Source organism: Ixodes scapularis, unplaced genomic scaffold, assembly GCF_016920785.2.
Source record: "Ixodes scapularis isolate PalLabHiFi unplaced genomic scaffold, ASM1692078v2 PGA_scaffold5__190_contigs__length_132052651, whole genome shotgun sequence".
NCBI lineage: Eukaryota > Metazoa > Arthropoda > Arachnida > Ixodida > Ixodidae > Ixodes > Ixodes scapularis.
In genome coordinates, this window is record NW_024609880.1 from 108,063,193 (window position 1) to 108,135,281 (window position 72,089).

The window sequence follows — 72,089 nt, forward strand, 5'->3', positions numbered from 1 at the left end:
AGTTGAAAGAAACAAATGAAACAGATTTCCCCTCCTCAACTCGCAATTAGAACTACCAGCCATGTGATCTGATCCTAATATATACACCGTCAGTGTTTATCATAGTCATACGCAGGGTTGGCAAAGCAGAGAGCATGGGCTGATCTTCAGATATAGTTTTAGTTGGGCTATAATGCCCGAGCCCCACTAAAGCGACAAACAGAAACAAACGACAGTGGCTAGCCTTAAGCCAGAGTATTTCGCGATTTGACAGGCTTAGTAGAATAAAGAAAGCTATGCTCAAACACGAGTATCATGCACACGATGGTACCATTTGCAGGCTTGTAAACGCTCGTGCTAACTTCGCGAGCACCGAACAACTCAGAGCCGTATAAAGGTACCATCGCGAACATGCTGCATGTGTCTGAGGCTTGTCGCTGTTGTTTGTTTCTACCTCTAGTGGGACCCGGGCCCATCATAATCTTTCGAGTTGAACACGGGCCGTTACCCGAATGTTTGGCGATGCTGGTTGTCATGAACCAGAGCATTCAACTCGGGATCATGACAATCGGGTACATCATGGTGTCACGTGACTCTCAGTGCGAAGTTGTGATGTCATGTGACTTCACGGCATCAACAACGTTAATAGATCTAGCGACGTCCTCAATTTGAATCGACTTAACGCGGTGAGTCACGTGACGTCATGGGGTCACGTGATGTGACATTACTGGACAGCATGTCTTGACATCATGACGTCACGTGACGAAGTGACACATGGCTAATCATAGTGCCAATAAGAAAGCTCCGCAAAAAACCAGGATTTATTATACATTGCAATTCTGTATACTATGATTTGATCAATACCTAGAGGAATACACGTGCCAATTTTTTATTCCCAAATAATAAATTTGTAATACTAACAAAAAAAAATACCGTGAACCGTTTTGAACCGGTTACCATTATATTTTTTTCCGGTTCAGTTCCGGTTCAGTTCCAAGATGGCGGCGAAGATTTCGGTTCGGTTCAGTTCCGGTTCGGCTAAAAATAACGGTTCTGTTCCGGTTTTCGGTTCGGTTCGGTTCCGGTTCGACACCCTGGTTCCTGCTTCGATAATCCAAAAAATATGGCTTCAGATCAAATTCAGAATGGTTTCATGAGCAATACAATATGGCGACTAACATCAAACGAAGTTTCTAGCGTGGATGCGTCTGGATTGAAAAACCGTTCACTCACGCTCACGGGAAGCCCTCTCTCTGAAGACCCCACTTGCAGTTCCTCTCTACTCGTTAATAAGGCAGAGTTGGTTCCTGCTTCGATAATCCAAAAAAATGGCTTCAGATCAATTTCAGAATGGTTTCATGAGCAATACAATATCGCGACTAACATCAAACGAAGTTTCTAGCGTGGATGCGTCTGGATTGAAAAACCGTTCACTCACGCTAAAGACCCCACTTGTAGTTCCTCCCTACTCGTGAATAAGGCAGAGTTGGTTCCTGCTTCGATAATCCAAAAAATATGACTTCAGATCAATTTCAGAATGTTTTCATGAGCAATACAATATGGCGACTAACATCAAACGAAGTTTCTAGCGTGGATGCGTCTGGGTTGAAAAACCGTTCACTCACGCTCACGGGAAGCCCCCTCTCTGAAGACCCCACTTATAGTTCCTCTCTACTCGTTAATAAGGCAGAGCTGGTTCCTGCTTCGAATAATCCAAAAAATATGGCTTCAGATCAATTTCAGAATGGTTTCATGAGCAATACAATATGGCGACTAACATCAAACGAAGTTTCTAGCGTGGATGCGTCTGGATTGAAAAACCGTTCACTCACGCTCACGGGAAGCCCTCACGCTCACGGGAAGCCCTCTCTCTGAAGACCCAACTTGCAGTTCCTCTCTACTCGTTAATAAGGCAGAGTTGGTTCCTGCTTCGATAATCCAAAAAAATGGCTTCAGATCAATTTCAGAATGGTTTCATGAGCAATACAATATCGCGACTAACATCAAACGAAGTTTCTAGCGTGGATGCGTCTGGATTGAAAAACCGTTCACTCACGCTAAAGACCCCACTTGTAGTTCCTCCCTACTCGTGAATAAGGCAGAGTTGGTTCCTGCTTCGATGATCCAAAAAATATGACTTCAGATCAATTTCAGAATGGTTTCATGAGCAATACAATATGGCGACTAACATCAAACGAAGTTTCTAGCGTGGATGCGTCTGGATTGAAAAACCGTTCACTCACGCTCACGGGAAGCCCTCTCTCTGAAGACCCCACTTGCAGTTCCTCTCTACTCGTTAATAAGGCAGAGTTGGTTCCTGCTTCGATAATCCAAAAAAATGGCTTCAGATCAATTTCAGAATGGTTTCATGAGCAATACAATATGGCGACTAACATCAAACAAAGTTTCTAGCGTGGATGCGTCTGGATTGAAAAACCGTTCACTCACGCTAAAGACCCCACTTGTAGTTCCTCCCTACTCGTGAATAAGGCAGAGTTGGTTCCTGCTTCGATAATCCAAAAAATATGACTTCAGATCAATTTCAGAATGTTTTCATGAGCAATACAATATGGCGACTAACATCAAACGAAGTTTCTAGCGTGGATGCGTCTGGGTTGAAAAACCGTTCACTCACGCTCACGGGAAGCCCTCTCTCTGAAGACCCAACTTGCAGTTCCTCTCTACTCGTTAATAAGGCAGAGTTGGTTCCTGCTTCGATAATCCAAAAAAATGGCTTCAGATCAATTTCAGAATGGTTTCATGAGCCATACAATATCGCGACTAACATCAAACGAAGTTTCTAGCGTGGATGCGTCTGGATTGAAAAACCGTTCACTCACGCTCACGGGAAGCCCTCTCTCTGAAGACCCAACTTGCAGTTCCTCTCTACTCGTTAATAAGGCAGAGTTGGTTCCTGCTTCGATAATCCAAAAAAATGGCTTCAGATCAATTTCAGAATGGTTTCATGAGCAATACAATATCGCGACTAACATCAAACGAAGTTTCTAGCGTGGATGCGTCTGGATTGAAAAACCGTTCACTCACGCTAAAGACCCCACTTGTAGTTCCTCCCTACTCGTGAATAAGGCAGAGTTGGTTCCTGCTTCGATAATCCAAAAAATATGACTTCAGATCAATTTCAGAATGTTTTCATGAGCAATACAATATGGCGACTAACATCAAACGAAGTTTCTAGCGTGGATGCGTCTGGGTTGAAAAACCGTTCACTCACGCTCACGGGAAGCCCCCTCTCTGAAGACCCCACTTATAGTTCCTCTCTACTCGTTAATAAGGCAGAGTTGGTTCCTGCTTCGAATAATCCAAAAAATATGGCTTCAGATCAATTTCAGAATGGTTTCATGAGCAATACAATATGGCGACTAACATCAAACGAAGTTTCTAGCGTGGATGCGTCTGGATTGAAAAACCGTTCACTCACGCTCACGGGAAGCCCTCTCTCTGAAGACCCGACTTGTAGTTCCTCTCTTCTCGTTAATAAGGCAGAGTTGGTTCCTGCTTCGATAATCAAAAAAATATGGCTTCAGATCAATTTCAAAATGGTTTCATGAGCAATACAATATGGCGACTAACATCAAACGAAGTTTCTAGCGTGGATGCGTCTGGATTGAAAAACCGTTCACTCACGCTCACGGGAAGCCCTCTCTCTGAAGACCCGACTTGTAGTTCCTCTCTACTCGTTAATAAGGCAGAGTTGGTTCCTGCTTCGATAATCCAAAAAATATGGCTTCAGATCAATTTCAAAATGGTTTCATGAGCAATACAATATGGCGACTAACATCAAACGAAGTTTCTAGCGTGGATGCGTCTGGATTGAAAAACCGTTCACTCACGCTCACGGGAAGCCCTCTCTCTGAAGACCCGACTTGTAGTTCCTCTCTACTCGTTAATAAGGCAGAGTTGGTTCCTGCTTCGATAATCCAAAAAATATGGCTTCAGATCAATTTCAGAATGGTTTCATGAGCAATACAATATGGCGACTAACATCAAACGAAGTTTCTAGCGTGGATGCGTCTGGATTAAAAAACCTTTCTCTCACGCTCACGGGAAGCGCTTTCTCTGAAGACCCCACCTCTAGTTCCTCGCTACTCTCGTTAACAAGGCAGGGTTGGTTCCTGCTTCGATGATCCAAAAAATATGGCTTCAGATCAATTTCAGAATGGTTTCATGAGCAATACAATATGGCGACTAACATCAAACGAAGTTTCTAGCGTGGATGCGTCTGGATTGAAAAACCGTTCACTCACGCTCACGGGAAGCCCTCTCTCTGAAGACCCCACTTGTAGTTCCTCTCTACTCGTTAATGAGGCAGAGTTGGTTCCTGCTTCGATAATCCAAAAAATATGGCTTCAGATCAATTTCAGAATGGTTTCATGAGCAATACAATATGGCGACTAACATCAAACGAAGTTTCTAGCGTGGATGCGTCTGGATTAAAAAACCTTTCTCTCACGCTCACGGGAAGCGCTTTCTCTGAAGACCCCACCTCTAGTTCCTCGCTACTCTCGTTAACAAGGCAGGGTTGGTTCCTGCTTCGATAATCCAAAAAATATGGCTTCAGATCAATTTCAGAATGGTTTCATGAGCAATACAATGTGGCGACTAACATCAAACGAAGTTTCTAGCGTGGATGCGTCTGGATTGAAAAACCGTTCCTTCACGCTCACGGGAAGCCCCCTCTCTGAAGACCCCACTTGTAGTTCCTCTCTACTCGTTAATGAGGCAGAGTTGGTTCCTGCTTCGATAATCCAAAAAATATGGCTTCAGATCAATTTCAGAATGGTTTCACGAGCAATACAATATGGCGACTAACATCAAACGAAGTTTCTAGCGTGGATGCGTCTGGATTGAAAAACCGTTCACTCACGCTCACGGGAAGCCCTCTCTCTGAAGACCCCACTTGTAGTTCCTCTCTACTCGTTAATAAGGCAGAGTTGGTTCCTGCTTCGATAATCCAAAAAATATGGCTTCAGATGAATTTCAGAATGGTTTCATGAGCAATACAATATGGCGACTAACATCAAACGAAGTTTCTAGCGTGGATGCGTCTGAATTGAAAAACCGTTCACTCAACCTCACGGGAAGCCTTCTCCCTGAAGGCCCCACCTGTAGTTCCTCTCTACTCTCGTCAATAAGGCAGCGTTGGTTCCTGCTTCGATAATCCACAAATATGGCTTCAGATCAATTTAACAATGGTTTCATGAGCAATACAATATGGCGACTAACATCAAACAAAGTTTCTAGCGTGGATGCCTCTGGATTGAAAAACCGTTCACTCACCCTCACGGGAAGCCTTCTCTCTGAAGACCCCACTTGTAGTTACTCTCTACTCGTTAAAAAGGCAGAGTTGGTTCCTGCTTCGATAATCCAAAAAATATGGCTTGAGATCAATTTCAGAATGTTTTCATGAGCGATACAATATGGCGACTAACATCAAACGAAGTTTGTAGGGTGGATGCGTCTGGATTGAAAAACCGTTCACTCACGCTCACGGGAAGCCTTTTCTCAGTAGACCCCACCGGTAGTTCCTCTCTACTCTCGTTAATAAGGCAGAGCTGGTTCCTGCTTCGATAATCCAAAAGTATGGCTTCAGATCAATTTCAGAATGGTTTCATGAGCAATACAATATGGCGACTAACATCAAACAAAGTTTCTAGCGTGGATGCGTCTGAATTGAAAAACCGTTCACTCAACCTCACGGGAAGCCTTCTCCCTGAAGGCCCCACCTGTAGTTCTTCTCTACTCTCGTCAATAAGGCAGCGTTGGTTCCTGCTTCGATAATCCACAAATATGGCTTCAGATCAATTTAACAATGGTTTCATGAGCAATACAATATGGCGACTAACATCAAACAAAGTTTCTAGCGTGGATGCCTCTGGATTGAAAAACCGTTCACTCACGCTCACGGGAAGCCCTCTCTCTGAAGACCCCACTTGTAGTTCCTCTCTACTCGTTAAAAAGGCAGAGTTGGTTCCTGCTTCGATAATCCAAAAAATATGGCTTGAGATCAATTTCAGAATGTTTTCATGAGCGATACAATATGGCGACTAACATCAAACGAAGTTTGTAGGGTGGATGCGTCTGGATTGAAAAACCGTTCACTCACGCTCACGGGAAGCCTCTTCTCAGTAGACCCCACCGGTAGTTCCTCTCTACTCTCGTTAATAAGGCAGAGCTGGTTCCTGCTTCGATAATCCAAAAGTATGGCTTCAGATCAATTTCAGAATGGTTTCATGAGCAATACAATATGGCGACTAACATCAAACAAAGTTTCTTCCGTGGATGCGTCTGGATTGAAAAACCGTTCACTCACCCTCACGGGAAGCCTTTTCTCTCTGAAGGCCCCACCGGTAGTTCCTCTCTACTCTCGTTAATAAGGCAGAGTTGGTTCCTGCTTCGATAATCCAAAAAATATGGCTTCACATCAATTTCAGAATGGTTTCATGAGCAATACAATATGGCGACTAACATCAAACAAAGTTTCTACCGTGGATGCGTCTGGATTGAAAAACCGTTCACTCACCCTCACGGGAAGCCTTTTCTCTCTGAAGGCCCCACCCACTGATCTCTATTGTAGTAGGCTGGATCGCGGATCGCGGCCTCGGCAGCTGGGGCCGAGTGTCGCCACCGGCGGCCATTGATTGACACCAGCCAATGCATGGGACTCTATGGGAAGAACGAGGAAAAGTGCCGTTTTCCCCTGTTTCTAAGCTGTTCTCGGCACTGAAACTTTTTGGATGCTTTTCGATAAGCCCGTCAAATAGCTTGCTTACAAACATTAAAACTGACAGCCCTCTCAATTATTATAAATAAATATTTTGTGGTCGAGAGTGACTCTGCAGTAGTGCAGCTCAATGATGTGAGTTACCTAGAGTTACCGCGGAGTCGGTGGCGGTTTCGTCAGTTGGATTTAGCAGACGACAAGCTCCAAGGCTTTGCAACGCGGAATTCGCTCACTCCCGGAAAGCCGCTGTCGAGATGGAACTTCTTTGTCATTCATCAACTTCTGGGCTTCCCTGAGGACGGCCTTATTGACGGCAAGTCCCTTTGTTTGCTCCACTACGAGAGCAAGCTTGCCTACTCAGCCGTAGGTGCTCCGTTACGTTTGATTTTTTTATTCGGCGACCGGACGTTTGACAAATATCGATTCGATCTCCAAACACCCTACATTAGGATCGCAGCGCACAATAAAATACTCGCCTCCGAGCACAGCGTACATGCTTCAATATGCTTACTTTTGTGCGTTCCTCCCACAGACTTGCGTGTATTGCCTGGTGTCAAGCAATGGCCGCCGGTGGCGACACCGACGGGCTCCCGATCCGCGATCCAGCCTACTAAACTAGAGATCAGTGGCCCCACCGGTATTTCCTCTCTACTCTCGTTAATAAGGCAGAGTTGGTTCCTGCTTCGATAATCCAAAAATATGGCTTCAGATCAATTTCAGAATGGTTTCATGAGCAATACAATATGGCGACTAACATCAAACAAAGTTTCTAGCGTGGATGCGTCTGGATTGAAAAACCGTTCACTCACCCTCACGTGATGCCCTCTCTCTGAAGGCCGCACCGGTAGTTCCTCTCTACTCTCGTTAATAAGGCAGAGTTGGTTCCTGCTTCGATAATCCAAAAAAAATATGGCTTCAGATCAATTTCAGAATGGTCGCATGAGCAATACAATATGGCGACTAACATCAAACAAAGTTTCTACCGTGGATGCGTCTGGATTGAAAAACCGTTCACTCACCCTCACGGGAAGCCTTTTCTCTCTGAAGGCCCCACCGGTAGTTCCTCTCTACTGTCGCTAATAAGGCAGAGTTGCTTCCTGCTTCGATAATCCAAAAATATGGCTTCAGATCAATTTCAGAATGGTTTTATGAGCAATACAATATGGCGACTAACGTCAAACAAAGTTTCTACCGTGGATGCGTCTGGATTGAAAAACCGTTCACTCACCCTCACGGGAAGCCTTTTCTCTCTGAAGGCCACACCTGTAGTTCCTCTCTACTCTCGTTAATAAGGCAGAGTTGGTTCCTGCTTCGATAATCCAAAAATATGGTTTGAGATCAATTTCAGAATGGTTTCATGAGCAATACAATATGGCGACCAACATCAAACGAAGTTTCTAGCGTGGATGCGTCTGGATTGAAAAACCGTTCACTCAGCCTCACGGGAAGCCTTCTCTCTGAAGGCCCCACCGGTAGTTCCACTCTACTCTCGTTAATAAGGCACAGTTGGTTCCTGCTTCGATAATCCAAAAATATGGCTTCAGATCAATTTCAGAATGGTTTCATGAGCAATACAATATGGCGACTAACATCAAACGATGTTTCTAGGGTGGATGCGTCTGGATTGAAAAACCGTTCACTCACGCTCACGGGAAGCCTTCTCTCTGAAGGCCCCACCTGTAGTTCCTCTCTACTCTCGTTAATAAGGTAGAGTTGGTTCCTTCTTCGATAATCCAAAAATATGGCTTCAGATCAATTTCAGAATGGTTTCATGAGCAATACAATATGGCGACCAGGGTGTAAGATAGACAGGTGGGGAAACGAGAGCCAAATGAGCGACCGGATTGTGTCCCCCTCGGTTTTCTCTTTTTCTGTGGCGCCATCTATGTGGAGCACCGCGAACTCTCACTCCGGGTGGGTGACCGGTGGCGACCGGGTAAACTGACGGAGATGGTTTCTCGTGGATTTTCAATGGAAGACTGTCGTGCTTTCGGTTTCTTTTTCGCACTCTCCCATAGAGTTTCATGCAAATCCGGTTCCGATTTTTTTTCCTCTCGCCGCAGCGCCATCTGTCGCAAATCGGGGGGTACGCGCAAGCAGACGAGTACACAATCCGGTCACGGCGCTGCGGTAGGCTTCTATGGGCCGTTTCTCCACCTATCTTGCACCCTGATGGCGACTAACATCAAACGAAGTTTCTAGCGTGGATGCGTCTGGATTGAAAAACCGTTCACTCACCCTCACGGGAAGCCTTCTCTCTGAAGGCCCCACCTGTGGTTCCTCTCTACTCTCGTTAATAAGGCAGAGTTGGTTCCTGCTTCGATAATCCAAAAATATGGCTTCAGATCAATTTCACAATGGTTTCATGAGCAATACAATATGGCGACTAACATCAAACAAAGTTTCTAGCGTGGATGCGTCTGGATTGAAAAACCGTTCACTCAACCTCACGGGAAGCCTTCTCCCTGAAGGCCCCACTTGTAGTTCCTCTCTACTCGTTAAAAAGGCAGAGTTGGTTCCTGCTTCGATAATCCAAAAAATATGGCTTCAGATCAATTTCAGAATGTTTTCATGAGCAATACAATATGGCGACTAACATCAAACGAAGTTTCTAGCGTGGATGCGTCTGGATTGAAAAACCGTTCACTCAACCTCACGGGAAGCCTTCTCCCTGAAGCCCCAACTGTAGTGCCTCTCTACTCTCGTTAATAAGACAGCGTTGGTTCCTGCTTCGATAATCCACAAATATGGCTTCAGATAAATTTCGCAATGGTTTCATGAGCAATACAATATGGCGACTAACATCAAACAAAGTTTCTAGCGTGGATGCCTCTGGATTGAAAAACCGTTCACTCACCCTCACGGGAAGCCTTCTCCCTGAAGGCCCCACTTGTAGTTCCTCTCTACTCGTTAAAAAGGCAGAGTTGGTTCCTGCTTGGATAATCCAAAAAATATGGCTTCAGATCAATTTGAGAATGGTTTCATGAGCGATACAATATGGCGACTAACATCAAACGAAGTTTGTAGGCAACGAGCTTGAGTCTTACCTTAGAGCGGTAAACCGGAACCCACTGCCTGCAGCGGAAATGGCACCCCCCCGGTTGCCGCCATCTTGCCTGTTTGCCACATTAGTGATCACGTGATGTCAAGATGGCTGCGCCCAAAGGTGGGCCAGATCAGATTGGCCAGATCGTGGTCAGCAGATGGGCACTCTGGGGCTGCGTTCGAATCTTACTCGAATGGCGCCGAGTTTTTCCGGCGGATCAAGTCACGTGACAAGACAGATACAGCAACGCCGGGCGCGGGTAGGTTTTAGAACGCAACGGGTACGAGAAATTCACCCAGGAAAGAGATAGAAGCTGCGTTCGATTTACTTGCACCTCCTGCACCGGTGCAAAAAAGTGTGGGGCGGTGTACTTCCGGTTGTATCTCAATACATATACCGGAAGTAGACTGCCCTACACTTTTATGCACCGGCGGAGGAGGTGCAAGTAAATCGAACGCAGCTTTTATCTCACTCCTGGGTGAAGTTCTCGTACCCGTTGCGTTCGAAAATCTACCAGCGTCCAGCGTTGCTGTATCTGTCTTGTCACGTGACTTGGTCCGCCGGAATAACTCGGCGCCATTTGAGTAAGATTCGAACGCAGCCCCAGAGTGCCCATCTGCTGACCGCGATCTGGCAAATCTGATCTGGCCCACCTCTGGGCGCAGCCATCTTAACGTCACGTGATCACTAATGTGGCAAACAGGCAAGATGGCGGCAACCGGGGGGGTGCCATTTTTGACCGCTGGTTTACCGCTCTAAGTTTACTCAAGCTCGTTGTTTGTAGGGTGGATGCGTCTGGATTGAAAAACCGTTCACTCACGCTCACGGGAAGCCTTTTCTCTGTAGACCCCACCCACTGATCTCTACTATAGGGGGCAGGATGGCGCTTAGCTAGGGGTGTCGCGAACCGGCCGCGGTTCGAGCTCGACCAGGTTCGACTTTTTCGAACTTTTAGTGGAAAGTTCGTCGAACCTTGTATTAAGGTTCGACTCGTGTGCGCATGCGCGACAGGCTGGCCAGTTGGCTTCGGATTGGATGGTAATGGCTAAGAGATGAATTAAGTGCAGCGCTGATCGGCTATTTCAGTCAATGCAGTACTAAAATTTTAGTTATTAACCTCTTCAGTGAATAGAATTAGTTTCTTTTAATTGCAGTTGTTCACACAATAAAAAAACCCTTTGCATAAAAAACAAAATTCTCCAAACCTAGACATGCTTGTATTAAGGTCTGGCCACACTGTCCACAAAGTCGAACCGGTCGAATCTGGTGAAAAGTTCGAAGGTCGAACCCCGAAAGTTCGACCAAAAAATCTGGTTCGACAAAAGTTCGCGACAGCCCTACGCTTAGCTGCTCTCCGAGCCTGGCGCAAGTGAAGCCACCGGAAGTTCGATGCTTGTCCCGGAAGTCGGGTGTGCGCTGGGCTTCCTAGTGCATTCGGTCGATATTTTGGACCATGCTTTTTTGTGTCTTTGATTGGGTTTTAATACTCCCGTTCTGGATTAAATCCCGAGGATGAGGTATTTGAATTTGGGACATATTCACAACTTCATCAACTAGGATCTCAAAATGTTTACATTGAATGGCTTCCCATGACACTTCTCGGGTCCGCATGCGCTCTTACTGCGCAACAAGCAGGCTGTCTTCAGGGAACAAGCGAAAATCCAGCGCCTTCGAAGCTTTTCGAACCAGTACTCGGAAGGGTTACAAAGCCTGCCAAGCGCTCACTTCCGGGACAAGCCGCTCACTTCCGGTGGCTTCATACCTGTTTGCTCAATGTAGGGTGCCTACATGTCTGTCTGTCTCAGGGTGAAGACATCCATTGTTGCCCTGAATGTGGCAGCGCGTGACGTTCTCCTGCACTCGGTGCGTGACTTGGGCGGTAAAATGGCGTGTATGCATTAGCCAAAGCTACGCGCTCGAGCTGCGTGACACCGGATTGCGCGCCACTTCAAAATGCATAAAAAAACGATTGGGCGGAAAAATGGCTGAGATGTCACCACTCAAGCAAAAGCGCGCGTGTGTATGAAGGCACTCTAGCTCAATGCGCCATCCAGCCCCCTCTAGTGGAGATCAGTGACCCCACCGGTAGTTCCTCTCTACTCTCGTTAATAAGGCAGAGCTGGTTCCTGCTTCGATAATCCAAAAATATGGCTTCAGATCAATTTCAGGATGGTTTCATGAGCAATACAATAGGGCGACTAACATCAAACAAAGTTTCTTCCGTGGATGCGTCTGGATTGAAAAACCGTTCACTCACCCTCACGGGAAGTCTTTTCTCTCTGAAGGCCCCACCGGTAGTTCCTCTCTACTCTCGCTAATAAGGCAGAGTTGGTTCCTGCTTCGATAATCCGAAAAATATGGCTTCAGATCAATTTCAAAATGGTTTCATGAGCAATACAATATGGCGACTAACATCAAACAAAGTTTCTACCACTGATCTCTATGTCTATTTGCTGGATCGCGTTAGACCAGCTCCTCCTTTGGACCGGAATGCGGTCACTGGCGGCCATCTTTAGGTAGAGTTATATCATCTCTAGCCATCATAGTAATATGGCCAGGGGGGGAAGGAGGGAAAGGGAACGCGGCGCAAAGCGGAGGCTGCCATATTAAAACCGCTTACGTTGCCAGCATAGGTTTTGCAGCGAAGAAGTTGCTGCCATATATGGCGGACTGAGTTTTACTTTCTTTTTCGTTTTGGAAAGAGAATGTATTGTTGTGTTACATAAGTCCTCCTGCATACAGACAACGAAGTTTATTATATTTGTCTTGTTTACTTGGTTTGAAACCCTAAAAACGGGTTTTTGACGACTTAGCGCTTCCATCATTGTGGAGTACGCAAGGCAGTTATCTCGCTGTTCTCGTTTCGGTTACAAAAGCAAGGCAAAACGCTCGTAGTTCCCGCCCTCAGTACACGTTGGGGACCTTCCACGCTTTGACACCGGATAACTGGATGAACAAGGATTTACATTTACTTCAGAGGTCACTTTCGCCGCTTCCTCACCGTCGAGATCAACAGCCTAGAGCCACTACAACAGCCCAAGTGCACTCAGTGCCGATGTGGGCGACGCGGGCTTCTGTCAACCCAGGGGTGGACCCAAGGGGGGGGCGGCCGCTTTCCTCGAAACAGTCGACCCCCCCCCCCCCCCCCCCTCCCCGCCCCCTTCTCGGACACCGATTTAACATGGGTGGATCCCCCGAAATAAAACCGACTACGACTAGAAGGCTCGATCACCTCGATACTCAAGGACGAGGGTTCGAAATAGGGTAGGTCGCACCCGAGCAGGCACAGGTGTACTCTGAACTTGGAGAACCACCCCGTCACTTCAACCGAGACTGAAGTCCGCGGCGGCGGTTTCAAAGCACGGCTTAGAACCAAAAGTCGGCGCAGCGGCGCACATCTATAGGGGCCGTCGGCGCAATGTGGTTTTACGGCGGTTCAAAAAAAGAGGCGCAACCGGAGTCCTGTTTATCTTGCTTTAGATTTTCCCTTCCCTCCTCCCCCCCGCCCCACACACACACACAAAAAAAAAAAAGGAGTTCTGGATTTGCCTTTAGGTCAACCGGTAGTCCATCACAAACCGTGAACGTTCCAGCTCTTCGTCATGACACGGTGTTGCAGAGAGCAGGGTAAAATACAACTATACTCTGTTTCACCTTATGATGTACCGCAGTTAAAGGTACTCCAAGCTCGAGCTCCTTGCTCTAGGGCACATCTCGGCGGCACAAGCTCCCGTGCGTTAAAAGCAGCTCCCAACGCTATGAGCTCGCGCTTCTAGCTTTCTCTGCGGTACAACATAAGGTGAAACGGAGTATATACGGACCACCGAATCAAATGCACTGTTATCGTAAATCTTGGCATGTGATTGCGCCTTTGCAGATCATCTTAATCGTTTTGCTGGAGAGACGCAACCGACGGGCATAACAAAATCGTTTGCGTATTCCGCATACCTCGCAAAAGCACTTACCCAGTCACCTTGCGAAAAGCGCGAAACACGGAGTCCGCACCGCCCTGACTTACCAGTCTTTTACCTGCTCAAGAGCAGTTTGTGCCTGCTAGTATAGGTATGTCTACTGAAACTGCAACTTGAAACTAGGGGCAATGCCAGAGAGAAAAAATAGACAAAGTTGGGAAAGCATGCTCGCTCTCCCCAATTTCTGAACTCTCAAGTGATTGTAGCATAATAAATTCACCAACACCTCTTTCCAAAATGAAGAAAAAACGCTATGTTTACTACGTAAAAGATGGTCTCAGTTCATGCATCCGTAGGCAGGTAGGAAACGTTGCCCCACACCGCATGATAAGCACAACAAACTCACACGAGATTTACGAGAAAATATCGGTAGTGACTTAAGTTTCCCTGAAATTCTGTATGACCGGTCGTTTGCAGGACCGAATCATCTACTCGGGCGGTGTGCGTCGCTGTGCAAACGCCAACAACACGAAACATAAAAACAGCAGGTCTAGGACAATAATCCGGAGTCCACTGTTCAATTAAAACGACGCAATTTTGTTGAAAACGCCCGCAGCTTTTTACTCACGGTATGCGTCGAGAATCTCCCACATTTTGAAACGGAACGAAGGAAGATTTACTTTTAAAAGCGCTCGCTGTGTCCTCCCGGACCAGCTGGACCGGATCAGCTGACGACGACGGGGCTGAACCCGTTGAATTTCAACCCCACAATAACCAATTTGCTCTTCGTGTTAGTATGGGCTTTTACCTCCAAGCACCGCACCACACACCACGAACGTTTCAACTCTTTGACGCATCGCCGTGTTGCACCGCACCTATCTCTATGCACAAAACAGAACGAGATCGCCGAAGTCAACGGAGCGCTGTCGTAAACCTTGGCTTGTGGTTGCGCACTCGTGGACCCTGTATCTCCCTTCGCTTTCAAAGCACACACGACGATTACGAATGATACTCTTTGTCTTCCGGGACCATCACAGGGGCACTTCTCCGGTCACGTCTTCGCTACATGTGCTCGCAAACCGCGTCGCTACATGTGCTCGCAAACCGCGTCAAACCAAAACCATACCGCCGCCGCCGCCGCCTTGTTGAACGTGCGTTGTTGCTAGATTTTCTCCGACCAAACAAAAACAACGAAAGCAAACCGGCTCTAGCTTCCAGCGTACATCGGCGCTGCGCCGTGGCCAGATTTTCTCCGTCAGCTCTAACTTAAAGATGACCTACAGATGCAGCAACACTGGTATCAAGTTTTAACATGGCGGCCCCCACGGAGCGCCGTAAATTCTGAGGAGGGTGCATTGGAAGCGGCGGCACCTTCCCCCCCCTGAATATGGCGGACAGCGCAATGGCGGCAGGTTGCCATAAAAATAGCCGTAGATCTAGTACACTGTACCGTGGGTGCAACGAGGTAGAGGGGCTTAGAGCGATAAACCGGGGTTCCGGTCTGCACTCGAAAGTGACCCCCATAAGGAGGCTGCCATTGTACGCAAATTTGACCACACCTCACATGACCAAACCAAATACGTGACGCCAATGGAAAGATGGCAGCGCCCATGCAGCGGCTGGCCCCAGCTGGGCCGGAGCTTGTCGGATGCTTTGTTGGTTGTCGTTCGTCTCGGCGAGTTGATTTCAGACGCGGAAGCCGTCATATGAGGCCGGTCGAAAGCGAGTTCGGAGTTCAGCGTGATGTTTGACGTAGGTATAACGTGAAAATACGGAGGAACGGTGTGCATTTCGCTGGTGACCGACCGGGATATTTCCACGGAAGAGACAATCTGACCTACGTTGCTCGGACCTCGGATTGAATCGGATACCGCTAGGATAAAATTTAAGGCGACGTTTCTGTGCTCTCATTGACCATCGGAATCTTCGAGGTTTGCAGTGAAGCGTGTGCAATATATTTGGATACACAGTTTAGCGACGGAAATTGCGTGAGTCGTGCTTGGCGGTGTGCAATCGCGGTGCAGCTTCGATCAAATGACCGAGGGCTCACTTCGGTTGTGCGGCGCACCGGAAGGCTGCCTTGAAGCTGGTAGTTCCCGTGCCGTGCTGAATGATGCTGTGCTGCTTACAAATTGTTCCGGCGTAGAAGTACACTTTCACGGAGCACAGGTGTGCGGCGCACCGAACAGCTGCCTTTAAGCTGATAGTTCCTGTGCCATGCTTTAGGTGATGCTGTGCTGCTTCCGAAATTGTTCCGGCGTAGACGTGCACTTTCACGGAGCACAGGTGTTGCAGTTGGTATTGGTCCCGCTGGTCTGTCGCACGTTTCGTCAACACAAACGTTTCATTCACACTCGTTACGCGAATTGCAAGCTGTCCGGACATTTCATCGAGCGTGTTACGTACCCAGCTCACGCCGCTTTGTGGCAACAGTCTGCAGTGGCTCATTACCAGAAAAGTGGTCCCACATCCATTTCAGTTCAGTTCGTCCACGGCAGTCGCCAAACCCCGAAGGAGAGGATTTATTCGGACAGAATGCCACTAAAGCAATGCAGCTTCTTCAGTGGTCAGGATAGATTCTCTTCTGCGAGTTTTGTTATACTGTCACGGATCCTTGTTCTAGTCCTATCTTCTATCTATTCGCTATTCTGGGACACTGCAGGTTATGCTCAGCTGTAATCGTATGTTCTGGTGGAGGTGCTGGGCACTTTACCCATAGCCCTTCACTCTGTGTGTCAGCCGAGTTACCCGATAATGGGACACGGCTGGCGGACTATTTTGCGTCTTATACCCCCGTCGAGCCGTAAGCAAAGTCCTGACCCGAGCCTGGCAGAACAACCTCAAGACGACCGAGTACCACAAAGAGTAACCTCGGAAATACACCACGAAGCACCTGAAATCCGAGCCAGTTGCTGCTACCAGGAAAAACCGCCGGAATTCGGTCTCCTGTCTGAAAATCCGAAGCTTACTAAGCCAACAATGACAAACCTGTAGCAGCGAACCGTGTCCCCTCCCACCATTGTTTGCATGCCCGTCGCAAATCACACTCCGACGCTTTTTCACGCAAGCTGTATGAAGACGTCAAGGACTGGATTGAACAATATGACAGTGTCACCCGCCACATTGGGTGGACAGACAACCAGCTCCTGCAGAACCTTACTTCTCGTGGAAGAAACTGCCGGCGCTGGTCTGAGAACCATAGATCCTCCTTAACGTCATGGGAAGTTTGCAAGATCGAGCTGAAGCGCGCATTCGTCAGCCAACATCAACGAGAGAAAGCCGCATTCTTGATTCTGTCCAGGGCACTGCCCCAACGAGAGCGCCACCGCACTCGTAGAGGATATTTTGCGCTTGATCGAGCGCCCACGCCTACGCCCACGCCGACCTTGATGCTACAGAAAACAAGAACCTAAGAATCCCATGCCCCTCACGTGAGGGACAACACCTTCGGCAGCCTTGTCCGCAACCCCCCAACAACAGTCGAAGTGTTCATATCACCGAGGCTTCCAACATGGAATGTGCATTGCATGCCCGAGCCTGCCACTATGAACAACTTCCCGGCGTCTCGACACTCGAGTTGTCCAGCTTCTACTTCGACGCCAGCCTCCCAGACATCCACGACATCATCCACGACGTTGTCTGGGAGGAGATCAGGAAGCTACTTCCTGCCATCAGTTGCCCGGCTTTTATTTTGATTGCCGAGATTGTTTCGGAACAAGTTTGACAGGTATTTCAACCGAGACTTCTGCGAGCGAAGCGGCATCTGACAAACCGAGGGCAACTTACGCCACAATGGCACGACGACCGCCACCGGCTGCCCCTTAGTATTCAATGCCAATTCAATGAGACACTCTAACGCCGAAGCATTCCCGACATCGTGTGTAGGTCTGTGCTCAACAAAGTACACCGAGGAAAACGTAGGTGATGCGAATGTGCGACCGAAAACCACTTTGCTACCACTGCATGAAGCCGACCATGTCTACCAAAGCAGCCCGTACCAATGAAATGGTCTGCGAGGGTTCGTGCCAAATGACCCTCGATTACGTCTCGAGGAGCGACCACGGGAGATTAAGGATTACCTTCGGTGACCTTTGTCCCCGATGCTGCAGGTGCTGAATCGAAGATTCTGAATCCCTGATTACCCCGTAGCTCCTCATGTCCATCACGTCAACAAGAGGTAAGCACGACAAAGCAGGTGAGCGGCGATGCAGTGACAGTTGATTTGGTGTTAGTTGTCGTCCAAGGACAATACCTAATAATTTTCCGACACCATTCATCTGTGTCCATGCAATGAAGCACACAATTTCCAACTTTGAGGGAAAATGCCCCTGAGTGACTTGAAGGAATAGAATGGTTGGTTGCTCTCAAGAGTGAACTGCAAGCATCACCAGACTTGGATAGCAAACAAAAATTGTTGCCAGCTATCAAGTCAACGGTACAGCAAAAGGCACAGCCACGTAAGCAATACATGCCCGAGCTTGCTACATTGATGCCGAAAACTACCAGGAAAATTTTCGGATTAGAAGCCAGCCCTGCAGCTTCACTGCATCAGACGTCAGTGGCCGCACATGACGTATGATTAAAAGACAGCATCAGTCGGTCAAAGTTGCCACTCGACCAAACTGAACACCGACGTGCCAGGAGCGTCATCCGACAACAAGGTCCACAGGTACTACGACTGAACGCCTGACACGAGACTGTCGCAGAAAGAACTCGTTATTTAACCATTTACTAAGAATCAATAATTATGTAATCAAGTGGAAATAAACATATTTGATACACTAACCAGATAAACATATTTCCGCTTGCCTTCATGCCTTGAGAGTCTACACACCGAGAATTGTCCACTGCACGCTCTGGACCTTACGAGGATACTCGCATCTCTGACCCTTCAATATTAATTAAGGGGTCATACCAGACTGGCAGACTTCTTGCAAGGGGCTGCACTCGTTCAACCTTTCCTGAACATGTGGTGCATCCGAAAACCAACTCCAGTGATGTGAAAATGTTATTTATTAATTTATTCCTTCCAGGGGCGTTCGTAGGCATTGCAGAGAGGATACTTAAAACTACACACATGATAATAGCATTAAAGCACACTGCTGTAACTTGTTAATTGGAAAAACAAACACAACTCTGAGCATATAGTTTAATAGTATGTGTTGATGTATTGTTATATAGCATGACACTTCCTATATGTATGACACAATAGACCCTTTGCAGAACCTTATCAAGCAACACAACTGTCATAATTTTTTTCGGCGTAAAGCACACGAATGGGCCCCAGTTCAGGTTGAACGCTAATGCAGCATTCGAGTCCAATAGGTGCTGAGCCGAATTCACAAAGATGGCGGACATAACATCCTTGTCGAACAAATACCCAAAGTATGAAAGCCTGGGGTAATTACAGTAGTAGCTACTGTCATTTGTTTCATCAGAATTTGGCAGACGGCAAAGGCTACAGTCTCGGTGAGTCAATACACACATTGGACAGAGGCACATGACAACATATCACCAGAGTGCTCGTCTGCACAGATTTGTCACACACCTTCGCTCGGTCTCTCTGATTGGCTCGAGGGGGCTGTGGCGGTTGGCCTTTTCCAAGTTACGGTGATGCGAAGTATAGACAGCCCACACTTTTAAAAAGAGTCTATTGAAGAGACCGAAAGGAATGGCAGTCAACATTTTTCAACAAGACTGCTCTCCAGGCAAGGGATGAACAAAAATATGAATCATCTTATCTAGGTAATTAGAACAATTAAATAATTGACCGACTAATACAATGCACTCTTGATGGAAAAGAGTATAGCTGCAATAAATCCTACAAAACAGAAAAAATGCGCAGTTAATCTATGCATGCACCAAAACAGTTGTTCTTATAGCAAGTCGAATAGCTTTGAAGCAGGTGCCTGCAACGATTTATTCTTCCTCATACTCAATAAAACGCCATCCTCGTAGCTGAAAATAAGGGTGCACTTCGCACTCACACACACAAAAAAAAGGAAGAAAAGCGATCGAATGTAGAATCGTGGATTAGCACAAAAGGTTAAAATTGCAGGAGCTTCCTCGCTAAAAGTTCCTATGGTTGTTCGGTGACGGAGGGCTGAAACAACTTCCCTTAGGCCCTAACGTGACGTATACATTTCGCGTAGATTCTCAGATATTTCAACGTTCAAACAAAGCTAAGAGAATGCGAAAATTTCATGTTAAAAGCACTCAAAGTTCTATCGATCCTCGGACACATCCCGGAATCCGAGCACCGGTACGACGATGCAGAGCTGATGCTGTCTCACAGGCGTTAATATCCAGATGATCCAGAGCGATCTTGCGCAAAAACGGTATAAAGTACCATTCCTTCATATTTTCACATTATACCTGCGTCAGCGAGCACGAAGAAGCCCGAAGTCGTCGGAAAGCAGCTGCAGATCACGGCTACGCGCACCGAACAAACTCGCATCCGCCAGCTCTGGGCGCTGCCATCTTACCTGTGACGTCACGGCTCTTGAGAGGTCATGTGACGAGTGGTCACATTTGCGTAAAATATGGCGGCAACCGGGGGGGTACCACTTCCGAACTTCCGGTTTATCACTCTAAGCCCCTCTACCTCGTTGCGTGGGTGACATTTCGTGCTTGATTGAAGTATTTCGACGAAGCAGATTCTTGAAACCCGGCGTGAACGGTAGCCTCATCTTTGAGGACCCGGCAAAAGTTCTACGAAAGCGCAGCACCGGGGGAAAGCAGCGCAGCTCGCATCAAAAGCAGACTCCGTGCCGTCGTCTGCTTTCGATGCTTCTTTCGATGCGACTTTCGATACGTGCTGTGCTGCTTTTCTCCCGGTGCTGCGATTTCGTGAAACTTTTACCAGGTCCTCAAAAACCGGACTACTGTTCACGCCGGGTTTCAAAAACATGTTTCGTCAAATAATTTTAATCAAGTACGCAATATCACCCACGCTATTTTGACCGCAGCCTGCCAACCCACCTGCCAAAACGCTATCTGCCATGGATGGATGATAGCGGCTGCAGCAGCTTACAGTGGCTAGAGGTGATATAACTCTACCTAAAGATGGCCGCCAGTGACCGCATTCGCGGAGCGGGCAAACGCGATCCAGCAATTGTCATAGAGATCAGTGGTTTCTACCACTGATCTCTATGTCTATTTGCTGGATCGCGTTTGACCAGCTCCTCCTATGGACCGGAATGCGGTCACTGGCGGCCATCTTTAGGTAGAGTTATATCATCTCTAGCCATCATAGTAATATGGCGGACAGCGCAATGGCGGCAGGCTGCCATAAAATAGCCGTAGATCTAGTACAGTGTACCGTGGGTGACATTTCGTGCTTGATTGAAGTTGTTCGACGAAGCAGATTCTTGAAACTCAGCGTGAACGGTAGCCTCATCTTTGAGGACCCGGCAAAAGTTCTACGAAAGCGCACCACCGGGTGAAAGCAGCGCAGCTCGCATCAAAAGCAGACTCCGTACCGTCGTCTGCTTTCGATGCTTCTTTCGATGCGACTTTTGATACGTGCTGTGCTGCTTTTCTCCCGGTGCTGCGACCTTGTGAAACTTTTACCAGGTCCTCAAAAACTGGACTACTGTTCACGCCGGGTTTTAAAAAGATGTTTCCTCAAATAATTTTAATCAAGCACGCAATATCACCCACGCTATTTTGACCGCGGCCTGCCAACCCACCTGCCAAAACGCTATCTGCCATGGATGGATGATAGCGGCTGCAGCAGCTTACATTGGCTAGAGGTGATATAACTCTACCTAAAGATGGCCGCCAGTGACCGCATTCGCGGAGCGGGCAAACGCGATCCAGCAATTGTCATAGAGATCAGTGGTTTCTACCGTGGATGCGTCTGGATTGAAAAACCGTTCACTCACCCTCACGGGAAGCTTTTTCTCTCTGAAGGCCCCACCGGTAGTTCCTCTCTACTCTCGCTAATAAGGCAGAGTTGGTTCCTGCTTCGATAATCCAAAAATATGGCTTCAGATCAATTTCAGAATGGTTTCATGAGCAATACAATATGGCGACTAACATCAAACAAAGTTTCTACCGTGGATGCGTCTGGATTGAAAAACCGTTCACTCACCCTCACGGGAAGCCTTTTCTCTCTGAAGGTCACACCTGTAGTTCCTCTCTACTCTCGTTAATAAGGCAGAGTTGGTTCCTGCTTCGATAATCCAAAAATATGGCTTCAGATCAATTTCAAAATGGTTTCATGAGCAATACAATATGGCGACTACCATCAAACAAAGTTTCTAGCGTGGATGCGTCTGGATTGAAAAAACCGTTCACTCACCCTGACGTCAAGCCCTCTCTCTGAAGGCCCCACCTGTAGTTCCTCTCTACTCTCGTTAATAAGGCAGAGTTGGTTCCTGCTTCGATAATCCAAAAATATGGCTTCAGATCAATTTCAGACTGGTTTCATGAGCAATACAATATGGCGACTAACATCAAACAAAGTTTCTACCGTGGATGCGTCTGGATTGAAAAACCGTTCACTCACCCTCACGTCAAGCCCTCTCTCTGAAGGCCCCACCGGTAGTTCCTCTCTACTCTCGTTAATAAGGCAGAGTTGGTTCCTGCTTCGATAATCCAAAAATATGGCTTCAGATGAATTTAAGAATGGTTTCATGAGCAATACAATATGGCGACTAACATCAAACAAAGTTTCTAGCGTGGATGCGTCTGGATTGAAAAACCGTTCACTCACCCTCACGGGAAGCCTTCTCCCTGAAGGCCCCACTTGTAGTTCCTTTCTACTCGTTAAAAAGGCAGAGTTGGTTCCTGCTTCGATAATCCAAAAAATATGGCTTCAGATCAATTTCAGAATGTTTTCATGAGCAATACAATATGCCGACTAACATCAAACGAAGTTTGTAGGGTGGATGCGTCGGGATTGAAAAACCGTTCACTCATGCTCACGGGAAGCCTTTTCTCTTTAGACCCCACCGGTAGTTCCTCTCTACTCTCGTTAATAAGGCAGAGCTGGTTCCTGCTTCGATAATCCAAAAATATGGCTTCAGATTAATTTCAGAATGGTTTCATGAGCAATACAATATGGCGACTAACATCAAACAAAGTTTCTTCCGTGGATGCGTCTGGATTGAAAAACCGTTCACTCACCCTCACGGGAAGCATTTTCTCTCTGAAGGCCCCACCGGTAGTTCCTCTCTACTCTCGTTAATAAGGCAGAGTTGGTTCCTGCTTCGATAATCCAAAAAATATGGCTTCAGATCAATTTCAGAATGGTTTCATGAGCAATACAATATGGCGACTAACATCAAACAAAGTTTCTAGCGTGGATGTGTCTGGATTGAAAAACCGTTCACTCACCCTCACGGGAAGCCTTCTCTCTGAAGGCCCCACCTGTAGTTCCTCTCTACTCTCGTTAATAAGGCAGAGTTGGTTCCTGCTTCGATAATCCAAAAATATGGCTTCAGATCAATTTAAGAACGGATCCCCAGGTGGCGGGTTCGAATCCCGACCGAGGTGCCCGCAATATGACGGAGGCTTATTGCGCAGAACGCGCCGTGTTAACCGAGCTTTCGGTTGCACGTCAAAAGATGCCCAGGTGGTCGAAATTAATCCTCATTCCTCCGCTGGGGCGTGCCAGATGCCCCTCGTAGGTTTGGCACTTAAAACCCCCCAAATTTTTTTTCATATACGCCACGTCACCTCAATATGCATTTTGATATGACGTCGAAACGAATGATAATGGAGCTGCATCTGAGAACAATGGGCCTTACGCTTCTGCCGCTCGAGTCGGGTGACGTCAGTGCTTTACCTATATAAAAGCTGCAGCTTTTCTATATGTAAAGCATTATTGGTATATATCTGAATTTAGCAAAGAACCTCACTAAAGCTGTAATGGAACCCATTAGTTTATACGTAGTGATCACAAAGCGATCACCACTACCGTTTCAAAATGATCTGTATAATACCGAAAACAAACATTTGGTGAAGTCCTTTTGTGTGTTTCTCGGTGAATCATTTGCGGTGCTGCTCTACAGCTTCGCTGGCCAACCGCCTTCACAGAGTGGAATGGCTAAATTTTTATTTTTCGTTGACGAAACAAAATACCATTGCTGCCATAAGGTGCCGCACGTCACATTCGCGATGCGTGAATAAATATGCGTGATTGAATAAACGCCAACACATTTCAAGAAATGCGCTATACACCGTTTCACTTCAGGTCCCACCGGAGCCCGACGCTGTAATGCTCAATGGCGTAGCGGCAAAATTGCATCGTCCTGGCGCTCGTTGCCTTTGGGAGTTTACTATCACCGGCAACACCGATCAAGCACAAAATAATACGTAGGATCACGACGCATTCACTGTGCGTGATTGGTTTAGTCGGTGATAGCCAACGCACAAAGAAAATGTGCGCCATGACGATGCACCTTTGGCGCTGCTTAATTGGCCCCATAGGAGAGTAGCGTCGGATGCGGTCGGACTTAAAAAAAAAAACAAAAAAAAAAAACATACCGTATGTACTCGAGTAATAGCCGCACTGTTTATGAAGAAAACCCGAGGGTTCGCTTTTCGGTGGAGCATGCGGCTTGCCAATCACCGCGATCGGCAGCATGATTCCAGCGGTTTACAGGACAACGATAACCTATTCGTGCGAAGATACCATCTGTGAAGATTGTATTTGTATGGACAATCGTGTTCTCGATCGAGTTATTCGCTGTGTTATTTATGCGGAACGCAGTGGTTGGCTATATATGTGTTCTGTGTTAAAGTAGACGCAAGGGCCTTGTTCTTAAATAGCGCCGCTATTGCTCGAGTAAATACGGTACTATTGACCATACTTGTACACATTACTGAAAAATAGTAAGCACTTAAATTTGCAATCACTCGAGGCTAAATTGTTATTAATAACAATTACAATTACGCTTTGATAAAAGTAAGTGACGGTTACCCCAAAAATCCGTTACTTTCGTGGCGTTACTTCCAACATTATTGCCCTCGAGCAACAAAGGGAAGAGGGTTATTCAAGTTCTTATTGTTGCTATCTGCTCCATTTATTGACCTTGAGCATTTTCAGAAGCAGCTGACCCTGGAAAGGCTCGCCACACATTGTGCTTCATTTCTTACTGAAGATGTCGACCGCTACGCTTAACACCCTTTAAACTCAGGCACTGGATGGGAGTTCTATACTGCCTCATGAATGCTTCATGCTCTGCATTGAGCTTCTTCAGCGAAGTAGTGGAAGTACTATTTACCTCGAAGATAGAGCAAAACTTCGTCGTGCAGCCGTTGCTTGATATTCGAGAGTTTAGTAGATCGCTCCGATACCTTCTATACTCCCGATAAGGATATGATGCATGCGCAAAGACGGCGGCGGAGTATCGGGTATCGTTATCGGAGTCGTCCGAACGATTTGCTGAAATTCTCTATTGTCGAAATCGCGAAGTTGTAGAAGTCCTCATACAGCCAGCCAGAACTAGAATAACAATTGGTTTATGTACATCTTACTTTACCGGAATTTATTCCCAGACAATAGCAAAACATACTTTGTAACAGTAAGGATATAAGAAATGATAAATAAGGCTTGGATCAATATTCTTTTTCATTTGGTTCTGAACAGGTCGAGCCTCGGTTGAGACGTTGGTGAATAAGAAAATATTTTCGATATATATATATATATAATAGGAATGAAAAAATCTTCAGGACGCTCATAACAACAATTAATTAAAACGTCGGTTAAAACAAGGAAATGCAAACGCACGTTTGTCGTGCATACCTTTCTTGGTGCCGCTCAAAAACGCACGGAGCACGGACCGGCTATAGTTTACTCCAGTGCCCTCCAGATAGACGTTTGCTGATGCCACGGGCAAGGAAGGGCGGAGAAATAATGGTGATTTGGAGTGGCCGCCTCCCTTTTCTGACCTTGATTCAGCGGAGCGACCCCTCCTTGCCGCCAGAGCTACTCGGGATCGTTTTCAGATGATCTCAACTGCCGGGTTCAGAGCGCTTTAACATTCTCAGACCAGTCACGGAAGTAAAAAATCTTAACATTGGTAATGCATTAAAAAAAATATTAAGCGTACGGTGGACGATTGAGCAATATTTACGCTCGCAACGTGATGAAATAACGGTTTTGACGTAAATTGATCTAGGCATCGGCATGTAAAAAAAAAGAAAAGAGCAGTATGCGAATTAATTTTTGCAGAACAGAACGAATGCCAATGCTTGGAAAGAGTTGTCAACTAATCGCGTTTTCGACAGTGAACGCGCTGCGATAGCGGTCATGCATACGGCAGAGCAGGCAAATATAAAATGGTTAATAAACCACATTTTTTAGAGCGCAGCTCTTAGGAGCCCGTTTCCGGCTTGAGAGGCGTCGCCGCCGGCATAACCGCGCGGTGCATTATGGGCAAATTTCTCCGCTACATCTAGCGGAAAAAATTTCCCCGCTAAATCTAGCGGAAAAATTTTCCCGCTAGATCTAGCGGAAAAGTTTTCCCGCTAAATCTAGCGGAAAAATTTCCCCGCTAAATCTAGCGGAAAAATTTCCCCACTAAATCTAGCGAAAAACTTTTCCCGCTTAATTTATCGGAAAAATTTCCCCGCTAAATCTAGCGGGAAAATTTCCCAGCTGAATCTAGCGGAACTTTTTCCCCGCTAAATCTAGCGGAAAAATTTTCCCTCTATATCTAGCGGAAAACTTTCTTCGCTATATCTAGCGGGGAAGTTGACCCGCTAAATTGAGTGGAAAAATGTCCCCGCTAAGTCTAGGGGGAAAATTTCACTGCTAAGTCTAGTGGAAAAATTTTCCCCCTAAATGTAGCAGAAAAATTTCCCCGTTAAATTTAGCGGAGAAGTTTCCCCGCTCAATCTAGCGGAAAATTTTCTGTGGGTGGTCACGTGACCTGGGGGTTGCGTGACCCCCCGAGGTAACATGACACCCCAGGTCACGTGACCCCCACGTGACCTTGGGGAGGGAGTCACGTGACCTTGGGGGTCAAGTAACCTCGGGGGGGGGGGGCACGTGACCTAAGGGGGGTCATGTGACCACACACCCAAATCACGTGACCCCCCCCCGAGATCACGTGACCCTCAGTACCCTTCCCTCCTCCTCCTCAAGAGCTGCGCTCTAATTCGGCGTTACAGGGAGTTGTAAACGGCTTTCATTTTATTTCACGACGAAATATTGTGCAAGCAGCATAGCACATGTCGCCATATGTGACACAAATCAAAGTGCATTATATTCGGCTCTCCCTTTATTTTACAACACAAACCTCTAAACGCACTTTCACCAAACCTGAAAATTTTTTGAAGTTACCACGAAACCCAGTAAAACAGCGGCGAGCCGTGCGAGCTGTTTCTTCGTCCGTTAGGCTTAGCGGATTCACCACGGTGAGATGAACGATCTCGTGAAAGCACTGGGAATACTTCACACGTCGACATTTTCCTATTACGGTCAGAAACGAATGTCGTCCTGTCCGTTGTAATTTTCGCACCGTCGAATGCACGAGCACTTTGTAGAACCACATGTCAATCACCGTCATGCTGGACCCCGCACACCATCACAGAAGGGTGCAGCATCAACAAAACTAGGGGATCCCCGTCCAAGTACCACATGACGCCTGCGCCGTTCCGCACTCTGACGGCTACAGTCGACCGACGGCTAGAAACGGAGTGCTAGGGAGCACTCTGAGAGGGAGAGGCGCCCTCGGAATGAACCAGCCGATCAGGCCACAGCACTCTCTTTCCACCACGCGATGTCGCGCTCTGGAAAGAGCGCTCGAAAGCGCACAGAAAGAACCACGCGAGTTCGCCATAAGCCTGACTATGGTCCCACTCACGAATTTTACTCTCTCCTCAAGCCCAGAATCTCAACTTTATGTCAGCAACCATTTTTTTTTCTGTAAAAATCTCCGCTTGAGATAAAATGCGTCCTGCTGGGGTAAGAACATAAAAAAACGAGCGTTGCGAGCGGGAAACGTCGGCGACGTTTTCCGCTCGCAACGTCGCCATCGGGACGTGTGTTAGACGTCGCCGTCAGGACGCTTCGCATAATGTGACGTTTCTCATGATGCGAAACGTCGCAGTCGGCGTCGGCGTAACCGCGCCTTGCATTATGGGACTTTTTTTTATAATGCAACGCGGGAGGAGGAAGATATAAGGAGGAGGATGAGTAGGGAGGAGGAGGGGGGGAGGGCAGAAGGGGAGGAAAGGATGGAAGGACGAGAAGGACAGGATGACTGAAGGAGGAGGAGGAAGGAGAAGGAGATCAGGAGAATGGGAGGAGAAGGGGGGCGGCGGAGGAGAAGGGAACAAGGAGAGGAGGAGAGGAGATGCCCAGCTAGCCGTTGTGCAGGCAAGTGATACCACCAATCATAAATCACATCGAGGCAAGTATGAAAACGTGGTGTACTCGTTATCTGAGTGGCCATTTACATGGGTACGGTTCTGTGCTGAACCCATCGATGTCCGTGGCACATCAGACGAAGTTGCTAAATTGTGTGCCGCCAATGTCGACAACGGCTTGCACGTGGTAGCTCTGCACCTCTCGCCCACAGCACTCACCAAATGTTTTGTACAAGACAAAGAACTTCATACCAGTAATGCAGGAAAACATCCTACTGGTCCCGAGGGACGTGCACTCTCTGTTCTGCTGTGCCATGTCGGAGGAGCACGCTCAAGGCTAATGCTGAGGAAATCAAAAACGCCGAGCAGTCTTTGACAGAGCCTAGAGAATGTAGGATGACATCCAGAGTATCCCGTGCTTCGTCAAAGTGTTGACTCTAAAGCTGTCTCGTTCTCCTGTCTTGCTCCTCGTGTCCTGTGCCCTGGCACCGACAGAACTTAGACAGTGTGGAGCTTCCAGGGCCCGTTTGCTCGAAGCACTAACCGCGGCTAAAGTTAGCCGCAGTGCCTAGGAGAGGGATATTGAGATCACGCGACTGGCTCAGTAGGGATGCGGGGAAACATGGCGGTGTTGCAGTGAGTGAGTGCCGGTCGCTTTGGAACTAATATGTCGTTGTGGTTGCAATATCGGGCGCGTTAGTCAGCAACGAATGGTGCAGGAGGCTTTTGCTTTGCCTTACCTCACTTAAACCGCAAAGCATGGGCAATGACATCGCCGCATTGTTTAGATAGTGTTTCGATTCTGGGCACTCCTAAGCCTAAATGAACGCGATAATTGTTGGCATAGCAACGTCCTTGGAAAGCGGATTGTTGATAGCACACAAAAGCAGACGGCGTCCCAACAGACCTTTTTTCTAAATTATCCAAGCACCGAGGGGCATTCTACGACTGTAGTTGCACGCGTCGCACGTGCTGGCGTCTGCAGTAGAAACCGTTCTAAAGCAAAAAGTATAAAACAAATTTTGCCTTGCACGCGCGTTCGTTAAAGCCTTATAATGATTTTTTACTTAAAATATTTTATAAGAGGAAGGCCAGCGCGCATGAACTGTAGAATTACACTTCCAGCGTTCTCCTCGCGATGCTTGGATAATTTAGAAAAAAATCTGTCGGGACGCTGTCTGCTTTTTTGTGCTATCAACAATCCGCTTTCCAAAGACGTTGCCATGCCGACAATTATCGCGTTCATTTAGGCTTAGTAATGCCCAGAATCGAAAGTCTATCTAAAAAATGCGGCGATGTCATTTCTTATGCTTTGCGTTTTAAATGAGGTAAGGCAAAGCGAAAGCATCCTCCACCATTCGTTGCTGACTAACGCGCCCGATATTGCAGCTACAACGACATATTAGTTCCAAAGCGAGCGGCGCTCACTCACCGGGACACCGCCATGTTTCCCCGCAGCCCTACCGAGCCAGTCACGTGATCTCAAAATCCCTCTCCTAGGTACTGCGGCTAACTTTAACCGCGGTTAGCGCTTCGAGCAAACGGGCCCAGATGTTAAAACTACAGTTCATTTCTCCGGGCAAGCGCTGAGCAAGAATACCACAATTTATATATATATATATATATATATATATATATATATTGTGTTGTATATATATATATATATATATATATATATATATATATATATATATATATATATATATATATATATATATATATATATATATATATATCTTTCTCAGATTGTTTAGCACGGTATATCGCAAAATCGAAATAATTCAAGAGAGGAGGAGGAGGAGGAGCAGGAAAGGAGGAAGCATGGGGAACAGTGGAGGAGGGGCATACCTTCCTCTCGTACCCTCCCCTCCTCCTCCTCAATAGTTACGCTCTAATTCGGGACACCGATGAGTCGCTTGATGATCTTTCGCAGTCTGTGTTAATTCGGGCTGTGCCCGTATTTTTTTATGGTGGCTACAAAGACAATTCTACCTAATCTCGATCACCGTCAAATCCGTCCTTTAGATTACCAGGTAGTGACCGCGGTGTCTCCTTTGGGGACGTCACCGACCGATCATCCAGGCTCTTGATGTCGCCACCGCAAATCTTCGCTCCTCGCTGTGCACAGTGCGCGCGAACCCTCCCGTCCTTTTACCATTTTTAGGGCGCAGCTCTTAGACGCCCGTTTTCAGCTTGAGCGGCGTCGGCGTCGCCGTCGCCGTCGGCGTAACCTTGAGGTCACCTGACCCCCGTGAGGTCACGTGACCCCGGTGACGTCACGTGAACCCCGTAAGGTCACGATGGTTACGTGACCCCGGTGACGGCACGTGACCCCCGTGAGGTCACGTGACCCCGGTGACGTCACGTGAACCCCGTGTGGTCACGATGGTCACGTGACCCCGGTGACGTCACGTGACCCCCGTGAGGCCACGATGGTCGCGTGACCTCGCGGTTACGCCGACGCGACGGCGACACCGACGCCGCTCGGAGGGAGGAGTAGCAGGCAGGATGAGGAGGTGAGGAGGAGGGAGGAGGGTATACGCTCCTCTCCAGTACCCTTCCCTCCTCTTCCTTCTCAAGAGCTGCGCTCTAATTCGGTGTTACAGTAAGTTGTATGCGGCTTTCATTTTTTTTATGGGGAGTAAATGGTTTGTTAACATCTCTGTCTTAGAAGCTAAAGTCACAATACATTAACAAAAATGCGACTGTAACACATTCTTTTTATTGCAAATTACGGCGACGATAAATGGGTAAACAGACAGACTCCTATCTAGGGGTGATTTTAAAATAAAACGTTATTTGGAAATGCGCATTTGGTTTATTCTGCCTTTATATGTTAATTCTTAAGCTGTATAAATTCCCGTTTATTACAGGCTCTGGAAAATACGGATAGAATATCTTGGATGATGTACCGAACACACGCACAAAATACAGATGATGATGTCCGTACCTGCGTCTACGTAGAAATGATGGAGAAAGTAGAGGGTGGTGTATACAAGTTTGAGCAGGGATATACACTTGGAAATGACAGTGAAACACTGTAAGTGTTCTATTTTTAGTTGTTAGATCGAAAGAGCTTCATCCACATTTATAATAACGTGTGTTTTCCTTGCAGAACAATTGAGACGTTGTATGCAAGTACATATAAGACTGCGATAATTACTACGGAGCGTCAGAAAGACAACGCAATGCGTGTGCATAAAGATCCTAGTAAGTAACTGTTCCAACTATGTAACACTGAAACTCTATTTGAAATTGCTACCAATAAAGTTATACCTCCCATAAAAATGACCATTAAAACTTTAGGGTGAAATTTCTTCAAAGGTCAGACAACTATCCGTTAAATGCTACTATATATCGTTCTGCAAACTATACTCTGTTTCATACTTAGCGTGCAACGCTGTCAAAGCTTGTAACGCGATCATGGGGCTTGATCTCGTTGATCATTTGCACGCGTTCTCGCGCAAACAAAACCATAAATGAAGCCACGCCCTCGCGCCAGTAGCTTTGACAGCGTTGCACGCTAAGTATGAAACGGAGTATAGATAAGCGGAAAAGTGAGTAAAGGGTGAACGGCCGCTGAATCCTGCAGCAGTATTTAATTGTTCGGACACCGTCAAGGGCTGAATAAATTAGGGGGCACTGTCTCAATAGCGGCCTTAGTTTATATACATATCACACGAAAACATATGCACCCGAAAAAGGAAACATGTTCAAATAAAAATTTAGGAAACCTTACAGTTAAAACAAAAATATATACTGGTGGTGGAGATTATATGCGGAGAGGAAGTCGTCGACCGTTTGAGTTGTGCTGACATCAAAACGGCGCAGATCTCTGATTGGCTTGGTTTGAAAGTACAGTGGGTAGACCTCAATGCTAGATGCCTTGAGGTCTACCCACGTTTTTTTTTTTTCAATCAGCAAATAAGAGCTCGGTTTTCTGACATCATCGCAACCCATGTACACGAAGCAGACGAACCTGCGTTCCGCATATACTGGAAATCTTGAAGGTGCTGTAAAACAACGAATTTACCAAAGCCAAGCAAGCGCAGTTCTACATTATATGGACTGGCAGAGCCAACCCTAAAGTGCGACAGCATCTTATGAGCAATTCCATTGTTTATAAATACCAATCGAAAAATAATTTGGGTCGGCAGCAGTCGTATTATGTACTGAGTTGACGGAGTCACAGCCCATCAATTTTGAGCTTTTGAAATTTGGTAACAAGTAACGAACAGGTACAAGGGAGCAAAGGTTTTTGATTTACTCCGTGTGTGTGATCTTACGAGGGGGATTGGTATCCATAAAATGTGCTGATTTCGCACCCTTCCCCCCTCTCTCGCAGCCCTTTTGAGTAATTTTCGTAATGTCAAATCACGTGTATGGTTTTACACAATATTCACGAGGTTATCTACACATTTTATGTCTTCGTAGTAACAGAGTAACTATCGCATGGGGAGTCTTAACCTTTTAGAGTCATAAACCGTTCATCTCAGAGCTTCACGGCCCCGGCCTCAGTTGTTGCGGGGGCGTTCGTTTGACATTTCGTTCTTTTTTCTCTATTTATCATCTTTTATGCGGAATTGCGTTCTTGCTGAACCTAACTCAGATTTTTCGGGCACGTCGCGTGCATTCGAGTGGTTCCTTGGAAGGAGTTGGCTATTAAAGGGGTATTCACACGAGGGAGAAATCCCGGGGATTTCTCCCCGGCACGTGCGCATCACGAGATGAAAACGCGAGGCTTTTGCACATCGCAAAGCCTGACGTTTTCGTCGTGGGATGCGCGTGCCGGGGAGAAATCCCCGGGATTTCTCCCTCGTGTGAATACCCCTTTAGCGACGAGATGTTTTGGTGGAGCCTCCTATGGTTTCCTCTCGTGACGTCATTACCTTGCAAAAATCAAGTTAGATGGTGTTTCTAATGAACATGGAAGTTTGAAATCATTGTGCTCTGAAAGCAACACTGCCAACACCGTCAAAATTGATGTTCTTACATTACCCTTATTTCTGTCGCTGAGAAAACCTTTGCTGACGTCATTATCAGTTATCGGCCAATCGTGGAAGGCCGACCACAGCGACGCTTTCGATCGCGCACGTCGCCAATAGGGGCTGACAGAATGAGGAGGACAGGGTGTGTCTTTAAAACACCCGGCCTCCAGCACGCTCACCACACCTTCGGCCTACTTTGGCAGCGCGTGCGCGCTCGAGGTGCACGAGCATAGCCTCCTCCATGCTCACAAAGCCTGACAGTTCGACGACGAAGCCATAGAGTGCCAGGTCGCAGATTTGGAGCGCGAGGATCTGGTAGCACAGAGCGTCAGAGCCATGTCTCGGGGAACCTGGACTCCAGCGCACAGCTTTTGCAGCGGCGAGGACCCGAAACACACTTGTTCGCTCGTGAGAGGTGTGTTTCGGCGTCTCGCCGAACCGGGGCGCTAGTCACGTGGCTCTCCTCTCATCCGTTGTCTGCCACTCCTCCCTTTCGACTTCTTCGGCGGCCGCTTCTCGTGGCCATCTGCCAGGAATTGTGAGTATATAGGAGGTTATAGCATAAGACGCCAGAGCGTTGTCGAAGGTAGGAAGCTGGCGCTAAAGGCCCCTCCCGGCCGTTCTCAGGTCGTCAGTGAGGTCGGAGGACGGCGTTCCGCTTTCTAGTATGTTCGACGATTGCAGTGAAGACAAAGGCTTTGCGTCTGCCCACTATTCATTCTACATGAGCTCGGCGTTCTGGCACCCCCGGGCGCTCTAGTCTCCTCTCTTCTCTGTTTGTTCCCGTGTATGACCATTTCCATAGCCTCCTATGTACTGTCAAAGCCTAGCAGATCGCCACGAGAAGCGGCCACCGGAATGGAAAAGGTGGAGCGGCAGACAACGAATGAGAGGAAGGCCACGTGACTGGCGCCCCCGCTGTCGCGGGACGCCGAAACACACCTTTCAGCAAACATTAAGCAAAAAAAAAAAAAAAAAAAAAAAAAAACCGAATAAAGGCTGTGCGAATAACTGACGAATTTGGCCCAACGGCACGCTCGCTTTGCACGCGAAGTAGCAGCCATGGTGCTGATTCCACGCGCAGAGCAAAAGCCGCCAAGCAAAATTCGTCGGTTTTTCGCAGCATATTCGTCCCATGAAGTTCAGCCCTCAGACCAATATGATACTGCGAGACTTAGCTTGAGTAAAAAGCGGTTCCGAAATGTGCTTCTATTCCGGGATATCGAAACCAATTTAGAAGCATGTTTTGAAATTGCTAAAACAAAGCTCGCCATGCAAATGTTCCGTTGAACTTGTTTTAAAGTATTTGTGACATAAATACCACTTGTTTTTAAATCAGTGGCCCTCTAAGCGTACTTGCCGTTTTCAACCAGGCGTAATAAGCGCACGCTTAATCGCTGAGGAATTACGTCCTTGACTTAAATAATCACGTGGCGGATGAGTCTTAGCTAAGTAAGCATTCGATATTCACCGTCCGTGTTCATTTTCTACTCATACGGCGCGAATAGACCGATCTCAAGAGCCAGTTTGGTTTTGCCACTGGATCCGTAATGCATCGAGAATATTTTAACCTGCAGTGACCTAGAACTAGAGCTACTGAAAAAGCAGAGTCGGTGCCTCATCGGTAGTGTGAAGTCAAGGTTGTTGAAAGCCGCACGTGAACACTGGAGTCAAAATCATGACGAGATCGTGCTATGTCCGGCTGCCCTGTTGAGCAGCTAAAATGGGCGAAAAAAAACAAAAAAACGGCAAATTTTGGCACGTGTTGGTAGCTCGTGGTTGTCCTATGCGACCTAGTCTAATCCTATACTCCGTTTCACCCTATGTTGTACCGCAGCCAAGGCTAGAAGCACGATGTCTCAACGTTGGCAGCTGCCCTTAAGGGGTATTCAGACGAGGGAGAAATCCCGGGGATTTCTCCCCGGCACGCGCGCATCACGAGATGCAAACGCGATGCTTTTGCACATCGCAAAGCCTGGCGTTTTCGTCGTGGGTTGCACGTGCCGGGGAGAAATCCCCGGGATTTCTCCCCCGTGTGAATACCCCTTAATGCACGAGAGCATATGCTGCTGAGATGTGCCCTAGAGCAGGGAGCTCGCGCCCGTGGCCTTTCTTGCGGTACATCATAAGGGGAAATAGAGTATAGGCCAGGCAGTGTTCGGGAAAAGAGCGCTAGCTTCACCTGGTAAGTTCAACACACTGTGTAACTTACGCAGTGTCTGCCGCTTTTTCCACTAAACTCAATATTTCTAGTTCGGTATACTTCAGTCTTTCTGCATGTGCGACAACTTCGCTGGAGCTCTGCGTTTGCAGAGCACGAGTTGGCACGAGCTGACTCTGGAACTGCCGCCTGCCTCCTGTGAAGTAAAGCTAATTATGGCGGCTTCACGCATGCCATGAACGCTTCGTGGGATCAGTATATCAAAAAGCGACTAAAAACTGTAGTCAGTGTGTGAGTACTATAGCGGATGCTTAATAGGGGATAATCCGCTCAACGCCGTGGCCGATATCCATGAGTGAACGCGTTAAGCCCCTCCTCTGGAGCGCGAGAGTTTGGCGCTCCGTTTACATAACGGACAGGAGCACCGCTGGAGACTGCCACTCGAGCGCGTTCTTTATGCACCGAGGTTTTCTTGGAGCGCGAATAGACATTATTGCTAAATTACCCAAGCATCAAGGGGAATGAACGGATCGGTGTTCCACGAGCTACACGCGCACATCTTCCCCGTATAAACGATTTGAAGTAAATAACCAAAGTAAAGCGTTGACGAACGCGCGTGCAAGATGCAATTTGCTTTAGGAATTTCCTTTAGAAAAGTCACTACTGCTGAGGCCAGCACGTGCTGCGCGTGGAACACCAATGTCTGCATTCTCCTTGATGCTTGGGTAATTTAGCAATTGACCCCGTAAGCGATGACGTCACAACTTGGTGTCTGGGTCTAAAAAAAAACGTTGCTAGGGACGTTGCTATGGCCTAATGCATGGAGACTCCACACGAGGCTAGATTTTCGCTTATAAGTAAGTAAATAATTTTTTGCAAGCAACCTAACTTCTTGATATCTAATTATGAAGATGTTCTTGTCATCTCAGCGTCGTATTGCAACGATGAAAGCAATTTCTGAAGTGTTCTACTCCGCTTTGCTTTGGTAGCAGACGACACGATAGATTTGCTGGCCTCTATTGCAGCGGGCGTCTTCATTGAATTGCGTCGGTGAACGAGCAACACAAGCAAGTGCATCGCCCTGGCTGCAGGGGCCTCCGCAATATGCGTTTTTTTCTGTGAAGAACCCAGCTTGGTTCAGAGGGATGAAAATTCCGTAAAATGAAACCACGTCATGCAGATCAGTTACGACGGCGACCTGGAGTGCAGTACCGGCGTAGTGCAGGCCAGCATGAGAAACAAATCGTACGCCGTCGAGAGAAGTCGTTTGTTATTATTATTATTCAGGTTGTCAGGTTATTAAAATATTGCATGTCTATCGTAATTTCGCAATTTTCTTTGTATATACATTACATTTAGTGGATGGGCTCTTTCGGTGAAGATCTCCATTGAACCCGCGATGAGAGTACAATCTGTAATATAGCGCGAGTCCGCAAACAAAATTTGGGATCTCTACCGATCGCCTGAAGTGGTTTTCTCACGGGTGCATTGCGATCTTTTAGCAGACGATCATCTCGATCGACGCCCGGACTTTCGATAAACCATATTTTGCATCGCACCCCACTATGAATTCTTTTAAGTGTCTGAAATTCATTATATTTCAAACAAATGCAATATCAGAATATCGTCTTTATTCACCCGATTCAGACGCCGGTGCCGGCTTGGCCGGCGGGCGTGTGGCAGACGGCATTCTTCTTGCATTCGTCGTCTGCTGCAGGCATTTTGAGGACCGGAAGTTGCAGTCGTAAATATTTCAGAAACAAGCGATTACCGGCACACTTCTGTCGCAACATATATGACATTCAAGCTTTCTATATCTGTGATTTTGAGAAGTTTAAACCCTACTCCTGATTTTTGAACGGTCGGGTTTTCGTAGCGAAACCTAGCCACATGTATTTGTCCATAACAACGACCCTAGCAACGGTTTGTTTGGAGCCATGACGTCACACTTACGGAGTCAAAAGGTATATTGCTTCTTCGCGCTCTGTGACCTTACTTCCCCAGACAAAACGACTGCGGAGACGGCAAAAAAAAATAGTTAAAAAGGAAATTTGAAAACAAATTTGCGTGCTATCTATTGAACGGTAGTGTGCCTAGAGTACATCGAAAGAAACGTTTTTTAGATGAGGAGGTGGACGGACTGCTTCCCGTTTTAGATATACTTAGCCCAGCGAATAAAGATGCTTCGAGTGGAAAACCAAAACATCAATTAGTGTTCCGTAAAAGGTGTGTTTGTGCATTTCGCCTGAGAACGAATTGGCGTGCTATCTATTGAGCGGTGTTGTGCCGACAGCACACCGACGGATTGCGTCTCGCGAATTGTAAGACGGAACTACGGATCATCTCTGACAAGTGTGGCAGCTTCTGCGTCAACAAGCGAGTTCAAGATTTTCTTTTTTTTTTAAATAATTTTGGACAGGATGCATGGTCAATAAATACATCTTTCAAACTGTTTGGTGAGAACAGCGTAAAAAAGACGTAGGACGAGGTCGAAGAAACACACAGACAGGGCGCTGACTTACAACTGAAAGTTTATTGCTCTGCAAAAAAGAGAAATAAACACAGAAAGAAGGAAGGAGAAAGAACAAACAAGTCAAACTAATAACATACGACATCACCCACGCCTCACGCGCCGTCACGCGATCCTGCCATACTTCCTTACAAAATTTACCTCGTCATTTGCAACGGCAACAGAAGGAGCGCTCACACACGTGTCAGCTCCGATAGACGCCATAAAATACGCTTCGTCTATCTCCCTCGCAGTCTTGTTTTTGTGACGAGACAAAATCTTGATATCATGAAATGACGGAGTGCAGCCACACCTATCACAATGGACCACTAGGTTCCCTGAGGGCGAGGAACGCAAAGAAAGCGAATGTTCCCTTGCCCTTACGTTTATACAACGCCCAGTCTGACCAATATACACCCTGCCGCAGGACAGAGGGATCTGGTACACGACCCCGCTTGCACACGCGACGTACGGGGTGCGATGTTTGACGTTGCACTGAACGGAAGGGCGTTCCTCTCTACTCACAGCAGCACAAAGGTGTGGCAGTTTAGATGGCGCCGAGAAGACGACAGGCACCTCAAACCTACTGGCAACGCGCTGAATTCGGTGGGACAAAGCATGGATATGCGGGAGTACGACAGGTCTGGTGGATGGCCTTTGTTTTTTCCCGGGACTAGTGTGGCCCCTGTCTGTGTGTTTCTTCAAACTCGTCCTACGTCTTTTTTGCGCTGGTCCCACCAAACAGTATGTACCACCAACTAGCCCAACTGCACGCCTTGCTACATCTTTCAAGGTAACCTTCAGCGTATGTCCTCAAAGCGATTCTCTAAACTTCTCAGGAGTATTAAAGCATTTCAAGTAAGCTTATAACGTCAGCAACGTTTTTACTTTGAACTTTGCCGTTCCACACATGCCTTAAATAACTTCATTTCGTAATAATTTCGGCTTCTGCCACGCTCGTCCACGAGATGCCGGGTTCGGATATTTTAAGTCATTTCGTGAGGTCTGGAGTGGCTCATACGGCACGTTGATAGTTTCGGTACGTCGCGCTCCTCTATGCTTCGCTCCTTTAAGGCCACGGTCCCACTGAATGTGGCAGTTTAGGTACCTTTTGGCAGGTCATTACTTATCTCCTTTTAAATACTGTTTTGTGGTATTGATGTCATTCAAAAGGCAATGAAATCCTCTTTCGTTTGATATTATGTGTGTGTTGGTTTTTACTGTTCATGCGCATTTGTAGCGTTGCGAATATGATGGCGCGGACCCTCACTTCTTCCACTAGTTCATGTTTTATGAACGATCCATTAAAGATAGTACGGTTCCAATATAGCAGTTTTGTTAAGATGATGTCGGAGCAGAATGTAATGATACACTTTTTTGGTATTTGCACTACTTTGTTTTTTTCACCCCTCCAAATATTGCCCTAAAATTGACATTTTTCAGCACAAATATGTTTTAATGACAAGCGCTAGGGCAATGAAATTAGCTACAGATGTAGTGCTTATATTTGGTAATATGCAGAAAAAAATTTAATGTTGTGTAAAATTTTTTTGTTTAAATATTTTATATCAAACGTAGCACTTTTTTGTGCTTCGAGTCGTGGTACTTCAAATGTCGCTGAGGAAATAATTAAACTATGATAAAATCTTTTATAACATTTAGAGCTACAATGGTTGCCCAAGAGGTGGACGATGGCTTTTTTTTCTCATTTTTGAAGTCATAACACTCCAGGAGCCCTTCAAACTTACCTGTTTTTGACGCATATATTTTTTGGACATCAAACAGATTTATTGGCATCTAATAACATTTATTGTTTCGAATAGATATACATTGCGATGTCTTAAATTTTCACAATGATCTTGCTTTGGTTTTTAATAGGTGTACAGCTTAGCTAATTTTAAAAACAATTAAAAGCTGTTTGGGTGTTTTGTTGCGCTACCTGGCGGATGGCAGACAAACTGCTGATTTCTAGTGTTCAAAAAATTTCCGAGGGCGGCGTTGGCGTCTGTATCATCATCAATTTCCGTATCTTTGTACCTTCACATTTAAAAAAAATATATTGGAAGATTTACTATCGATAAATGAATGGTTTAAGTACTGGGTCAGGTTAATAAATCTAAGACAAATAATTACACAAGCGTAGCGTGATATAATGTGTTCATTATTCGATATGACTGAAATCAATAAACAATAAAGACGAAGAGGAAAATAATGCACCCGAGTTCATGCCCAGAGTCACTTAATGAACTTTAAAGTATCGGCACTCCGTTCCACAAAATTGTTTTGGGCGCCGCCATTTTGGGTCTTGTTCAGAGCAAACGCAACTGCCGATCGTCATGATCTAAAAGTACAACTTCCTCAGCATTAGATGCGGTGCTAGGAAGCTGATGCACTATCGCATTGCTCTGTCGCGGGTTGTTTAAACATTTGTGGGGGACGGAAAAGCGTTTCCTGCGATTTTAGATAAAGCTTCAGGTAACTGGCAACCATAATTTTAAGGCACAATATGGCCAAGTGTCGTTACTCTGAACCGTTGCTAATTTACTGGCACAAGCGGGAACAATGAGGAAGAGGCAGGTGTCAAAAGGTAGTGGCTTGTGGAATCCACGGGACTTACGTCATGGCCCCTCCAGGTATTACAAGCCTCTTAAACAAGATCATGAATAGTGTCATTAAATAAGCTACACGTCAGAGTAGCGACACTTGGCCATATTGTGGCTTAAAATCATGGTTGCCAGTTATTTGAAGCTTTATCTGGAATCACAAGAAACGCTTTTCCGTCCTCCACTTTAAACAGTTTGCGACAAAGCAAAGCAACATTACATGAGCTTCCTAACACCGAATCTAATGCTGAGGATGTCGCACTTTTGAATCATGACAATCGGCAGTTGCGCCTGCTCTGCACAAGCACCAGAATGGCGGCGTTCACAACACTGTCGGGAAAGAGAGTGCCGTTACTCTAAGTGCAGCTAATGTATTTGCTCTAGTTCCCGCGAAACCCCTTTTCCCTGACTGAAACTGAAAGTAAATATGAATAATACACCATTATTATAGCTTATTTAGTTATAACCAACTACAAATAATGAGAGGAGGAAGCGGCCGGGTAGGGGAAACGCGGGTTTTATGTGCGACCGTTCTAACCGTCTCAAAAGAGAGAACGCGCGAGCTTGCGCTAGTTTAAAAAAAGGCATCCAAAGAAAAGAGGCGGCACGCTGTGCTCTTTGTTATTATTCGTCTAATTGCAAATTGTTGTGTGTATGTTTATACATCCGGAAGTTAGTCTGCCTTAGTGGACGTCTGACTCTCAGCTGTAGATGAGCAATTTAGCCAGTGCTGTACAACCGCAAACCTGGGGTCTTTAACGTGCACCACGCAGTAGTGATACACGACCGCACGCCGGTACGATGCTCTTCCAGATCGAAACGGGCAGGGGCGGGGTGGGTTCTGCAGCGCGAGCTTTCGCTCCAAGTGCTCCGAGCTGGTGTGCGCTAGACCATGCACTCAGCCACCAACCCCCCCCTCCCCCCCCCCCCCCCCCCCCCTTTGTGCGTCTAATTTATATACAGGTATAAGTATTTGAAGACCGACGATGGATGTCGACCTTCTCGAGGTAATGTGACGTAATAACATTATATAAATAATAAACTTGTTGAAGGACTGAACGACTCAATTTTTCAATTCTTGGTATGGCGGTAGCCTATTGTACTTACTGTTGATGAAGAGCAATATGAGGTGACGAGGTAATTATTAAATGATGAGGCTCTATAAGGACGACGACATCAGTGGGTGTCGAACCACAACGTAGAGTGCCAGACTCGTTTCAAGTATCGTGTACCCAAAGACTTTCTTCACCCGCAACAAAATATGGTAGAATCAATGAGGATGCTGCTTTACAACTGTACGTGGAACAGGAAAACTGCACTGTGCAGAAGTGCGGCTTATTCTTTAATATGAGGGACGGATTTCTAGCAGCATTCCCTGATTGACTACTTGGAACAAATGGCCTCGTTGACGTAAAGTGTCCCCGTTCCAAAAGATTCTTGAAGCATACTTAAACCGCAAAGGAGTATGAGGCGAAAAATAAGAAAAAGGAGCCTGGTGTTTAAGGTCCAAATCACCACCATAGCTTCTACTATAAAATACAAGGGTAGTTACACAATACACAAAGAGAGTTTTGTTATTTAGTTATATTTACACTCAAGGGCGGGCATTGATATCCAACGTATTCAGAGAGATGATACCTTCTGGTCAACCAACATAGAGCCTTTTCTACTCAAGTTTTACATAAAAGGCCCGACTGCCGCTGAAATTCCTTACGTAGACGAGTTGTCCGACCGAACAAACTGCAATTACTCCCGATCTGGGGATCTCTCGATCTTCGTTCGAAAGGGGTATTCACACGAGGGAGAAATCCCGGGGATTTCTCCCCGACACGCGCGCATCACGAGATGAAAACGCGAGGCTTTTGCACATCGCAAAGCCTGACGTTTTCGTCGTGGGATGCGCGTGCCGGGGAGAAATCCCCGGGATTTCTCCCTCGTGTGAATACCCCTTAAGCCACAGTATCATGAGATCGAGGGGTGTGGCTCTTCGTCCGCCGAATATTGCTTCGGCGGGTGTTTTTACCGTGTAAGAGGAGACCGTCGCGTGCTGCTGGAACAACAACCTGGCGATTCTTCACTGAACTGCTTCTTCCGTAAGCTTCAAAAGGGCTTTTCTTTTTGTTTCGCACACCATCTGGTCTGCATGCCCGTTAGTTGCTGGATGGTATGGTGCACTAATGTGATGCCTGATGCCGTTTTTTTTTCTTCAAAAACTTGTTTATTTTATTTGAAGCAAGATTGGGCGCTTTATCAGAGAAAAGCATTTTTGGTAGGGCAAAAGTATGTAAAAGAGACCATAGAACGTCATTGACGTGTTTGGACGTCGTGGCAGGCATCGTGTAAACTTCCAGCCACTTAGAGTACGCATCGCCCATGACTCCGCAGATGTTTATACGTTTCGCCACCCACCGACTGAATAGTGGATCGTTTTCAGTTACTGTTCATGATGGCGTTGGACTCAAGGAAGACTTCGAATCTTTCCACAAAGTTAGCACAGGTGATAGGACTTTTGTCGAAAGCGGTAAGTGTTCGAAACGTCGACAACGTCGGTAGCCACGTGTTGTGCTTGACACTGGACGCTTACCATTCGCTGAGAAGAAACTTGCTTGTTCGTCTGCCATGAGTCGTCCGATATCAGGTCATCACCGCAACACCATCTCTCGACAAAACTGGTCTTCATTGTCCGCATGTACATAGTTAGCAATCACGTCAACTTATAAATTCCCGAACGCTCGTAACTGCCGTCGCTAAACGCCGTTCATTCATAGCGTATTCATTGCAGACAAACGTCTTCCTATTTCTTTCGATGGTTTTCATCATATTCCTCCTAAGCTGTACTTACAACATTATGTGTGTCGGTACTTCCGAAAATATTGCAACGGCGCTTGTTTTCTGGGAACTATAATGTAACAACCTTTAAAACATCTTCCGGACCCCGTGAAACACAATATTTCGTGACGTTATTTTAGTCGTTATTAAAATGGTGAGGTAAGTACCGTAAATCGCGAAGCAGTTTACTTGACGTCCACTTCCACTGGTGTCTTGGAATATTAAGTCTACTGAGCGTGCATGCCTGCAGAAGAAATTTTCATTGATAAAACATTAACACGTCAATCAACATTTGATTCCTCCTTGGTAAGATTTATTGCGAAAGACCGTACCAACCGCCGAACCGCATGTCCCTATATCAGAGAACAATTTATACCCAGCCTGACATTCTCGCATACATCCGTTCGATGGGCCACGTTACTTGAGCAAGCTGAGCACAGCTGGCAGCGGCGCGAGCAAGCCCACGAGGTGAACGTGATGGTGCTCGAGCCATCCCACTGTGAACCAATGTTTCGGCCACCCCACTACACCCCACGGGTGTGTGTCGCCATCTATTGGTTGAACTAACGCCTTGTTCAAGATGGCTGCCGTGGGACCGCAGCCTTAAGTTGCGGCGCTCCGAGTATGAAACTCGTAGCGTCGGAGTGGAGGTAGACAAGCGCGGACTCAAGCCGACCGGGAGCAACCGGAAGCCCAGGCCTCGATAGCCATCGACAAGCACAAGCTTACTTCTTCACCTTTTTCTATATTTTGCGGTTCATAAACGTCTAATTGATTGACCACCAGCCCTCACGAGGCACTTACTGAAGAAAACAAAATGCGCGTATCGTTCTCAAAATGTTTTATACCGGGCATTTAACTGTCGTAATATAGACAATCTAAAGAACAGCCCCAATCACTTGAGGTTTTTCTATCAAAAAGGGAATGGCCCTGACATACCAACCTAGATTAGGCAGGTCTTGCAGGCACCATCTGAGAATGAGGCACTACTCGCATTCTGAAATTTTTATGTACTGCAGGTAGGAAATCTACTCCCAAAAATAGCATAGTGATACCTTTTTCAGATTCCACAACGGGGTCGGAGTACCAGCTCATTTTCTCTGACTATGAAAAATGTGATATCCTTCGTGTACTTCATGGAAATGGGGGTGAGTAAAAAGTGTTTTATTCAGTTACATTTCTGTGTGTGTGGGGGGGGGGGGGGGGGAGAGGGGGGGGGGTAGGGCGGATGGAACATGAACCAATGCAGATATCAATAGCAAATGAACAAAATAAAAAATACAATTTTGTTAAGGAAGCCACATGCCATCACACGCTTGAAGGAGCAAGATTTTTTGATTACCCTCTTTATACATACTATGGATTTCTTGTGCCAACATTACTGGGTTGTTTCATTTGTAATTAAACACCCACATCAGGGTGGGTATTTAGAATTGCTTGAAAAAATAGTAGCCCCCTTTTGTAATAAACAAAACGGTTTTTATATTGAAGAAAATACATTATTTTCTTTTAAAATTCTTAATTGCAGTAAGGTGAAATGCTACGTTTCGGGAGCTTGATGTTTGTTCCCAGTTCTGTCAGTTGTTATAAATTAGTATAAAAAAAATATCCCAATAGCTTTCTGCAGACATGTACAGTGTGCGGCCTCTCTTTTAGTTTATATTAAACTTTTTATTGTAGAATTCATGCCAGAAATAAAAAAAAATGCAAAACATCGTTCCTTTGACGATTTGGTGATAAATTTTGAACGGTGCATCTTAGGTTTTATCACAAATATTGCTCACTAAATAATGTACACCTGCAGTCCTCGCATGGTATATCGACTGGTACCGCTTTCGTCTAGTTAATTTTGGCGAAGCAAATTATACAAATTTTTAAATTTAATCAAAAATAAATTTAGTTATATTTTGGCCCCCGTTATTAAATTAGGCTATTTTTTTATTTTTCTGGTACTTGACATTATTTACAATAATCCCAGTTATCTTTTAGCATTCTTAGAGTTCCTTTATTTTGAACTAATGCAAGTGTGCAGGCGAGCTAGTTTAATACTGACATGGTAATCCAGGAGCGGGGGAAAGCTAAAAAAACATATACACTAAGCTCAAGTATAATGCGCTTGTCCGTCCCAGTCTTTGCCCGCTCCTGGGTAACCATGCCCCTTTTTTGTAGTATTTTCTGTGGATGTGACCAAACACACATCACTGGACCCTAATTGACAAAGTAGTAGTTTTGTAAGTTGGCTTTACAGCAAGGCTTTATAGGCTTAAAATCAAAGTACAGTGACCTTGGAAGTGTTTGGCGAGTGAAAGGGGTGGCGGAAGCTGACGATGGAGCGGGAAACGGGTAGAGAAATGCGTTATGGTGGCGTGCCACCATTAGAAAACAATGACTCCCCAACTACCCGCTGTTCCGACACCAGTAGCTACGCTTGTCTTTCTCCTCTCAATTTAAATTAGCGCGCTTGAGTCTGGGTGTATATTGTTGTTTATCTCAGATAAGTAAATATATTATTTTTGGTATGTCGTCTTCAGTGTGGTTTTCTACTTGTGATCTTTTCCTCCCGAAGGGCGTATGACAGGATTCTAAAGGCCCTTAAAAGCAAGATGACGATGATCTACAATCCTGGTGTTGTAGCTAGCCTCCATTCCCCTGGTTCAATTTTTTTGCATTCCACGTTTTTTATGGTCAGATTTTTCTATGGCTGATGTTCACAGATTTAGTCGAGTCTCTTTACGATTGTTTAAATAAAAATAAGGAATTTCGGCATGAAAGTTTTCGGTCCGTGAAGCACCTCGATGGGGACCTGATGAAGTGAGGTGTGACAAGGGCTCATGGACATGATCTCTTGCTTACTAATCTCACCTTAATGCGAGTCGATAAACAAAGATAAAAACCGGTGCAGTACACGTAGGCACGAGTTGTTTACTTTAAGTTAACCTTTATTTATTATGAACCAGGGGCGGATCCAGAACTCCGTTTTTTTTTTGGGGGGGGGGGCGGAAAATTTTTAACTTTACTATTTTCTCATTCTTTCTTGTGCAAGCGGGGTCCACCCATGTTAACCTGCCCTTCGAGAAGGGGGGAGGGAGGGGGGTCGACCTTGTTTGGGGGGAAGGGGGGACGGCCGCCCCCGTCGCCCCCCCCCCCCCCCCCTTGGATCCGCCACTGTTATGGACGAAGTGGATGAAAGGCTTGTCTCAGTAATGGCTTTCACAAGCATCAAATACGTCTGCCAAATAGTCCTGATTACGTATATTTTGGCAACTTCCTTGTTGCAAGCCTTAATGATTTGCAGGGCACATTTTATGTTTAGACTTTTATTTGAACATTCAAGGTTGTCCTTGTGTAGTACTCAGTGGTCAAGGGCAATAGCTGTTCTATAATAAATTAATTTTCTAGATGTGGGTACTGTTCCGGCAGTGCAATACCTCAACGCTAATCTTCCACCCGCGGTAAAGATATCACAATTTTCACTCACCAAAGTGAGTCTGTAGTTTCTCAACTTTAACAACACGTATTTTGATGCCTCGGGAATCAATATTTTTGCCTCAGTTAACGTTACATGAGTAAGAGTGACGCTGGCAACCGATAGTACACTGCCTTGATAACAACTTGACGCATATTGATCCATCACACACCACACGAGAAGCAGAAGCCCAATATTCGGGGAAGTATCCGTACCTTGAATTCGCCTAAATGGCAGTAGCTAGTGTCTTTTTTTTTATTTTTTATCCGATAACCACTTTTAGTTTGCCTAGCTTTCTTTTCAGCTCTGACTGTCGAAATTTTGTCTTTTTCGCCATCTGAAGTTTTCGTGATGTAGTCTCTAGTCCGCCACCAGGAATTCATTCTTCGAAGTATGCGAGCACATAATGCTCGGAAGCAGTACTAAGATGGGTACAAATTTGGGCTCAACTCGCTGGCACATGACGCAGAACGTTGCTTATTCAGGCATACGAAGCACTTTTGGGAAAGTACGTCAGCGTTCCTCATCGCGACAGCGCTGTGAGGGGACTAAAATGACCTCAACAGATCTACATTGAGATGATTCTGCGAGCGAAAACTTTCATTTTAATACATCTTTTTATGTCGACCATCCTTAGAAGCCTCGTCGAAATCTGTGAACGCCAGGCATGAAAAAAAACTGGACACAAGCAAATTTGGTTGAAACTGGAGCAGGTGACAAGGATGCTAGCTACAACGCCCAGTCTATCAGTTGCATATCTTGTCGTCTGGTTTTTAAAAGCCGCTAGGGTCGACTGTGTGCACTTTTCCCATGGGGACATGACACGCGGAGAAACTCACGAAAGGCAAAATAGAGATTAATATTTGTGTACACTATCTACGATAAGCAACAGTATGCCCATCTAATAAAGTCTCCTATTTCAAATAAAAGGAAAAAAATATAAATTTCGCTTCTTTGACCATGCGACAGAAACCATCGAGGGACGTCAAAATGTGTTTAGCACACCCCATGCGGGTGCGAGACACCCGCATGGTATATGGTAGCTTTCTCATGTACACCACGGATGTTGGCCAAAGCGATACGAAGCGAATAAGCGCACCTCATGGTTCTTGAATGGCTTTGTGTCATGCGTAGCATCCGTGAGGTGAGTGGTTACATTGTGTGACGTCACACCGCTCTCGCCGACACGTTTTTCCGGAGCCCTATCCTTCAAGGGATGCAGTGCTACGCTTCTTAGTGGCTATTGTGTCCGACCCAGGCTCGAGTTCCGCTGCAGGGGCTCGAACATTATGAATAACCTTAAAGTACGTAACGATCCCAGCGTGTCGATCGTTCGTGAGGCTCGTACATGATGATTTTATTATAAAAAAACGACTCATAAAGCTCATTTCGTGTTGAAACAGATCCCGCAAACGAAGTGGTTTCGAAACAGCGGAGGGCTCGGGACGGACATTTTTTTCTCTAATGGCGGAACGTCCACATAACAAGCTCTTTTCTCGTCTCGCCCCTCCATCTTTAGCTCCCGCAACCACTTCACCTCCCAAACACCTGTAAGGCCACTGCCCTTAGCTTCTTGAGCCTAAAAAACCTTGCAATGAAGGCAACTTCCGAAACTACCATTTTGTCGATTTGGCTCCGTGGATGTGTGTTTGGTAACTTCTATAGAAAATACAACAAAACGGGAGAACATCGATTACGCTAAAGTATGTGTGATATCATTAGAATAAAAGAAAAACCTAGAAAAAATAGAAATGGCCATTTCTATTAAAGGAGTTTCAAAATATGTCCAGACTTGTGCTTTGATAAAAGAAAAAGAAAAACGCTGGTCAAACTATTTTACGAAAATAAATCAAAGTAGTACCAGTCGATGGCCCATGCAGCTGACTATAGGCGTACAGTATTTAGTAAGCAATATTTAAGATAAATCCTAAGATAGAACGCTCAAAATATGCCACGAAACCGTCAAAGGTACGCTGTCTAGCGTTTTATCATTTGTGAAGAACTATACCAAAAAAGTTCAATTTAAATAAAAAAAAAATAGACCGCACATTAGACATTCGTATAAAAAGTGTTGTGTGTGTGTGTTTTTGTTTACTCAATGATAACAACCGACAGAAATTGGTACAAAAATCAAGCAACCGAAATGTACCATTTCACTTTGCTCTACTTAATCATTTTTGTAAAAGGAAATGAATATTCTATTTCGCTTTACAATGGTTTTCTTCCTTACGGAGGGTGTACCATATACAAGGTGTTTCACCAAAGGTGGACTAAATCGACATTGCGAAAAATGCGCATCGCAGCAAAAAATAAAAAAGGGCCTTTGTATCTTTGGGTTTTAAGCCAGCGGCCTATTTAAGAAAATATTAAAGTTCGGGATAATTAAATTGCTAACAATTTTACGCTTAATTATATTTCTATATATTAGGTATAAAGGCATGGTTTCAATTAGAATCTTGCTGAGCATCATCGAAAGCACTCAATCAACAAATGACAAAATGATAGAAGGCACGCGCGGAATTTTACGGCTTTCTGAAAAAACGCACAATGTCACGGGTTTTTAAGTTTCGGTTTGCAATCTGAGCGCTTCTCAGCACCGACGGCACCGCTGCCCGTGAAGAATTAGTGCAACCAACCTCTTTTGCGCTGTCCTCGCGCAACGCAGCAAAAGCTAGTTGGGCAACCCCCCCCCCCCCCCCACCCAGCCCCCCCACCCCCCAAAAAAAAGAACAAAGAAAAAAAGAAATTTACTAATTTTAAAGTGGCAATATGTCAACATTAACATTTCTGGAGCCACCTACTATTAGAGTCAGAACAATCTGTCCAGTAAAATGCCGACAAAAAAAAAAAACGAAAAAAAAACCAAAAAAAATACGCCGCCTTTTTTTCACAGCTCAGAAAGTGACGTTTGCCGAAAGAATATTTAAGGTAGAAAACATTTCACGCCCTAGGGATGGATGCTTACAGCAAAAAGGTTAGCCTTGTATGCCTCTACTCGATATTGCATTTTTTGCTATTACACCTGCCAAAAGCCATACAGAGGGCGCATACAATTACCTAACAATCATGACACTATGCTTTTACGTCTCCTTCAAATGCACGTAAGAAGTGTATTACGCCTTTGTTCTTTCTAGGTGCCGATTGCGAGCTTTATGTTCACGACGCAGTTGTTGATGACGGGGGACTTTCTGCTTGTGAGGATATGTATGAGGATGCCTGTGGAGGCGATGACTGGAGGTACGCGGAACTGGTGTACCATGAGTCATGCAAAACTCAAACTGCAGCTGCAACAGCAGCCCCCTCAACCACAGCAGTTCCTCCGGAATGCTGATTTAAAAGAGTTTTTTCATTAAAAATGAGCAGTAAAATTAAATATTGGAAATATGTTCTCCGGTAATTTGAAACCCACTTTTTCACAGTAATATAATGTAATTGTAAAAACGTTTAGCGAAATTCTTTTTTTTTTGCCTTTATAAAAATTGTGTCGTCGTGCTTATCTATAGTACAATCTTATTATCCAAATGAAAACGATAACACCCTCGTCGTGATTCTCAAACTTTCTGAGTTGAGCAAACCCTTTCTGACTCTAGTGGGTCAGTGTCATTGGGAAAAATTTTAACGTTTTCAAAATTTTTGTAATATCAAATTCATCCCTTTAAAACTTGTAATTATATATGGTGGCGATTAATGATGCCAGAAGTTGCATTAATTCAGTTTCTAAATGTTGTGTTATGTTCTCAAGGAACTCCATACAGTACCGCAACACTTCAGTTCCGAAAGCTCTGAATGGATATTACTCGTGCTATTGAATACGGCAGTAACGCTGGCTAAAATATTGTTAGTCAGCTTCAGCTGCTATCTGAGCACTGAACAAAGGTACAGAAAAAATGTTAACCTGACGTAGCACATATATATAACCCTTTTCATCTCAGTAAAGTTACCCGACCAAAGGATAGAGGGCGCTGGCTCCCTCGCCTCCATTAGGTGGCTTCAATTTGGTTGGCTTCGGTTTTAGCGCGGTCGCGGCTGTATTTATGTTTTATGTCACTTGCACCTAATTTCGAGATACAAATGTGCCTGTTACAGCACACAACCAAGAAAACAATGGCCGCGAGCCACCATAAAACCGCGAAGTAGTTTCGAGTCATAACTGCGGACCTTTTTACGAATACGTTACGGTGCATCCGGTCATGTTCGTAATTAATTTTGGTTAGGTTCGGTGGCGAAACATGTGATGCACAAGAAGGATTTCCATCATATACGTCCCTACCCACTGACCCTAGTCTACAGAAAAATAAAATAATGAGGTGACTAATCTGTAGATGCATGATAAAAATGCAGGTCCAAAACCCGAATAAGAACCTGCTGAATTGCGAAAAACGCATGAAGTCGCAAGTACACTGCTCACTGTCTAATGTTCGCAGGCACCACCTTTTTGTGAACGGAATTGGAAATGCCTCCTCTATTAACCCAGATATTCTATATATATATATATATATATATATATATATATATATATTAGAATATCTGGGTTAATAGAGGAGACATTTCCAGTCTCGTCCAGGTATAGATATTGTTACAGGCTCACTGGAGTCAACTTCAGTTCCGGCTGACGGAATGCCACTTAACGTTCTCTAGGGCACCATTCTACTCCTCGTCCTCCTCTTCGTCGGCCTCTAACACTCTCCCCCTCCGTCGTAAAAGTTACCACAGCACAAAAAGCAATTCATCGGCCCCTTGGTTCCCACAATTCACTGACCCGGAGAAGAAGGAGGGGCACTTGTGCGTGGGATGTACATTTTCAGGTGATGCACATGCGCTGAAAATGTCTTGGTCTTCCGTGAAGTTCCCCATTCTCGAACTTCATAGGTTAGTGGTCCAATTTTCTTTGTGACTTCGCAGGGACCCCTATACCTAGGCAGAAGCTTTGTGCTCGACCTTTCTTTCGCTGTTCCCTCCGAACCAGGACCAAGTCACCCGAAAATAGACGGGGTGTTGAGCCAGGAGCGCTTTATCGAGATGCCGCACGCTGTTGAGAATGTAATATAGCCATTCTTGCTCGTTCTCGTGCGTCATCTAGACGGTGTTAAAAGTTATTGTCAGCAAAATCGTTTCCCCTATTCCGCCACGTTACAGATGATGAGCATTCTTGAGGAAGCACCGCCGTTCTACCATGAACAAGCTGAAATGGTGTATAAGTGGTGCTTGACTGCTTCACGGTATTCATCGCGAACGCGGCAAAAGGAACAAAAGTGTCCCAATCAGTCTGTTTGACATTTACGTACGAATAAAGAATTCCAGCAATTGTTTTGTTAGCTCGCTCAACGAACCCGTTCGTCTGCGGTCGGTAGGGAGCTGCTTTAGCATGAGTTATGCCTTGAGAGGCTAGCTCTTCTGAGAAAACGGCAGAGGTAAAAGCTGTACCTCGATCAGTTATGATCATCCGTGGCACTCCGTGTCGCAGGAGAAGCTGGGTTCTAAGGAACCGCACGACTTCTTCGGTTGAGGTACTGGCCAGGGGGCATAACTCTATACATTTAATAAGATGATCTACCGCCACTAGAATGAAGCGGTTGCCGCCTGATGTACGTGGAAAAGGCCCGAGATGGTCGATTCCCTACACCTCGAATGGAGCCTCAGGCGGTGGTATGGGGTGAAGTTCACATGGCTTGCTTGTATTTGGTGACTTGCGTTGCTGACATTGTGAGCAAGAGGCTACGTAGCTTGCCACGTCCTTTCGAAGCCCAGACCACCAGTACCTTTCTAATATCTTCTGGAAAGTTTTGTCACGGCCTAGATGCCCCGCCGTAGGGTCGTCGTGACAAAGATGCAGTACCGCTCCGCGTAGTGAAGAAGGGACAACTGGCACCCAATGTTTAGTGCTGGAACTGCGATGGCAAAGTAACCCGGCACGAATCTGGTACGCTTTACGTAGGCGATTAGTCGTGGGTGGTACGTCAGTCGTTTGAAGTCGAGACACGATGTCCTGGATTTCACAATATTGTTCCTGGCCTGCGTTCAAATTAAATGTAGACGCACAAAAGCAAGCATCGTGGTCAAGAGAATCCGGCATGTCCTTCATCGGATGACGAGATAGAAAGTCTGCATCTTGGTGTTCTTTGCCACTCCGATGAACAATTGTGGAGTTATGTTCCTGAAGTAAAATCGACCAACGAGCTAGTTTGGCCGTTAGATCTTTCTTGGTTTGGAGCCGTGTCAAGGCTGAGTTATCGGTCACAACAGTGAAGTGTCGCCCGTAGAGATATGGCCGGAAGTGTTGCACTGACCAGACTAGTGCAAGACACTCAAGCTCTGAAGAATGATACCGCTGTTCTGCGTCCGTCAGACGGCGACTTGCGTATGAAACAAAACGTTGCTTGTCGTCGTCATCTTGTTGCAACAAAACAGCACCGAGTACCTGTCCACTGGCATCTGTGTGGAGATAGGTCGCCTTAGCAGGGTCAAAGTAGGCGAGAACCGGGGCACTCAACAAGCACTCTTCAGGTCTTCAAAGGAAGCTTGTTCCTCTGCTGTCCATCGCCAGGGTACATTCTTGCGTAGCAGACGGGTCGTTGGAGCCGCACGGCGCGCATAGTCAGAAATGAATCGGCGGAAATATGATGCGAATCCCTGGAAACGTTTTACTTCCTTTAATGATGTTGGAACAGGATACTCTGCGAAGGCTTGAAGCTTGACAGGATCTGATGTAATCCCTCTTTTCGATACAACGTGTCCAAGGTAGGTTACCTCTTTATACCCAAAGTAACACTTTTCCGATTTCAGGCGCAGATTGGCAGAGGAGAGCGCATCCAATACTGATGTGAGTCTTTGGAGGTGTTCATCAAATGTGCTTCCATAGACGATTACGTCATCTAGGTATACGAGTGTCATGGTCCACTTCAGGTGGCCTAGCACCCTGTCCATTAATCTCTGAAATGTTGCAGGTGCATTACACAGCCCAAAAGGCATTCTTGTAAACTGGTACAGTTCATCAGGTGTTACAAACGCAGATTTTTCTGCATCCTTGGGGTCCAGCGCAACCTGCAAGTATCCTGATAGGAGATCCAAGGTGATGAAATATTCTGATCCCTGTAGTCGATCCAGGGCATCATCCAAGCGAGGTAGGGGGTACACATCCTGTTTCGTAAGGCTGTTGATTTTTCTATAGTCAACACAAAACCGGATTGCACCATCTTTTTTTCGGACGAGCACCACTGGAGAGGACCATGGGCTTGATGGAGGAACGACCACCCCTTGTTGAATCATGTCCTTAACTTGCGTTTGAATAACACTCCGTTCGGAAGGAGCAAACCTACGCTGTGATTGGTGAGTCGGTCGACTGTCCCCAGTGTCGATGGAATGCTCGACTAAAGACGTGCAGCCGAGTTCATTTGGAGAAAGTACGATGCAGCTACGATGACGTTGAAGGAGCTGTCGAAGTGCTGCCATCTGTTCTGCGTCTAGGTCAGGATTAACATTAAATTTTTCCCATGGAAGACTGGGTATGTCTGCCTGTGAGTTGAATTCAAGTGCGACTGTATTCACCTGCACTTCAGGGCAGTAGGGCTGGGCGGTTCCGACTTGTTCCCCAGGTTTTAGCGTGATGTCGTTCAATCCAATATTTACAGCCAAGATGACGAAGTTTCCCCGCAGAGAAGATGCCAAAGTGTGGGGGGAGACAAACTCGTGTCCAGGTTTAGCTTGAAGGAGAGGTTCGTAGATGACGTCGCCGCTGAAGCTCTGGTCGGGCGTATTCACCGGAACCCACGCAGCAGAGCTCGGGGGTATGGTGACCGTTTTGCACACGTAGACGCTGCTTGTCACAGGTGTGATACTTGCTGTGTCGGTGCCAAGCAAAGCTCGAAGCACTTTCTGGGCGTGGTCTAGCAAATCTCTCAGAAGTGCAGTGGTGACATTCCATACGTTGAAGATAACTCGAGCGGCGCCAAGATGTAGCTTGTGCCTTGATAAGAACTTACTGTGGTCAATTGTCGATGTTGCGATTCTGTTGACTCTTGAATCCGGAAACTCATTATTAAGAAAGTTATTCTTACGACACCACTCGTAGCCAAGCACTACCGGGCAAACAGAGTTCTCGAGCACCACGAACTCCACTGGTGATGTACTCTCAACTGTTTTCACTTGCAAAGTGAGGATACCCAGAGTGTGAATTGCAGTACCGTTCACAGTGAACAATCCAAGTGACGTCGGACGAAGACGTGCGTCTGCTGGAACCAGGGATGATGCCAGAACGTTCACTGCTGCTCCAGTGTCAAGAAGAGCATCTTGGTATCCAATACATTCGATCCAAACAGTAAATTTTGGAACCGACGATTGGTTACTTGCCACTGATGTCAGAGAAAGTTTTAGGGGAGTTACTGAAGAAAGCACCGTGCCCGTTTCACCGTTAACCTTGGAAGCTTGATCAGTGGCCTTAGACCGGGCTGGTTGTTGTGTAGGATTGTATTTCCTACTACCATGCCGCCTTTTGGGCGCCGAGATAAGGCAAAAAGTGGTGATGGTGGCTCTTGTAGATGCCTAGCCCTCTGCACAAACTCTGTGGCCCTTTGAGCAGTTGCCGCTTTTAGCGCTTGATCCAGGGCATCTTTAACGTTTGTAGGTCGTGAAAGACGTACAAATACTTGAACTTCTGGATCAGCTATTGCGCTTGCTTACAAAATCGGAGGTGCCAATCTTATTCTTTGCGTCTGTTGGGGCTCCAGGATGTGCCTTGCCAAATCAATCGCTGGATGTCGGCTGCCAGCTCCTGGAGGGTTTCGTGAGGGCGCTGACGGCGTAAACTTAACTCCGAGCTGTGCACTTGTTGGAGATGTCTATCTCCAAAACGTCGCTCCAGTGCTTCACGTAGAGACGGGAATGATAGGGGAATACCATCGAATTGGTAAAGCACATCTAGAGCTGGTCCTTGCAACTGGGAGACGAGCGCGTGAACTTTGTCGTCTTCCGTCCAGCCGTTGGCTTGTGCAATAATTTCAGCCTGGTACAGATAAAGGTGAACTGGTACGCTGCCGTCGAAGGGTTTTAACTTCAGTGACAGATTAGTCCTTGCACGGGTACCTCGGTTCACATTCGTCAAGGGGCTAACTGTTGAAACGATCTAACCTTCATCCAGAGCCGATGGACAGGTGTTGAGGTCATCTACAGAAATCCCCAAAGCGTCCCTTTGTGGCCCATTGATGTCACTCGGAAGAACATTCAAACCAGTTTGAAGGCGTTGTAGCTGCGTTGGAACGCTCATGGAGAAGTCATTTTCAGCTGCTCGCTGCGAAGTGTTGCCGGAGTGGGACGTAACGTGCACTGGATTCGCCATCGAAGTTTAGAAGTGATCCGACCGCTGCCACCAAAATGTTACAGGCTCACTGGAATCAACTTCAGTTCCGGCTGACGGAATGCCACTTAACGTTCTCTAGGGCACCATTCTACTCCCCGTCCTCCTCTTCGTCGGCCTCTAACAATATATATATATATGGGCTGTTTTTTAATTATTTTTTTAGCATACAAGTATTTGAGAAATATTTCAATAGGCATCCGTAGGTCGGATGGGAAATTTCTTTAGCTGTTGGCCCTACTGAGGTACTTATTAACAGCATTTCACAACGTTGGCGTTAGAAAATAAACTATTTGTTTTACTAAGATTTGATTACAACGTATTCAGCATATGAGAGATAAGTGACGGGCCCATAGGTGGAGTATAAAATTTTGCATTTACTTAATATTTGAAAAATCAAATTAAAGGGCTTCAGAGAAGTGCCCTCCTGTATGTTTGGCTGAGGTTGAATGTTTGGCACCGCTTCATAAGCTTGTGTGGACCGATATTCATTGAAACTGACGCGATCTGGGATAAACAACGCTGAACTCAGGTGATGTCCATGTCGATGGCTTGTTTCCGGCATCACATAATGCAAGCCCTAGGCACTCTCAAGCTGCCTGTGAAAAATTGTTTTGATATTTCTGAAGTTAACTGAATTGAATATGTTAAACAAATCTGTTAAAACACTTCAGTGACTGGAGATATTGGACCGAGCATGGTGTACAATTTTTATAAAATCATAAATAAACAAATCAAGCAACTGTTTATATCGCAATAACAATGAAGAATACAGGAATGAAAAGTTGCATTAGTTGGTAATAATACATATTGAAAAACAGCGCGAATAACACACGGACAAACAGCGCTTCGTCCTGTGTGCCCCCTTCTCTTTGACCGTGTGTTATTCGCGCTATTTTTCAACATCAATTATGAGTGCCTGCACAGCTAGGTTTAATATAGTGAATAGACAAATCACCTGATGTGTACGTTATAATTATCCCAAACATCAGATAAAATGTGAGTTAAAAGTTTCTTACCCGTCTTATATGTCCAATATAATCAAAACAAATACTTTCAATTTGTTAGGAATGCAAAACATTATGCATTCAGGAAAAAACAGATAGATTCACGTACTGAGTATGTTTGTCAGATTCCTTAATATCTTAAATGTGGGATTATAATTATACATTGCGCTATACTTATTTTGAACATTCCGCCACTTTAACTGATCAAAGTTTCGATGTCAAAAATAATTGGGCTCAATGTACGCCAGGGCTGACGCTGATTCCTGTACCTTCTCCCTTGGCAGACGTATCCGCCACGCCGACCAAGAAACATTCAAAATGTGTTACAAAATTAATTTCAGATGTCGTAGAACACATAATGATGGCATTAAATTAAGTTGTAAATGTAAGGATCTGGTTACACCCCTAGTGAAAAATCCATTTGTTTGGGAAATTCCTTGTGTCCAATAAACATATATGAATCCTACAAAATATATAAGAACATATAGGAACCATAAAAGAACTATATAAAAAGCATATAAAATATATGGGCCATAAAAAAAAAGCGAATGAGAAGTTTCTCATAAGCTTCTTATATGGTTCTTATTTGTTCTTAAATATCTTCTATAGTTTTTCGATAGTTCTTATATGTTCTTATATATCTTGCATGATTTATATGTGCTTGTTGGACACAAACATTTCTCATACAAATGAGATTTTTCAATAAATACTTTACACGATAAGGCGAGCAACGTGTTGAAACGCGACGATAAACACGAATGCAACGCCTTCGCCAAGGAGCGTAGGGTAGAGGGGAGCGACGAGTTGAAGCCACCTTATGGCGGCCGCGTCACATGATTCCAAGATGGCAGCGTCCATGAGACGCTGGCTGAAAAAGTGTATATAAAAATATATATATATATATAAATATTGCAATGTCACTGATTTGTTCTCTGATCCAAGTGCTGCAACATTTTTTTTCAATAGCCAAACAATAAAGTGGCAGATGTTTTACGTGCGGAAGCCTACAGGGTGCCCCTCCCCCTCTCCAAAAAGTTACTTGTTTATGTTTTTACTACAAAAACAAGCTACCCATCGTTCAACGCTGAGTCTTCACCTAAACGTAGCGCAAGAGTTCAGCACCAGATGCTAAAGCTTCACCACCAACCGTTATGTTATACAAAACGATTTAACTGATATTTTGGAATTTTCAGTGGGAAAATGGCGGCAGACAGAGCTCTCGAATGCATGGAGCTCTATGGCGCCGGTTAACGAAAAGGGGCAGTAAGGGGCGCAATTTTCCCATTAAAATTTCAGGAAACCGCTTATAACTTTTTAACAAGACAACGGCTACTGCCGGAACTTTGTTATCTGGTTAGTACCTCTAGCGTTTCATTTGGGCGCAGGATGAACATCCGGCGATGCATAGTTTATTTTTGCAACAAAAAACAACGCTGTACATTTGTTCTTGAAGGGGGGGGGGGGGGTAGTCACACGCTGTACTCTATGGAACGTTGTGTGTCTTTCTTCTCCGGCTTATACAGGGTGTTTCAGAGAACTCAGGCCAAATCGCTCCCGCGAAAACTAAGAATCGCACAGAAAAAAAGGTTCATGCCGTGTTGGTGTCTGCCCAAAAGCCTATTTAGGAAAAATAATAGCGTTTGGAAAAAATAGTTTTTATTTTGTTTTTTTAGAAAATAACTTTTTATTTCTCCATTTCAAGGCCATGGTTTCAATTAGAAACTTACTGGGCATCATCAATAAACCCTATATCAACCGTTTTTCGACAAGTATAAATCATGCCGAGCATTTTACCATGTTTTGAAAAACCCTTCAATTCTGACGTACTCTGGTTTCGGATTCTTATCCAAGCGCATTTTGGCGGCAGCTGTCCTGCCCTCCGACGGCTGAAGCGCGGAACCAAGGCTAGACAATTCGCTATACTTCGTTTCAGCTTCGGGCCGAGCGCGGCTGATGTTATGAGCCGAAGGGCCAATCAAACAGCGAAAGAGGCACAACGTCATGGCGTGTTCCCTGCAGTTGATAGGACTAGCCGGTATTCGCCGTCTCTCTGTGCGTGCTCCTCCGCCGGCTATTCCTATGAAGCGCGGAGAGCACGCCATGACGTTGCGCTTTTTGCGCTGTTTCATTGGCCCTTTGGCTCATATCATCGTCCGCGCTCGGACATAAGGTGAAACGAAGTATGGCTTCGCCCGCCCGCCCTCCCGCTTCCCTTCCCTCTCTCCTAAAAAAACAAAGAAGTGTAGCCCGCGCGCGTGGCCAGGCGGTAAGGAACGTCTCGCTGTTCGGAATAGCATGACATTGCAAGATTGAGCTTTGACTTTTGGGCTGGCATTGGTTCCACGCTTCAGCCGTCGGAGGGCAGGACAGCTGCCGGAAAGATGCAGTTTGATAAGAATCCGAAACTAGGCATGGGCAGAGACAGAGGCGATCCTGGGCGAGCTGCAGAATGGCTTTCGATGGGAAGACGCCTATACTTCGTCTCACCCTACGATGGACTAAGAGCAAAAGCTACGGACCGCCAGATCCAATCACGAGCCACTTAGAAATGCGTGGTATTGCGCCTTGATGCACGGATCATTGCCCGCATCGCAGATCACCGCTGGGGATGGGCGGACAGACTGTTTGCAGCGTCGAAGCTAGAGAAATGATGCAGCGTTTTTGGGTTTGGAGCATTATTCGTCCCCCCCCTAATCAAAGGTAGGCATGTCATAGTTTAGCGTAGAACGTGATTGGACCTGGCGGCCCGTGGCTTTGGCCTTTAGTCCATCGTAGGATGAGACAAAGTATAGAGGACAATCTACTTGTGCTGACTCAGGCTATCGAGATCGCCAAGCAGGAGAACCGCCCCTGTTACCTCTGTTTTCTCAATGTCAGCAAGGCTTACGACACGGTGGAACATCGAAAACTGTGCACGCAGTTGGCAGAGCGGGGACTCAGCAGTGAGTGGATAGACCTCTTGAGAGAAGTGTACAGAGGGACGGCGGTGGTGGCACAGTGGCAGCAGGAGACAACACATCCAGTGACCTTGTTTGTTTGTTTGTTTATACCTCTATTTAAGCCGTAACTGTAAAGAGATGTCTCAGGGGACATGACTAAAGCCATAAATGCCTGACGGGTCCATGCCACCCTTTTGGCAGCCCTAAAGGCTTGAAACAGGACCGCCATCTGTCGCCGCTGCTGTTTATGCAGTACATAACAGGAATCGAAAGGCGGCTGCAGGAGAGTGGGGAGGGCTTCTCACTGGAATATTTGGAAAGTGGGGAAAGGAAGGAAGAAAAACCTCCCGAGACTCATCTACGCCGACGATATGATGCTGATGGCCGACTCACTTCAGGGCCTACAGGGGCTCATGAACGAGTCTTGTGCAATGGAAGAGGCCCTGGGGCTCAGCTTCAGTTCGCACAAATCTGGGCTGATGGCCTTTGGGGCACCAGAGGAAAACGGGACGGCCAACCTGTCCATTCTGGCCAACTCTGTACCGTGGGTGGACCGCTACATATACCTTGGTATAAACCTACAGGCGGGACACCGCTACCTCCTAGAACACGAGATGAAGGTCAAGGCGAAGAGCAGGAGGAACAAGGGCATAGCAACGGCCCGGGCTTTCTGGGGATATAACCGATACGAGGTTACCCCAGGTGTGGAAGATGGTGGCGGTGCCGGGGCTCACGTTCGGGCAACTCGGTCTTGTGCCTGTCATCAGGTACCCGCCAATAGCTCGAGGTCCGTCAGAGGGAGGTGGGAAGGTTGGCACTAGGAACAAGCCAAACAGCACCGAGCGAGGCCGTCCAAGGCGACATGGGTTGGTCCGGTTCTAAGGCCAGGGAGGCCCGAGCTAAGCTGAGCTTCGAGCGACACCTCAGCCGAATGAGCGAAGAGCGCTGGGCCAGACGAAATCTCAAGTACGTGCACCTTCGGTCTGTCCCGACCCAATAGGTGCGACGGACGCGCCAGCTGGCACAGCGGCGCGTCCCTCGCACGTCGACCAGGTCAGCAGCCCACCCCTCTACACAGCCACGGAGCAGGCGGAACTAGAGCAGAGCATCCGCACGAGGGTGATCGAAAGCGAGACGCTGCGGTAGGCGGAAGCAGCACTTCGGAAACCAGCGCTGGTCCTGTATGCCAGAGAGAAACAGGAGGTGAAGCGAATATCTTTCATGGACAACAGCAAGGGCAGTGCACTGCTTTCGGATACCCGAAGCGGCATGTTGCGGACTCGCGTGCTCCGCGCGAAGTACACGGACGTGGAAGTGAAGTGTGTCATGTGCGTGCAGGAAGCAGACGAGACAGCGGAGCACGTCATACTAGAATGCACGGGCCTGAAGCCGGACGTTACGTATAAACCAGACATGGCGGTGGCGCTGGGCTTTTGGGGCTTTGACTAACAATACGCCGCTGATAGTTCGCAGCAGGTGGAGGTGACGAAGAGGGGACTGGAGTGCTGGTGGAGGAGGGGAAGGGAACACGACTATGACATTGGTTAGTGTAGATACTAGACAGGCTAGATCCAGCGCTGCTGAGATCCCCCAATACAAAGTGGTTAGCCCCAAATCCAATCCAATCCATGAACGCTCATTAGACGCCAGTCACAAATGTAACAAGGTTTAATAATTAGTAACCGTTATGTTATGCGCCGGAAGTCATCGTCAGCTCGGAAGAGGCAGTGTTTTTGGAGTTTCGGCCCAAACGAAGTCATATGACGGGATAACACTCGTCGCAAAGTTGATGATTCTGCAGGATCCTTTCCGCACACTCTCGTTGTTCCTCCGCGGGGGGCAAAAAAACGTAAATATATTACGACGGATCCTCGGATCGTGCAACAGGGAACGGCATTATATAAATACTCCGGTGTATGGAAGAACATATGGATGTCTCTACCGGCTGGCCACATAGGACCAGGGCCGGGAGGGTTTGTCTTATGTTTTACTGCCCAGGGCCACACTGCAGGTATACCATGTTGCAGGTAGGGCGTCAGGTATCCGCTCGCTTGGGAAGATCTTCCCAGTTTCCATCCTTGCTAGCTGTACTGGTCGTTGACAGCGTGCTCCTCAGCAGTAGTTTGTTTTCATCTTCGTAAATGTGCCTTGTAGACACGTGATATCAAAAGCAAGCCAGTTTCCTATACATTCCGAAGCGATCTTCAAAGCTGTCAGTTTTCAGCTTGTTCCTTAGAGGCCGTAAAACAGCACGAGTTCATCAAAGCAGTATCCGGGTTGTGTATTTGACGGCTTCTGCAGGAAATAAAACGAAAAAGGAGGAAATCATATTAATCCAAAGAAAGGTACAGAATCAAAAATGGTTATAAAAAATGTTTTTTTTTGGAGGGCAGTTGAAATGGTTGTGTATTTGAGGGAATACACTGGCAATCTTTTGACCTAATATTTTAGATCACGAACATAAAAATTATTTTTTAATTTGATGTGGTGATTGCCGAATGCGCAACAATAATAATAATAATAATAATAATAAGCATAAAACTTATTGCTCTAGCTCATAAACCAGGTACAGACAATAATAATAATAATAATAATAATAATATTAATAATAATAACAATAATCGTTAATAACTAATTCTTAGAGTCAAGATCAAGTTCCAGGTCTTGTCAAAGCCTCAAGGGCTTGTGGGACTAGACTCAGCAGTAGCAGCAAGCATATTAAAAATGTTCACACCTGTCACGTACACACGCTCACACTCACACGCACAAACACGAATCACACACCGATGATATCTTCTCCTCAAGGCGCAGGTTCGCATTTCTGTCGGTCATAAAAATGAGCGGAAAAACACAGTCTCATCAAAAAAAGAATCCCGCACATACGCACATACACAGTAGCTCGAGAATACAATAAAGACCGTAGTCCTATCGGAAGCAGGAGCGAACTGCCATAGGCTAACATACTTCCTAAAAAAAAAAAAAAAAAATGTGCGCACATTTTTTTACAGAATTTTTTTTCTTTAGGAAAAAAAAAGAAGCTTTTTAAACTTTTTTAAAAGAAAAACGATAAATGATATGCGCAGTCACAGTTACTCTTAAAATTACACGGTTACTTTCAAGAAAAAAGCTTTTCATGCATTCTTATGATTTTCATCAAGAACAAAAAAAAATTATTCCTAGTAAGATACAAAATATTTCTACAATTACGTTCCCAATGATAGCTCGAAACGTGTAAAAAAAAACGTGAACCCAAAAAGATTTTTTTTTTATAGAACTAAGGTGGAAATAAAAGAAGATAGATGTCACTGTTTCAGCACATCAGAGAACATGCTGCTCAGACGTTTTTTCAACGTTTTATTTGAGTTAGTGGAAAGCAGTGGTTCTGGAAGATCATTAAAAATATTCGGGACATCAACTGTGCACAGACTTTCATCATAGTGAGATCTCACCCTAGGAGTGACGAAACATGGAACAGATCTGAGTTCACGAGCTGGGGTAGACTCGAGTTCGAAATCACTTTCCCAAAAATGCCGCCAAACGACAGTTTGAAGGAAAAGCGAATAAATAAAACGGCAGCTCAAGTGAAGCGAAGAGGTTGGCGTTGGATGAAAAGTCGCTGTTGTATGCGACACTTTTTAGAATTCCTTTAAAACTCGGTCAATTCTTATATGCCAGGAAAGTGAACAATTAAAAAAGGCAGTTATCCTACCGTACCTTAGTACGCTGTAAGCTAAGGCGTGCATTATGTTTCATCTAACTGACATATACTAATAATAATAATAAAAGTAATATAATAATAATAACAATAGTAATAGTAATATGCTCCATAGAGCTACCTGGTGTGTGGTGATATTTTTTGGTGAGCCTGAAGGGGCTTCAGCTCAATTTTAATATAAGCCTCTGTTGTATGAATAAGTAAACTGGTCAATGACCATACTCCGGCTTGCGTGTACTCCAAACTACAGCTGAAAGACCCGCTAAAATATAGGTCTTACTGGGGACTTCTAGCGGATCATTTCTGCGCTCCGATGACGATACGCAGAAACGCGGACAGGATGTACTTCTTTTTTTTTTAATGTTTACATTGATGTGCTGGTTGCAACCGTGATAATCTATATCACGTGCATACCTTGCGAAAATTATTCCAACCTGAACTCATAAATCAAGTCATTTTTATATAGTTCTGCGGCTGCGAGTAGCGACCAGATCAGCATTTGAAAATGTTGCTTCCAGGCCACAGCCAAATCACTCCTAAGTATGCATTCAGCGAAAAGAAAAAGCAGGAAACGAACCCATGATCATAAAAATTGAAAAGTTCTCATTCTGCCACGCCGTCAAAAAGCGAGATCTTCCCGTCCGATTTGCTGTAGTTCACACTTTCGTAGTCATTCTTGCAAGAACTCAAATATGAACATATTCACATCCAGTTTACCGCCAAAGCGCGGATATATATCTGTACAAAATCACAGCAACTTTCACACGAGGCGACGGGTGACAGGCGAAGGTTGTGTTGTATTTCAAAATGTGTTCTACCTATTTCGTCCGTGTGAAAGGGGTACCGTAACCCTTTTATAAGTCAATGTTGTGTTGTAAATCAAGATATGCTCTATATAAGTCTTGTATATATATATATTGTTTTAATTTGCGAAGTGATTCTAATCTAAATAAAATACGTAACTTACAACACTTCGAGACAAGTGGACCCAGGGTTTACTCGCGGTGACAAAATGAAGCTGCCTCAACAAGGTAAGTTGATATCGACGAAAAGACAAACAGAGCACAGTGAACGGGGACTAAAGGAAGTGCAAACAGCACAGCGCTTGTCCTGTTTGCACTTCCTTTAGTCCCCGTTTACTGTGCGCTGTTTGCCCTTTCGTCAGTATGAACCAACTAACCCACATTGCCACCCTTATTAAGTTGATATACCACGAGCGCAGCAGGAACGGTATAGAGTTCACCATGATTCGTTTTAATTCATATGTTGGATCTTACGAATTTTCGGGCTGACGTCTCGCCTCTCTAAATCATTTCTCGTTGCCGAAGATATCGCAATGACGTCTGCTCCTGTGCGCTTTTGCAAAAGAAAGGTTCTTTTTTTTTTGAAACAGCTCGGAAGAGAAAACTAGAGCGCACAGAAGGACCGCTGCCCGGGGCCGGCTTGTTCGAATGCAGCGTCTCAGCTGAGACAGCTGTAAGAAAGCACTGTCACGGTTGGAGCGCGCTAGCGTCTTTCTTGAGACAGTCTCTGCGGAGACGCTGCTTCGAGCGAGCCGGCCGATGTTCTAATTCGACTTACATGACGGAGCCCCCTGGAGATTTTCGAACAAGGTACGTGCACCTCGAAGAGGTGCTTCAGTTCTAAAATTTCACATTTCAAGCTCTAATCATAGCAGTCGAGAAATACAAGGCAAAAGAACGACAGGCAGACGCTACAAATCCGACACTCACCATCTACGCGCTCACTGCCTACTCCGTAAATTGAACATACCACGACACATCATAATGGCGCCTCCACAAGAACCTACGAGGAAAAGTCCCGTGACGCGGGCCGACTCGTCCCAAGATTTATACCGTTTGCGGGAAAACGTGAGGAGGGTGACGGGAAAAGGCGGCTTCAGAAGAGGTTGCCTTGCGGAGGCTAGGCTCGTGACGCCATGCCTTCCCCTTGTCTCATCTCACTGTCACGTGACCCAACCCGCAGGAGTGGCTCGACAAATTCATCGACGAAACGAACACAACAAACTGTTTGAAAAAAAAAAAAAAAAAAAAAAAACACCGTGGCGACATTGTTTTTACTTTTTTTTTTCTTTTTTTTTTGGCGCCGCCGCGTGCGTTGCAAAGAAGCCAACTATGAAGGGGGCCTGTCGAAGAAGCGCACTACCAGTTCAGCCTATTGATAAAACCAGCACAAGCTGGTTCCAGCATCCTAGCTTCAGGCTGGGTTATTGCTCCAGCATGCCCAGCTCGCCATGTTGATCGAGCTGGTTGGGTGCTCGGTCGTGCTGCGTGAATGCTGCGTGAATGCTGGGTAAATGCTGAGAGAATGCTGGGTGAATACTGGGCAAACGCTGGGTTATGCTGGGGGAACTGGTCATGCCGGTTAAGTTGGTGAACTTCCCCACCAGCTCAGCCAGTTTGAACCAGCTTGACAAGCTTGCACCAGCTTCAGTACCAGCAAGAACCAGCTCAAGTACCAGCTTGCCCAGCTGCAGTGCCAGCTCGAACCAGCATGAACCAGCTTAACCAACTCGAACCAGCTCGAAGCAGCTTAAAGACCAGCTAAACCAGCTTGACCAGCTTAATTTTCTTGCGTTTTTTTTTAATAGGGTAGGTGGTGTTGTCCGAGGCCCTCGGCGCGCCCCTCTCCCGTACTTTTTTCTCTCTCTGATTCTTCCGTCTGTCTCGGCTCATATTTGCTATCCGGGTGTCCAAAATCCAATGTAGTAGAGATTGCTTAGACGTGGAAACCTGAAAGGAGACAAAAAAAGATTGACAGATACAAAGCTTCGAACTCAACTTGAAGCATAATCGGAAAATTAAAAAGAGACAATAATAAATCAAATGTCTTAAAAGATGGCGATATAACTGTAAAGAAAATTGTCGGCCACCTTGGCGTTTCCTCATCAAACCATTGAAGCTATCTAGGTCATTGTTCAAAATAAACAAAACAGGAGAGCATGCGCACAAACATGTGGAATGCGCCACATCTCTAGTCCAAAATACCAACGGCATGTGGGCGACCGTACGGGTGTAGCATAATAGATCCACGGGCAGAATACCCCATGCGCGCTTCAACTAGAATTGTTCCATGTCTTAACCTGAGATGTCGAGGGTCTATAAATGACGACATGAATACGTTATACACACTCGCGTGCACACATGATGCCTCCTAATTAAAAGCAGAATGCTCCGCCGTCACGGTGAAGACCTGGCCACCTGACCTGGGGATTCTTGTCATGGGCTTCTGATAAAACTGGCCTTTTGAATACGAGGCGAAAAGGTGGGGTGTCAGTGGTGGGGCAATTGACACGGTGCTTTTGACAATACAAGACAGGGTACTCTTTGTTTTTTGTGATTTTGACATCGGGTGCCTTTGTGCACCTCCCGATCGTACATAGGGTGTCAATTTTCTGTAAAGCAGTCTCCTTCGGGGAACTTGGTAGTCCACAGTGATAAGTGGTCGTGTGATCCTTTCCTGGATAAAACACAGATTCCGGGCAAGTAGGAACCCAAAACAGAGGGGGTAATTTTTGAGGCGTTCAAAATCAGGGTAAAGGGGGATGACGGTTCCATCAGTGCGCCGTCGCTCGTTTTATCAAGTAAGGAAGTTATATTCATTTGGGGCGAAGTATGCGGTGGCCCAAAGCCACACAGCTCGCCGCACGCGAGAACGTCCCTGTCCACTTATTTTTCATAAGAGGTGACTGAGTTTCAGTCCCACTAGGGGAAACAAAAAAGGAGGTCGAAGAAGAAGAATGAATGCCGTTGAGACCTGGGCCTCAACAACACACCTGACCTGGGCCTCTGCACATGAGCATCTGAGCTCATGTGCAGACCGCAAATACGAAAATGATAAATTCGATGCCGAGCTGGCTTTTCTGAAGAGTTTGGCTTGTTTATCGTGTGTATTCATTTAAACTGGTTAAAATGGTGGGGAAGTACGCCAGCCTAACCAGCATGGGCAGTTCACCCAGCATGACCCAGCATTTGCCCAGCATTCACCCAGCACGACCCAGCATCCAACCAGCTCAACCAGCACGGCAAGCTGGGCATGCTGGAGCTATAACCCAGCATGAAGCTGGGATGCTAGGACCAGCATGAGGCTGGGATGCTGGGACCAGCTCGTGCTGGGACCAGCACGACAAACTGGGCATGCTGGGCAATAACCCAGCATGAAGCTGGGATGCTGGGACCAGCATGAGGCTCGGATGCTGAGACCAGCTTGTGCTGGGACCAGCACGACAAGCTGGGCATGCTGGGGCAATAACCCAGCATGAAGCTGGGATGCTGGGACCAGCTTGTGCTGGTTTTTTCAATAGGGTATGCTGCGATTTTTGGACTCCCACGGCGACTAGGGAGAAGGAAGTGACGTCAACAAGGCAGCAAACGCAGATTGTGTGTTTCTTCTGCGGGAATTCTCCATCAGTGACTCTCACACATCAACATACAATCTTAGTTTGCGGCGTATTGTATTTTATGAGGTGGTGGCCGGTGTTGGTCCGAGAGGGCGGTTAAAGAGGGGATGTCGGGTACCGGCGCAGGGCTGCGTGGATTGCCTTGAATGCCGGTGGTGGCGATGTTTTGCCTTGTCAATATCGGGAAAGGAGCGGCAGTTGCTGCTGCAGGCGTCGTCATGGCTGGGGAGTAGACGTCGGGAACATCCGCGAAGGCGACCCGGTAACGGTGGGACGCGGGCCCCGCCGAGGGCGAGGAAGGACACCGGTGACTGTCGACTTATTTATTCCAAATCCCAGGGTCAACTGTTCTAAAGCGATACTAGCACGAGCTGAGCACGCGCCACTGCGAGTGGGGCACGTGCTTCTCTCGTTCAAAATGCATACCCGTACGAACGCTAAACTCAGAATACTACATGGCGTTGTTGACGTCCCTTCGTTCTCCCTAGTCGCCGTGGGTGTCCAAGAAGGGTGACAAGAGAGGAGGGAAGGGGCGAGGACCACAAGGACAGCCCCTCTACCTCTCCCCAGACATTCCAGTGAGATGTGTTTTTGTAGCCTCGAAATAGAAACACGCGCGCGCATTTTAGCACGCTCGAACCTTGGAAATGGCGGCGGGGCGGCCAGAAGCTCGGCTTGCGCCCGAGCGAAGAAAGTACTCAGCGCGAGCTCGTAGTTTGACTGCTGCAACGGCGGGCGTGCTCTAGCAATGCTCGACGTTCTTGCAGCCGCGTGTACGCGTGTTACCTTCGCTGCGTCTTGAATTAAAGCGAAACGGAGTCTAGACGTACATTCTTTCACGCGGTCGCGTCTTCTGCGAGAGAGATTCGAGCTGAATAAGCAAATTGAAGCAACAAAGGTGGACAAAGTTTTAAAGTTCTGTCAAAAATATCGGCTCACCAACGTCGCGCGTTTACGTAAAACAACAGAAAAGGCGTTAGTTTTAGTTGCAGTATAAGCGAACATCAGCGCAATCGAAATATAAATATAATTACTTGCATTACGCGGACGATCTGAAATCGATGAACCGGCGCTCCCAGCCTTCCGGAAACATTGGCTGCCACGGCTGAAACGCTAGGCGTGCCCACGTCGCCGATCTGTACGTTCAATATCAAACGGGCTCCGGAGAGCCGTTTGATTAAACCGGTACAGTTTGCAACATGTTCACCAGTTTGAGCAAACGTGCGAACACTTTGCCCAACCGAGTCGCCCATTTGCCCAGACGAGCGACCCATTTGCCAAAGGAGTGACCTGTTTGTCCAAATAGGTGACCGTTATGGCTCATACGGGGGACCCCTTTGAGCCATACGGGCGACCCCTTTCACAAACTGGTGACCGGTATGGTTAAACTGTTACCGGTATGGACCCCGTTTATTTTCATATAGGCGCCAAATGGTTTTTTTCAGTAGGGTTGGCACAATGTTGAAGGCATTCGGCGTCTTATTGTGGAAGCAGTAGCGCCGTAGAATCATAGAGCCGTATTTCTATAACCAAATTTGAAGATATTTGCTTTTCCTCGTCAATCGCAAAGAGGTCATTCACCTGACACGAAGTGCATGCAGTCCACAAACCCGTAGTGGGGCTACAAAGTTTTTCTGTCTACATCATAGAGTCAATATAATAATCTAGAGTGAAAGCTCCGATGTATTTGGAGGCGTCGGAACGGCGAAGCATAAATGAGGACATGTCGGCGGCCCCGGTTGCCGGTCACGATGAGCAATTATCGCTGGCGAGGCCTTAATATGCACAAAGAAGCTACAAAACATCACCTCTATGTTCTGTACCTTGTTATATTTATTACTTTGCAAAAAAACACCTGAATCGCGCGTTGAAAAAATTAAATAATTTCACATGCGCTCGAGCAACTTCAGCTTGTAGTGGCAAAACGAACACGCCTAAACACGTGATTCCAATATTACGCCAATGGTATTGCGAGACTAACATTGTCCATTATATGCTACTGTGTCCTTGCAATGCCGGTGAGCCAATGGTACTAATAGGCCAACATTGATCATTTTAATGCTCGTGTTTATCCAACGTTGATAAGCCAGTGGTGCAGACAAACCAAAAGTGTCCATTTTATGCCAGTCCCTATCAAATATCGAAATGCCGATGGCACGGACGGGCCAACGTTGACCACTTCATCCCAGTGTTAACATGCAATGTTAGCAAGCCAAACGTACTCAAAAGCCTACGTTGACCGGTTTATGCCAGTATTCATCCAATATTCGCAAGCCAATGAAACTGCCAGGCCAGGATTGCCCATCTTATGCCAGTGTTCAACCAATATCTACAAGCCACTGGAACTTAAAGGCCAACACTGCTCATTTTATGCCAGTGTTCATCCAATATTCGTTAGCCAATGGAACTGACAGGCCAACATTGGCCATTTTATGCCAGTGTTCATCCAATATCCACAAGCCAATGGAACTGACAGGCCAACATCGCCCATTTTTTGCCTGTGTTCATCCAATATTCGCAAGACAAAGGAACTGACAAAAAAAGATTGCCCATTTTATGCCTATGTTCTTCCAATATTGGTTGGTCATTGCATAAGCTGGGTTTTCACTGAAGATTCTATACAATGGGATAGACAATACTGGGAGGATTCTGGCTAAAGTGGACCATCGCTGGACCTCTTTTGCCATTGCTCTTCTAATATTAGTCCAACACTGTGATCGGCCTGGGAGATAATGTGATGTCCATTTCCCCGTTTTTTAGACATTATCCTCCAAATATATAAATAGTCGAAAAATACAGAAGGACGCTCAAGCTTCAAGAGTAGAACGCGATAGCTATACTTATAAAACCCACTCGTCTGCGTGGCCTAGATTCCACTTCCGGCGTTCGAAGAGAGACGGACGTGCGGGGGAGGGGGGCAAAAGTTTCTAGATACGAGTTTACTATAAGTGGCGACATTCTTTGAAGCGCCGAGAGCGTGACTGTGCAGGTTTTAGGAAGCGAACGGCGGCGCACAGCAGATATTTTAACTGAGCGCCGCCATTTTGTTCCAGCGGAATGTGCTTTGCCATTTGTATTGGTTGTCGTTACCTGTAAGAGAAGCATCAAGGGACTTTAGCGAGGACGAGCTCCGTAGGAGTGGCGACAGCGGCCGTCGTGGGCCGTGGCGTTTCTGATGCGTCACCTCAGGATACCTAACGCATTGCTCTATCCTCCCAGCCTTGATGCGACATGTTTTTGAATTCAGTCATTTTGCACGCCTATAACACGGGGCGCCATTATATAGAAGGTTTCAGGGACAAATTGCACCACTTGAGCGCCCTTCCCGCCCTGAAAGCATGAAGGGCGTATCACATGAACTACGTGTGACTGTTCACTTTCGAATCGCGGGAGGCTCAGCGGAAGCTTTTGGAGGCCAGGGAGCTGTGGGTGAAATGCGAGAGGTGCCTCGTTCTGGACCTCAACGACGGTGAGGTACCATCGTGGACACTAGAGAGTTTTAGGGAACCGTTTTGGCATATCCGATTCGGTACGATGGGCCCTCCGGTACGAACTGCGCATGCGCTTGTCTTCTGCGATCTTACCGTAATGCGCTGGTAAAACCGTAAGGCACGACGGGCACGACAAATGGCCGACATGGACAGTCTCGCTTGGTTAGCAAAACGACTATTTCTTCGGCGGAGAGAGCGTGCCGTGGCTCCATCCATGAATAAAACAAATCGTGGCAGTGCCTGGCAGGAGCGCCATGTGTGACTGCAAGTCCATAAAGTTTCAGTCAGCAATTAAGAAAAAGAATAAAGAACAAAACGCAATAGGACTTTTTTAATAGAAATAAATTGGTGTTTAGCGTTCCCAAAAATCGTCTGCTCGGTAGCTCAGTGGATTGGAGCGTCGCTTTCTTGAGCTCGTAGAGGAGGGGTAGTGGAGAGTTCGAATCACGGTAACCGGGATACTTTTTTGTTTCTTTTTTTTACATATTATGAGTTTTTTTTCTTTTTTTTTTTATACAAACATTGGATGTGCATTTTGAGCACTTATCACCCGTTTTTTACAGCTGCTGTTATGACTGAGGATTATCTGTAGTGGCAAAAGAGTGAGCA

General features: G+C 46.2%; 1 protein-coding gene across 1 annotated transcript; it reads left to right on the top strand.

Annotated features, from left to right (window-relative positions):
- The first annotated feature begins 30,909 nt into the window (after positions 1 to 30,909).
- LOC121838204 lies at positions 30,910 to 49,890 on the top strand. The gene is made up of 4 exons (XM_042294298.1): positions 30,910 to 31,043; positions 31,119 to 31,213; positions 44,158 to 44,241; positions 49,694 to 49,890. The coding sequence occupies exons 1-4, from the start codon at positions 30,910 to 30,912 to the stop codon at positions 49,888 to 49,890; spliced, it is 510 nt and encodes a 169-aa protein (XP_042150232.1).
- The last annotated feature ends 22,199 nt before the right edge of the window (positions 49,891 to 72,089 follow it).

Excerpts from the sequence above, each read along its gene's own strand:
- LOC121838204 (XM_042294298.1), top strand. The coding sequence starts at position 30,910 with ATGTACCGAACACACGCACAAAATACAGATGATGATGTCCGTACCTGC. Across the intron at positions 31,214-44,157 it reads GCGTGTGCATAAAGATCCTA|ATTCCACAACGGGGTCGGAG; the intron begins GTAAGTAACTGT and ends TACCTTTTTCAG. Across the intron at positions 44,242-49,693 it reads TGTACTTCATGGAAATGGGG|GTGCCGATTGCGAGCTTTAT; the intron begins GTGAGTAAAAAG and ends TGTTCTTTCTAG.